General features: G+C 40.9%; 1 protein-coding gene across 1 annotated transcript; it reads right to left on the bottom strand.

Annotated features, from left to right (window-relative positions):
* Positions 1–11,452: 11,452 nt before the first annotated feature.
* On the bottom strand, positions 11,453–61,773 carry trpa1b (transient receptor potential cation channel, subfamily A, member 1b). Its single transcript, XM_034216404.1, has 28 exons — positions 61,671–61,773; positions 56,971–57,096; positions 53,688–53,850; positions 53,334–53,509; positions 52,087–52,194; positions 51,399–51,507; positions 50,697–50,842; positions 46,638–46,774; positions 44,591–44,639; positions 41,948–42,047; positions 40,041–40,141; positions 36,723–36,898; positions 32,640–32,804; positions 30,690–30,804; positions 30,454–30,620; positions 28,567–28,657; positions 28,427–28,486; positions 28,229–28,324; positions 26,688–26,758; positions 26,257–26,413; positions 25,393–25,482; positions 24,632–24,801; positions 20,956–21,085; positions 18,464–18,646; positions 18,307–18,375; positions 17,637–17,738; positions 14,475–14,593; positions 11,453–12,381 (listed from the first exon to the last, which is right to left on the bottom strand). The coding sequence occupies exons 2-28, from the start codon at positions 57,064–57,066 to the stop codon at positions 12,147–12,149; spliced, it is 3,381 nt and encodes a 1,126-aa protein (XP_034072295.1). The 5' UTR covers positions 57,067–57,096; positions 61,671–61,773; the 3' UTR covers positions 11,453–12,146.
* Between the last annotated feature and the right edge of the window lie 10,316 nt (positions 61,774–72,089).

Raw genomic sequence — 72,089 nt, 5'->3', positions numbered from 1 at the left:
AGAAAAAGTGAAATCATGATGAGACTTTGTGATTTAACTCAAGAGAGAAGACAACCATTAGTTATAAAACTTTATCTGTCATGCAAACATCTCACAAACACAATAAATACTGTCAGTTTTAAAGAATAGCGGCACGTTTCAGCTCAGTGATTGAAAATACAGTCAAAGGAGCAAACTAGATGCAGATCCGAGAAATAGGAATATCTTTTGGTTTTTTGGATCAAAAAAGACATTTTAAAGACATCTCTTTGTCCAGGAAATCCAGAGTTTAAACCCGATATAAAAGATTTTACACACAGTTGTTAACACACACACACACCAACCTTTGTACATGCCCACAAGAATCTATATCTGAAACAACACACTTTTAACTGGCTTATAAACACTCCTCAGCGTGTTAGTAGGACGAGTATGACCAAAGTTCGAAAGTCTCTTTTTTAGGACATTCAGACAGTTAGAGACTCAACACTGTCACGTTGTCTGCCAGCGCGATGATGGACAGAGGACAGATGTTTTCTGCACAGCTGGACCTATGCTGTCGCTCCACAGAGTCTGACAGAGGGCGGGACTTCCGGACTGTCGTCTGATCGACCAATCAGGAACGGCCATGTCTGTTAGAGAGAAAGACGGCCGGATGAACACATCTTCACTTCAGCAGTGAAACAGTCATGCATTAAAAGTACATAAGCATCAAGTTAAAAGTACTCAATATGCATATAATCATTGATGCATTATGATGTAGTGTTGATATGTTTTAATCACATTAATGTTGAAGCTATTAAGGAGAGGTTTTTGTTTGCTATGCATTCTTGATTGTCACAAATGCATCCACGCAATTATATCTATATCCAATTGAATGCATCATCATTTATTCTGTAACTGCAACACCTCACATCCTCAAGTCAGCAGTAAAACCCCAGTGGAGAAATACTCTGTTACAAGTCAAAGTTAAAGTCAAAGTCAAAGTTAAAGTCAAAGTTAAAGTCAAAGTCAAAGTTAAAGTCAAAGTTAAAGTCAAAGTTAAAGTTAAAGTCAAAGTTAAAGTCAAAGTTAAAGTCAAAGTCAAAGTTAAAGTCAAAGTTAAAGTCAAAGTTAAAGTTAAAGTCAAAGTTAAAGTCAAAGTTAAAGTCAAAGTTAAAGTCAAAGTTAAAGTCAAAGTTAAAGTTAAAGTCAAAGTTAAAGTTAAAGTCAAAGTTAAAGTTAAAGTCAAAGTTAAAGTTAAAGTCAAAGTTAAAGTTAAAGTCAAAGTTAAAGTTAAAGTCAAAGTTAAAGTTAAAGTCAAAGTTAAAGTTAAAGTTAAAGTTAAAGTCAAAGTTAAAGTCAAAGTTAAAGTCAAAGTCAAAGTTAAAGTTAAAGTCAAAGTCAAAGTTAAAGTTAAAGTCAAAGTTAAAGTCAAAGTTAAAGTCAAAGTTAAAGTTAAAGTCAAAGTTAAAATCAAAGTTAAAGTCAAAGTTAAAAGTTAAAGTTAAAGTCAAAAGCACACACCATCAAAGTAAAAGTACTCTTTATGCATTTCTGTAAAAACACATATATTATATTAGTGGATTATAATCATTGATGCATCACTGTGTGTTTATCACGTGGATTGTGCAGCTAGTGAAAGAGATGCTTAATAGTTGGTAGATATCACAAATAAAATCTATGCAATTCTATCTTTATCCCAATTTAATAATCATCATTGTTCTGTAATTATGTTTGGCTCTTTTGATCTGAATCGCAAAGTTTCTAAAGTCATAAAATAAAAGTAAAACTGACGATATATACTCCTTAATTGTAGTGGATTAGAAGTATAAACGTTGCAAGTAAAGTACCTAAAGATTTTACTCTATAAAGTATTTGAGTAAATGTACTTAGTTACAGTAAAGAAACATCACATTAAAGGTCACTATAAAATGATTAAAATAGTTTACACACCACACTTAATAAAAACACTTTAATCTAGTGTCAGTATCTGATCTTTTCACAATACCTAAAGATTGTGCTCTATAAAGTATTTGAGTAAATTGTACCTTACTGTACTTTAGAGATGATTACAATCCTAACTCCTAACTTAAAGGTGGGGTAGGTCAGTTTGAGAAACCGGCTCGAGATACACTTGTTGTTATATTCCATGGAATGCTCTTAACATCCCGATAGCAATGAATATCTGAAGTGCTTTGACAACAAATCCATATAAATATTTCATCAGTGGAAGCCGTGGCGCTGTAAAAAGCTCGACCAATCATCTGAGCCGGCTAAAGTAACTGGATGGCCTACCTGCCTGTCAGCCTTCCATCTGGGCACAAACTGATCTCGTGCCCTCATTGGTCAAGTGCGCGTTCGTGTGTGTTGGAGGAGGGGCTCTGTGAGGAAGTGGCAGATTTGTTCCGGCTGTGTATTTTCAAATTCTAGCGCACTCGAGCTGCTTTCTCCAAACTTACTTACCCCACCTTTAAGTTATAAAATAAGTCATACTCAGTGCCATGTCTACACTGTAGCTTATGTGAATATGCCAATAAAACCTTTGAATTGAATTGAATCTCTTTAACCTAGTGTCAGTATGTGATCTTGTGAACAGTACCAGGTTGACAGGATGTCCGCAGCTCTGGAGCCGGTCCTCCTGCAGAATCTGCCTCAGGTGAGAGATGTAGCTCGAGCGAGGCGCAGAGTGTCCAGTTTGGGAGAGCTTAGTGTCAGCTGGGACCCACGGAGGCTGGTCTTCAGTCTGGAGAACGCTTTACCTCAGGACCCTCATCCTGGACCTCTCTCTGGCGTTAGCTGCGTTTCTCTGAGTCTGCAAAAGTACACACATCCTTTACTCAAGTAGAAGTACAGATACTCGTGTTTAAAAATACTCTGGTAAAAGTACTGACTAAACTTCTTTACTCAAGTACAAGTAAAGAAGTATGGGCTTCGAAATGTACTTAAAGGTCCCCTATTATACTGTTTGTCATCAATATATCACAGGTCTCAGATATATACAGAGCCTGTCTCTGATTGGCTGAAACACCAAACAGATCATTGCAGCATTACCCATAATCCCCTCTGTTTCAGCCCTGTTTCCAAAGTGCTGATTCTCTGTCTGTTACTTTAGATCAGGGGTACTCAAATACAAATCTTAAAGGTCCAAAATAAATGTTTCAATAAGACAAAGGTCCGTTTATCACGGTCATTCAAACTTTTAAACAATTGCAACAAGATTCTTAACACGAGGTTGCAAAAACAAAAATAATCTGTATGCAGCAGTTTTCATTGTTATTGTGTCTGTGCTTGACCCCTCAGAGTCGCAGAGCTGCACAGTTATGAATAAAGGCAGCTGCACCCTCTTTCATTCAGCATTCCCATTATTGCTTTATAATGTATTGCCCCTTGTGTGTCCACTGAGGTTCGTCAGGCCCAACACATCTTCAACAAATTCCCCCTTTGCCTCATCATAAAAACTCACAAAACACCAGCAACTGAGCATTGGTCAGTGGTGTCAGTGGACTCACCCACAGCTAAGGAAATGCACTGTGCATTTTTTATTCCATCACAAAGCTGATGAATCAAATCACCAGCCAGTATTATGTTCTTCTGGTTGCTGTGGAATCTGAGAGGGGGGATTTGCTTGATTTGACCTGTTATTTTCCTCTTTTTGTTTGCCTTCAACATGGTCTCCATCACTTCAGTCATGCATTCTTTTATACTGCAGTTATTATCCAGTGGAGAGTCCTTACCTACTGGCCTAGTTCAATCAAAGTGGGTTACTTTTTTTGGCTGGGCAGTGTAGTTTACACACCGTCTTATTTGACTTTCTCAGGACTTAAAACAGTTTTTTGGGGGCAGACCCCCATCAAAGAAAAAATATATTTACACACGTAAGGTCATCATCTTAATAGTTGTGTATGCTCATCCGTGAGCAGAGCATCAAGTTGACATGTCTATTACAGCTGAATGCGGCGATTACCATGTTGTTCAGCAAAACGCCTCACAAACGTATTAAGATCAAAGCTTTAGTGCGTTTTGATTCAATGCTGAGTACAGCCAAACTGACAGTCTCTTCTCTCATTGTAGACCGCAACTACCTCATTCCTTCAGCGCTTGGGTCAGAATGCTTCTCGTTTTGCGCCGTCCAGTTCAAAATGAAATCGCCGCCAATCGTATGTCCACGCTCGCGCCAGGACCGGGGAGAGGGTTACATGACGTGCATCTTGTGCTGCATTCACTTGCACTCGGACATTAGAGACTTTCTCTCATAAATGTCCGATGAGCCACAACTTTTCTTTCAAAACAAAGCTGCCAACTGGGGTGGCAGCTGGGGTGGCAAGGCTTATTTTTAGGGTGTCAGTTGCCACCCCGGTAGGGTGAAACTAGGCTACTAGCTACAGTACAGATGGAACTAGATAGCTGTTAACTCTCGCTCTGAATTTATTTATTAAAATTCTCGCTCTGACTTAGACAGGTTGAAAGAGACACACACATTTTTCCCACCCAACATTCCGCGAAGACCCGCCCTACTGTGCCTCTGATTCGCAGATTGTTTGGGGGGAAAAAACGCTGACTGATGCTGAATGTGATTGGACCAAAGCGTTGACACACACAGGTGGAACACAGTGGAACAGTCAGACATGCAGAGCGCTGTTTGCAGTGGACATAGCGGTAGAATTTTGACTCGTTGCGAATGCGTTGTGGCGATGTCTCACATATAATACAGAGAGATAATACATATGAAAAGTATAATTTGCTCAGAGTCCGGAGACAGTGGTGGTTCGGTCCGGATCCGGACCGGAGTCCGTAGTTTGAGGATGCCTGCTTTAGATGAAAATAAGGAGCCCCTCCCCACGCCCCTCTGAGAGACATTTGGTTACACCATTTGGGGGGGGGGCTTGGTTGCTGAATGGCTAATGGTTACACAAGACAACACATCGTTATGACATCATCAAGTGGCCAAAATCTGATCAGCTCATTTTCAGACAGGTTTTTATAGAAATTGATCAAAAAGAGAGAGAATCTTTGTTCAGAGACTTTCAGAGTCTCTTTCCACAGAGGGGACACATGTGTGATGTAGAAGAGACATGAGAAGAGGGACACATTTGATGTAGAAGGACATGAAGAAGAGGGGACACATGTTGATGTAGAAGAGACATGAAGAAGAGGGGACACATGTTGATGTAGAAGAGACATGAAGAAGAGGGGACACATGTTGATGAAGAAGAGACATGAAGAAGAGGGGACACATGTTTGATGTAGAAGAGACATGAAGAAGAGTGGGACACATGTTGATGTAGAAGAGACATGAAGAAGAGGGGACACATGTTGATGTAGAAGAGACATGAAGAAGAGGGGACACATGTTGATGTAGAAGAGACATGAAGAAGAGGGGACACATGTTGATGTAGAAGAGACACTAAAGAAGAGGGGACACATGTTGATGTAGAAGAGACATGAAGAAGAGGGGACACATGTTGATAGTATAAGAGACCCATGTAGAGACACGAGGGGACAACATGTTGATGTAGAAGAGACATGAAGAAGAGGGGACACATGTTGATGTAGAAGAGACATGAAGAAGAGGGGACACATTGTTGATTGAGAGACATGAAAAGGGGACACATGTTGATGTAGAAGAGACATGAAGAAGAGGGACACATGTTGATGTAGAAGAGACATGAAGAAGAGGGGACACATGTTGATGTAGAAGAGACATGAAGAAGAGGGGACACATGTTGATGTAGAAGAGACATGAAGAAGAGGGGACACATGTTGATGTAGAAGAGACATGAAGAAGAGGGGACACATGTTGATGTAGAAGAGACATGAAGAAGAGGGGACACATGTTGATGTAGAAGAGACATGAAGAAGAGGGGACACATGTTGATGTAGAAGAGACATGAAGAAGAGGGGACACATGTTGATGTAGAAGAGACATGAAGAAGAGGGGACACATGTTGATGTAGAAGAGACATGAAGAAGAGGGGACACATGTTGATGTAGAAGAGACATGAAGAAGAGGGGACACATGTTGATGTAGAAGAGACATGAAGAAGAGGGGACACATGTTGATGTAGAAGAGACATGAAGAAGAGGGGACACATGTTGATGTAGAAGAGACATGGAGAAAAGGGGACACATGTTGATGTAGAAGAGACATGAAGAAGAGGGGACACATGTTGATGTAGAAGAGACATGGAGAAAAGGGGACACATGTTTGATGTGTAGAAGAGACATGAAGAAGAGGGGACACATGTTTGAGTAGAAGAGACATGAAGAAGAGCGTTTTGGCCCATTTTGGAAAACACATCAGTGGATTATAATCATTAATGCATCACTGTGTTCATCACTTAGATTGTGCAGCTACTGAAGGAGAAGCTTTGTTTGCGATGCTTAATAGTTGGTAGATTTCACAAATAAATCTGTGCAATTCTACTCTTTATCCAATTTAATTTAATTTAATCTGTAATTATGTTTGGCCTCTTGATCTGAATCTGCATCCTGATAACTAAAGTTATAACATGGAAATACTCCTTCTTGTAGTGGATTAGCAGTATAAAGTTGCAGGAAGTATTATTACTGAAAGTAAAGTACCTAAAGATTACAGTACTCGAGTATAAGTACTTTACTGTTTAAGAAACATCACATTGAAGGTCAGTACACACTCAGTAACAAAGTATTTTGTTCTCCACTACCTCTGGCCTCTCGTCCTTCTGCCCTTTGGACACTTTGCTCTTCATTCTCCCGCTCGTCCTCCTCGTCTAAACTCCTGCAGATCTTCCTCCTCCTCGTCACGTAATCCTCAGCATCACTCGCAGCGGAGCCGGTGGACATCACCTTTAACTCTGAAGGACTCTCAGCTTTAAGAGAGGAGGAAACACCAGGATAGGAAGCAACTTGTTCTGGTCACCTCTTCAACAGCACCAACAGATCTGAGCTCTTGCTCTTTCTAAACCTGCAACATGCCTCACGCTGATCTCCCCTCTAATTTAAGGGTCTTGGCATCTGTGCCGAACATTTCTCCTCCCCCTTTCTCTCTAATCCACCGCGACCTCAGACAGACCACAACCCTCCTCGTGCTTCTTATTTATTAAACACAAAATGCTCATCATAGAACGAGCCCTCAGAAAGAAACCCAAAAGAACTAAGAGGAGCAAAACTAGAAACAAATACAACATGATCACAAGAAACAACCTGTGTGTGTTACTGTTTGCACATCTAGTGGAAAGTGGATTTCTGACGAGTGACAGTCAAATTCAGATCATCTTCAATCAATCAATGTTTATTTATAGCCCAAAATCACATGTTACATTCGTCTCAGTGGACTTCACAGTTTGGACAGAATATCAGTATGACAATACGACACCCTCTGTCCTTAGACCCTCTGTCCTTAGACCCTCTGTCCTTAGACCCTCTGTCCTTAGACCCGCTGTCCTTAGACCCTCTGTCCCTCTGTCCTTAGACCCTCTGTCCTTAGACCCGCTGTCCTTAGACCCTCTGTCCTCAGACCCTCTGTCCTTAGACCCTCTGTCCTTAGACCCTCTGTCCTTAGACCCTCTGTCCTTAGACCCTCTGTCCTTAGACCCTCTGTCCTCAGACCCTCTGTCCTTAGACCCTCTGTCCTTAGACCCTCTGTCCTTAGACCCTCTGTCCTCAGACCCTCTGTCCTCAGACCCTCTGTACCTTAGACCCTCTGTCCTCAGACCCTCTGTCCTCAGACCCTCTGTCCTTAGACCCTCTGTCCTCAGACCCCTTTGTCCTTCAGGACCCTCTGTCCTTAGACCCTCTTTCCTCAGACACTCTGTCCTTAGACCCTCTGTCTTTAGACCCTCTGTCCTTAGACCCTCTGTCCTTAGACCATCTGTCCTTAGACCCTCTGTCCTCAGACCCTCTGTCCTTAGACCCTCTGTCCTTAGATCCTCTGTCCTCAGACCCTCTGTCCTCAGACCCTCTGTCCTTAGACCCTCTGTCCTCAGACCCTCTGTCCTTAGACCCTCTATCCTTAGACCCTCACATCGTACAAGGAAAAACTTCCAGAGAAACCCACCAGTTTAAAGAGGAACATGGGAGAAACCTCAGGGAGAGCAACAGAGGAGGGATCCCTCTCCCAGGACGGACAGACGTGCAATAGATGCCGTGTGTAAATTGAAAAGATAATACATTTGCAACATAGGTAGTCCAAATGTTTGGAAATGCATGTGTGTATATTAATTGAACTATTCTCATCTCACACTGCACTGTAACTTTTATTCATGTACCTGTTATTCATGTTATACTATCTTTTCTTGTTAATGTTTCTAATGTGTTTTATGCTCTTAATGTCTTTCCTTTCTGTAAAGCACCTTGTGTTGAAAAGTGCTTGCCTTGCCTGATCCCTTTTTCTGTTGAATTAAACTTCCCTGATGATAAAACACACACTTCTGCAACTTGCTGCACAAATGCACACAACACATAGTGAGCAGGTCCTGGAGTTGCCGGCTCCACAGATGTGGTGATAGAAATGTCTTGAGGACCTTATCAAAAGTGCCTAATCCTCGGCTGGGTTCACAGAGGGATTGTGTTTCTGCAGATGGAGCAGCTTTCACACGCAGACCAGCTGTTCCCGGTTCCCATGACATCTGGAGCGCTGGCATGAGGGTGTGGCACCGTCTCCATTCCCATAGTATCACAGTGTGTTCTGTCGTGCATCCCGGCTACTTGTTTTGTGTCAGTGAGGTTTGAGATCAAGAGGGTGAAGATTTCTGCAAGAAAGAAGTTGTTTATTGTTCCAAACTCTTATAAACATCGTAGTCTAAAACACACTACAGTATATTCAGAAATGGAAGTCAAGTTTTTGTGGGAACTTTTCTCCAAATACAAAAGTGTTGTGTCCACACAGCACTTATCTTCATTCCCAAAGTATCATACGTTTGTTCTGCCGTGCATCTCGGCAATTCTTGCATTTGGTTTGTGTCCGCGAGACAGTTTTCTGAAAGTCTTTCAGTGTGTGTACAGACAGAGAGATCGAAATACCGTTTCCCACAATCCCCAATACAAAAATACAAAAATTATGTGTATACCTACAATCAACAGACACATTTAAACATATGCACACATTAAGACATACATCAAAGCACAACAATCAATATATACAAAATAACGGTCACTTCAATATCTTTGGGATCAAGAGAGTGAATATTTTTGCAGAGATAGAGCATGCAAGAAGTTTTTTTCTTGTACCAAACTCTTCAAATATCTGCTGTTTCATGTGAGCTATGCAAACATCTTAGTCTAAAACACACTGTGCATTATATTCAGAAATGCAAGTCAAGCTTTTGTAGGAGCTTTTCTCCAGATGAAGAAGTTGTGTGTCCATACAGCACTCTCAAGATGATCCTAGAAAAGGTTCCTGCAAGCTTTTATTGCACATAATGTGTGTGACTTTGTTTTATGACGATAGCAAGAGTCTGCCAAGAGTTACCGAACTGCAGCTGAGAGGCACGCTGCCTTTTGGACAGGATCACTGGAGAGAAACACTTCACCCGGGTAGTGAGTAAATTATCACAACATCCTGGCTCTAGCGCTGCTTTATTGCTGATACCAGTCGATCCAAAGCGGTGTTCTTAAGGGTCTTCCGATTTGTATTATTCCTTTTTTCAAATCAAATCCAGATAATAGCGACAAAAGGAATCGGACGGGAGAGGGTAAGAGACAGCGAGCTCCCCTTTAATTAAGGAGAAAAACAATAACAAAACACTGAAAAAAGCTAAAATGATTTGCACAAAAACAACAGAAATATATACGACAACAAGAAGGGAACAAAGTGATCACAAAAACAAACTAGTTACGATGAAAACAAAGAAATAACTCGGAAGGTGAAAAAAAACCATACAATTCATAAACTAATTATAATGAGTCAGAAATAATGACTTTTTTTTGCTTTGGATTTCCTTGTTATCTAGAGGAGGACATCTTCAGTGATGTGAAAGTGTCCCTCTGCTCAAATGTCCCTTTTCCCCAAATCAAGAATGCTTCTTAATCCGAGGGCACATTCCCAGGCTTCCCATAATCCCGCTCTTCAATGCATTTTCCCGTAAAGACGTGACGTCAACTGAAACCTAGCTCATCCTTACGTGTCATAATGTCAGATATGAAGGTAGATATCACACGCCTTATTTACACCAAAATAATGTTATTTACGCCTTATTTTCTACAACACAACATGAAGAAGGGTTCACTTAGTCTATCCTAAAATAGCAATGTTTTGGTTCTCATTTTATTGCACATTTTCAAGAATCTATATATGTCGAAAAGGCATAATTTAAAAAGAACGTCCTCAATCGCCTAATCATGTTTTTCGACGCTTATTGGATGTATTTTCTTAAAGTTCTTGATGTGCTAAATGGAATTTGCAAATTATCAACTTCAATAAGGCTAATGCTAAATGCTAATCTCATCTGACTACAACAAGGCACATTTCTCCCTCATCTGAAGCCTGTTCAGTTCATTCAAAAAAGAAGAACAGAGGTCTCACTCAGTCTCATGAGTCGGTCTGAGGGTAGAGTGCTGTACATGTGTCCCAAACGTCCCGTGTGTAGGCACCGTTAGTCTCATGAGTCGTTCTGAGGGTAGAGTACTGTACACGTGTCCCAAACGTCCCGTGTGTAGGCACCGTTAGTCTCATGAGTCGGTCTGAGGGTAGAGTACTGTACACGTGTCCCAAACGTCCCGTGTGTAGGCACCGTTAGTCTCATGAGTCGGTCTGAGGGTAGAGAGCTGTACACGTGTCCCAAACGTCCCGTGTGTAGGCACCGTTAGTCTCATGAGTCGTTCTGAGGGTAGAGAGCTGTACACGTGTCCCAAACGTCCCGTGTGTAGGCACCGTTAGTCTCATGAGTCGTTCTGAGGGTAGAGAGCTGTACACGTGTCCCAAACGTCCCGTGTGTAGGCACCGTTAGTCTCATGAGTCGTTCTGAGGGTAAAGTACTGTACACGTGTCCCAAACGTCCCGTATGTAGGCACCGTTAGTCTCATGAGTCGTTCTGAGGGTAGAGTACTGTACACGTGTCCCAAACGTCCCGTGTGTAGGCACCGTTAGTTTCATGAGTCGGTCTGAGGGGAGAGTACTGTACACGTGTCCCAAATGTCCCGTGTGTAGGCACCGTTAGTCTCATGAGTCGTTCTGAGGGTAGAGTGCTGCACACGTGTCCCAAACGTCCCGTGTGTAATTGATGGCTGTTGCTCTGACCCTGGGAATAATGAAACCCAGGGATAGAAATCACTTCAAGTAGTTTAAAGGGTCCGCTAACATTAGTCCATCAGCAGAGACTCTCAGGGGTCAAGACCTCTGCAGCAGAGCGACAGGTGCGAGATCATGATGTCACACGCCTCGTTCTGTTTTCCTACAATGCACCTGTGATCCCGACATCAAACCTGAAGCAACAATGCTCAAGCGGAGACGATTAGGAAGCATTTCTGTGTTTAAGCATAGATTTTCAAACAATCGGACAAAAAGAGTCGGGAATTAAAGTCATATATTTTATATCATCCTCACAGGTTACACATGATGCACAAATACATGAGAACTCAAAGTAAACAGTCCATCCTGTCTTATTTCACTCACTTTTAAGACAACAACTCATTTTAATTGTATTCAGTCATTATCTATCTATCAGTCTGTGGTTTATATTTCATAAGAGAAAATACCAAATGTCGCTCTGAATTTCCTATAAATTCCAGTTAAATCTAAAATGCCAGTCATTTATCCACGTGTCTCAACAGTCATCATAAAAGAAGACATTTTTCACATAAATAATGTTAAGTATTTCTTAATCACAAGAACACATGTTATATATGTCCTACAGTAGGAAACTCACAACATTTAAGGTAGTTAATAGCTTATAATTCAACTCAAAAGTAAACAGTCCATCTTTAACTCACAATTATTAAATATCAAGTCATCTTAAAATTCTGTCTGCGTCCCAAAAATGATGATGAATTTTCACCGTAAATTGAGTTTGAGCATTTGTTTATCAACATTCACATGTCATGCCAACAGTATGAAGCCACACAGTATTTAAGGCAGTTAAAAGCTTATAATGAAAACGACATTATAGATATGAGTTATATCTTTTGATATATTGAATAATAATAAGCCCTTTATACGTCTACAGAGTCATCCTTCGCACTGTAAACTCGTCTAGTTGTCGCTTCGTTTTCTATGAAGACACTTTCTTTATCGTACTCTGTTTTCCCTCGAGGGCCTTCATCAGCGGGACCCAGCGAGACATTCCTGGAGCGTGAGGTTTGGCCTTCGGTATGCTCGGCCAAACGTTTCCTCGGACGTTAGCCGGCCCGTCCACCTCGCTCTCCTCCGTCGTGATCTCCATCTTCTGGATGATGAGCTTCAGGAGGGTGTGCTGCTTCTCCATCAAGCAGGACACCTCCTTCATCCTGGGGAGGAGAACACAGACATCTCGGCCTCAGAACGGACATTTTCTGCTGATTTTAGCAATTATATCTTGTCTTAATTGCACATTTGTAAGTTGAGCCTCCTATAATAACTGTAAACTTCACAATACAGACAATCAAAACCATAAAGACACCTATCCTGATGTCCTTTAAAGGTCCCATTGTCATGGTTTTGGATTTTTGTTTTCCTCCTTGTGTCTTGTCTGATCCCTGTGTTTGATTTCCTGTCGTTAGTTTCCCTCCTGTGTCTGATTGTGCCTCATTGTGGTCACCTGTTGCCTTTGTGTTGCTGCCTGCCCTGCCAGCTGTGTCTTGTCCTGTGTGTCCTAACCCTTCTGTGTATTTAGTCTTCCCCTGTGCTCCATGTCTGTTCGCCGTCATTTCATGTCCCTGTCACCTATGCTTGTCCGTGTCTCCTGCCTGTTCCCGTCGGAAGTTTGTTCCTGTCTGTCGTGCTCCCCGGTTTTGTATCTGGTAATTAGTTTCTTGTTTTTTCCTGCCTTCGGCTTTTGTTAATAAAGCTCGCTTTTTGTTACCTTACCTTTTTTAGTCCTTTTTTTAAACTGCACTTGGGTCCCATTTTCCACACACCCTGACACCCATGTCATGGCCATTGCTACTGATCATAATTCCATTGTTGAGGTCTACTAGAATAGATTTATATTGTGCAATGTTCCAAACTCACATTAGTTTCTCACAGCATCTCTGTATGGCATGTGTATTCACTCTCTGTCCTACACGCCTTGTTGGAGCTCCTGCCCCCCCCCCTCCCTATGAGCCCACTGTGCTCTGATTGGTCAGCTTGCCCTCCCTGTTCTGATGAGTCCACCACCGTTACAGCTGAACATCAGTGATTATGTGTCACAATGGCGTTTGTTAGCAACCAGGAAATGACACCAGTAATGACAAACCGATGAGAATGCTGCGTGGGGTCTGGGTGTCGTGTTGGCGGGACGTTGAGGGGCTCGCTGCTCCGCCCTTTGAGGCTCGAGGAGCGGACTGTGTGAGCTGGATTACTGGTGTGGTTTCCTGGTTGCTGCGTGGGGTCTACGAGACAGCGAAACACAGCCTGAACTCAGCCTGAGCTGCATGGACGCGGGAAGGGGGGGTGCTGAGGGGGCTGCAGCACCCCCATCTGCGAGGCTCCACTAGCACCCCCCCGCACCACAAAACGCGGCGCACCAACAGTGTAAGCGCGCCACAGTTTCGCCGCTGAGAGAGAGTGTGTGTGTCTGAGGAGCTCTACAAATTGGTCGTCGTTACGTCACTTGGTTCCCGGAAGAAAAAAATGGAAAAATAAATATGTCCAACGAGGCGTTCTGGGGCAGCACAGACAGGTCTTCTCTGTGTTAGAGTTTTAGTCGCTACAGGGTGTACTTTGAGGGTTTGTGACTCTGCAGACCGTTCACATGCAGAAGCTACAGAACACAAGGGGGCGGGTAAGAACCAGAAAAGCATGACATGGGACCTTTAAATAAATAAAATGCATTAAAGTCAATGGGGTGGAGAACAGTGACATCTCGGCCTCAGAACGGACATTTTCTGCTTATTTTTGGCAATTATATCTTGTCTTAATATCACATTTTGTAAGTTGAGCCTCTTGCATTAGGTGTGAACTTCCCAATACAGACAATAATGTCCTCATGACGGCCCATACTGATGTCCTGTCATTAAAAAATGCATTAAAATCATCATAATGATGGACTTATCCCCAGCATTCAGTATTAAGAAAGCAAGTAAATCATTCCCTATAAAGAAATAAGAAATGAAAGGTTTAAACATTGCAAAAGAAAATGGTAAGATATTTGTTAGTTAAGTTGAGATTGAACTCAGTAAAGTGGAACAATATATTACTTTTGTAAGTGTTGAATGTGCTTGTTATAGAAATACTGATTATAGTATCTGTGTGACCACTAGGAGCTGCTCATGCGTCAAAGACACATTTTAAATTGCTCTTCTTCACACCACAGTTGATGCATTCCTTATGGTAGCTCTTTGCTATAAAAGTAACAATGCCACACTGTCAGTATCTAGCATGTAGACGGACTCAATTACTATATTAATGAATGCTTTACCTGAGCTTCTGCTTCTTGATCTCGCTCTCCAGCATGGAGCAGGTCTGAGACTTCATCTGCATGCGGCTCCACACGTCATGTGACTCCTCCTCTCCTGTGAAAAACTCCTTGAGGAAGTTCTGTTGGTGAGAAGAAGAGGAGAGGATGAAGAGAGAGAAGTGGACATGAACAAATACAAGTCTAAACCAAAGTTGTGTTATTTAATAAAGAGTTAAAGCATTGAACAGAATCAATCTATTTCTAGCTGGAAGGTCAGATAACCCTACAAAGGTCTGACGCCCTTACAACAGAAAAACAAGCACTGTATACAGGACAAGGAGAGAAGAAAAGGGGAAGGTCTCAGCATTACATTACACATTTACATAATTACAGACCTAAGATCATATGATTCTCAACCCTTCTGTCTGAGAACATTTATTACCAGAGATGGCAAAAGTACACACATCCTTTCCTCAAGTGAAAGTAAAGAGCTTTGAAATGTACTTCAGTAAAAAGTACCCATAACTAGCAGCTGCTTTAAAGAGTACCTGACCTCCCTTTATATTAATAGAACAATAATGTCATTGTTAGCTAATGAATGTTTCCATGCTGAACAACGGCAACATGACAACGTTTCCATTGGTCCCTCTTCTTTAGAGAAGACCAGGAAATGATGGATACACGGATCGTGTTCAAATCAATAGGCACGCAATGACTCTAAAGAATAATGATCACGCATCAAACACACATTCAGACTAAAGGAACCAGCTGTTTGGAAAATGAGAGAAGTAGAAAGTACAAGTATTTGAGTTCAACATGTAAGAAGTAGAAAGTACAGGTATTTGAGTTCAACATGTGAGAAGTAGAAAGTACAGGTATTTGTGTTCAACATGTAAGAAGTAGAAAGTACAGGTATTTGAGTTCAACATGTAAGAAGTAGAAAGTACAGGTATTTGAGTTCAACATGTAAGAAGTAGAAAGTACAGGTATTTGAGTTCAACATGTAAGAAGTAGAAAGTACAGGTATTTGAGTTCAACATGTAAGAAGTAGAAAGTACAGGTATTTGTGTTCAACATGTAAGAAGTAGAAAGTACAGGTATTTGTGTTCAACATGTAAGAAGTAGAAAGTACAGGTATTTGAGTTCAACATGTAAGAAGTAGAAAGTACAGGTATTTGAGTTCAACATGTAAGAAGTAGAAAGTACAGGTATTTGAGTTCAACATGTAAGAAGTAGAAGTACAGGTATTTGAGTTCAACATGTGAGAAGTAGAAAGTACAGGTATTTGTGTTCAACATGTAAGAAGTAGAAAGTACAGGTATTTGAGTTCAACATGTAAGAAGTAGAAAGTACAGGTATTTGAGTTCAACATGTGAGAAGTAGAAAGTACAGGTATTTGAGTTCAACATGTAAGAAGTAGAAAGTACAGGTATTTGAGTTCAACATGTAAGAAGTAGAAAGTACAGGTATTTGAGTTCAACATGTAAGAAGTAGAAAGTACAGGTATTTGTGTTCAACATGTAAGAAGTAGAAAGTACAGGTATTTGAGTTCAACATGTGAGAAGTAGAAAGTACAGGTATTTGTGTTCAACATGTAAGAAGTAGAAAGTACAAGTATTTGAGTTCAACATGTGAGAAGTAGAAAGTACAGGTATTTGTGTTCAACATGTAAGAAGTAGAAAGTACAGGTATTTGAGTTCAACATGTAAGAAGTAGAAAGTACAGGTATTTGAGTTCAACATGTAAGAAGTAGAAAGTACAGGTATTTGAGTTCAACATGTAAGAAGTAGAAAGTACAGGTATTTGAGTTCAACATGTGAGAAGTAGAAAGTACAGGTATTTGTGTTCAACATGTAAGAAGTAGAAAGTACAGGTATTTGAGTTCAACATGTAAGAAGTAGAAAGTACAGGTATTTGAGTTCAAACCTGTAAGAAGTAGAAAGTACAGGTATTTGGGTTCAACATGTAAGAAGTAGAAAGTACAGGTATTTGTATTCAAAGTGTAAGAAGTAGAAAGTACAGGTATTTGTGTTCAACATGTAAGAAGTAGAAAGTACAGGTATTTGAGTTCAACATGTAAGAAGTAGAAAGTACAGGTATTTGTGTTCAACATGTAAGAAGTAGAAAGTACAGGTATTTGAGTTCAACATGTAAGAAGTAGAAAGTACAGGTATTTGAGTTCAACATGTAGAAAGTAGAAAGTACAGGTATTTGAGTTCAACATGTAAGAAGTAGAAAGTACAGGTATTTGGTTCAACATGTAAGAAGTAGAAAGTACAGGTATTTGTGTTCAACATGTAAGAAGTAGAAAGTACAGGTATTTGAGTTCAACATGTAAGAAGTAGAAAGTACAGGTATTTGAGTTCAACATGTAAGAAGTAGAAAGTACAGGTATTTGAGTTCAACATGTAAGAAGTAGAAAGTACAGGTATTTGGTTTCAACATGTAAGAAGTAGAAAGTACAGGTATTTGTATTCAAAGTGTAAGAAGTAGAAAGTACAGGTATTTGTGTTCAACATGTAAGAAGTAGAAAGTACAGGTATTTGTATTCAAAGTGTAAGAAGTAGAAAGTACAGGTATTTGTGTTCAACATGTAAGAAGTAGAAAGTACAGGTATTTGTGTTCAAACATGTAAGAAGTAGAAAGTACAGGTATTTGTGTTCAACATGTAAGAAGTAGAAAGTACAGGTATTTGTGTTCAACATGTGAGAAGTAGAAAGTACAGGTATTTGAGTTCAACATGTAAGAAGTAGAAAGTACAAGTATTTGAGTTCAACATATGAGAAGTAGAAAGTACAGGTATTTGTGTTCAACATGTAAGAAGTAGAAAGTACAGGTATTTGGGTTCAACATGTAAGAAGTAGAAAGTACAGGTATTTGTGTTCAAAGTGTAAGAAGTAGAAAGTACAGGTATTTGGGTTCAACATGTAAGAAGTAGAAAGTACAGGTATTTGTGTTCAAAATGTAAGAAGTCAAAGTTAAAAGTTGTCAGAAAAATAAGTAGTGGAGTAAAGTACTGGTACCAGAAGAATGTACTTAAGTACAGTAACGAAGTATTTGTACCCCACTACTTCCCACCTCTGAATAGGAGTGAATGTAAACTGTTCACAGATATACCTATACATATATATAGACTCATGATACATGTCCATGATAACCAGTATATCTGTTTCTCTTTCTCACCCTGGAGCAGTAGCGGTTGGGGTAGACGGTGATGGAGGGTTTGTCGACTCGCTTCATAAACCAGTACGGCAGCTTGTCCTCCAGAGAGGTGTGCAGCTCAATCTGAAGTCACAAATACAGATTATCAGTTTGTGAAGAGTCACCTCTTCACTATGATCTCTGTTTGCATGCCTCCACTCTCTGGAATAACTTCCCTGAGGAAATGGAGACCTTTAGAAAAACAACATCTTTCAAAAGGGTTTTCAGGAAGTGTTTTGCACTAAATGTCCCTCTGTCTCTGTTGAATTACTTCTGATAACCCATTTATCTAAGACATGGTTTAGCAAAGGCGTGTGTAGTTCCCTCTAATCCAAAGATGAATATATCCACAAGTAGCAACAAGCTTGACTCCAACAAAAATACGTCTCAGGTAAGTTTGGTTGACTCTTTACTTAAACAAAAGGTATCAGTACAAACACATATTTGCAAAGTTCAAAAAACGATATTGATCCGTGATTTTTTTCTCCTTCTAATTACTAATATTTCAGATTATACATTTGAACATATGGCTCCTACAGTGTGTTCTCAATTATTGTGTGTGTGTGTGTGTGTGTGTGTGTGTGTGTGTGTGTGTGTGTGTGTGTGTGTGTGTGTGTGTGTGTGTGTGTGTGTGGGCTCTTCCCATACATACCTGCATGCCTATTCTTTTTAGAGCAGCATTTCTTTGCACCTCAGCAATGTCTCCAACGGCTAAACCAATCTACAACACAACCACAAAACAACAAGAGCATGTGTTTAGTTTAACATCTCAACATGTGCTGTGAGTCTGTGAGGATCCAGAGACTCACCATCAGGTTGACCAGCAGGATGGGCATGAGCAGAACAAAGATTATGAAGATTGTGTAGGTCAGGAGTCCGAAGGGCAGCTCGTTCTTCAGGTACGTGTCCAGGAAGTTGTTCTGGTAGTTCAGCTCGCCCACCATCATCACGAAGGTCTGGACCACCGACAGAGGCACGCTGTCAAACTCTCTCTGAGGGAGGAACAGGAAAGAAACATCGATATCTCTTCAAGTTGAATACTGGAGCACAAGTTTGTGCAATGATAATATTTAAATGCTTGTTTTTAAAGATTATGAAAATGCAGAGATCCGCAATGCTGCTTCCCTTGACATCTTCAAGTCATCATTAAAACTCACCTGTTCAGCATGGCCTTTGACCCCTAACCCATCACAGTACCCTGCTTCCACTCATACTGCTATTTATTTAATTTGTACTTTATTATTTGCCCCTCTTGTTTGTTTGTTCACCATGTAAAGCGGCCTAGGGTCCCTTGAAAGGAGCTTTACAAATCTAATCTATTATTATTAATAGTATTATAACTCTGCTCCCTGTGCCTGTGTTGTATAATGCCAACATGAGTTTAAAAGAGAATTATAAAACGGACAAGTCAAATCAAGCAATCTGATTGGCTCTTAGCCGTGATATAATGAGCGTATATCACGGGTAGAATTATAGTTACTTTTCACAAGTCAGTATCCCTCCGCCTCTGAGAAAAACTGTTACATTACGTCCGTTACGAAACTAACTAACTAACAAAGCTTAACATGGAAACATTTAAGGTTAACTTGGACCTCCGGGGTGGTCTTACTATGGAGGAGTGGATTGAGCAGTGCCTATCTCCAGAAAAATAAGCACCCACACGACGACATGCAGAGCTACGTGAAGAGCAGGCAGACCAACTGGGAAACAAGTAGCACCATTCAAAAGCTTTCTGACGCGGGTCTTGAAACAAAGCAGAGACATGATGAGCGTTAGTGGCCACAGGTGCGAAAGCTCTCTCCAGAGCTGCTGGAAGCCCAATCTCAGGGACCGGAGAAAGTGGAGCAATATTCACACCAAGCCAAGCAACAGCCTAGAACAGCGGTTCCCAACCTGGGGGGCGCCAAAGATCGCAGGGGGGGCGCCAGGCCTCAGATGATTTGAGGCCAAATATCATATTTAGATTTTTTTTTTTTTTTTTTTTACATATAATTGTAACGTAATACATGATTATCACTAAAAGCCTTGTCTCTACATTACAATAAAATATAAAAAATAATTGATTAATTAATTTGAAAATTCAAGTTAGTATTAAAGGCATAAAAAGACAGAAATGTATAATTCTTTCTTTAATAGAAATTTTTCTTCTGCGCGTAAAGTGTCCAAACCAGGCTTGTCTGGATAAGCGCATGTTTAAAACAGTCATTGTCCATGCCGGTTTCAGTTGGATTATTTGTCACAGTCGCTCCGATCAGATCGGTCTCCTCCATTTTGTAGATTATTTACGACTTTTGAATCCACATAAACACATCGGCAAAATCCGGCTTACTTTGAGCATGTGTTTTAAACAGTTTAATCCCTTTGTGAATTGTTTCCACTTCCGCCGTCCTTTAATTTCTTCATTCAGCGGGAATCCAAATGAATGAATCCTGAGTCCAATAACCATCAAAGTCGCTCCAATAGTGCTCCTTGATTACGCTTTCACCCTCCTTTAACAACATACTTCACATTCATCCAGTTTGTGACAGTAGTTGTAGCATTTTGAGACTTTGAAACCTTAATTACCGCCCCCCCCTGTGTGTGTATGTGGGGGGGGCGCAACTTCCAACAGGAGTCATTTGGGGGGGCTCTTGGGAAAAAAGGTTGGGAACCCCTGGACTAGAACAACCTCAACCTATACAAGTAACCTCGTAAGCATGCTACTGATGCTGGACAGGTTTTCAGTGGCTGCACAATAAACGGCAACAAACACATGAATGTAAATAAATAGCCAAATAATGGATCAACGCTCTCTGTCTAATGTGTTCGCTAGCTGTTAGTGTTGTTGCATAGCAACCACCTCGCACTATGTTTCGTGCAGAAGGCAACAGAGGGACTATTTTATTTTTAACATCATTATTTACTAATAAAAACTATTTAAATTAGAGTGTGTTTTTCTTTCATATTGCCACACTTGGTAACCGCTGCGCGTCGGGCCGAACCGCGCCCTTAGCTGTGATATAATGAGCATATACCACGGCCTGTCGTGAGCTATTGCTTAAATATAACATAAGCTTTTCTTTGATGATTCCCTCTTTGATGTCTGAATCGTCGATATGAAGATACCGCCAGCAGCTAGTTAGCTTAGCATAGTATTCGTGCTCCCTAGAGGATGAATCATTTGGTATTTATTGCAAAATGGCCTTCGTTCTACTCGTAGGATCATTGTTTTGTTAGCTCCAGCTATAGTTGATCATGGCAAAACAAGGATTTCAAAGCTCTTAACTTTATTGAATTGTGATTTTTCTCTTTCCTCTCGTACCTGGTTGAGCATCAGAGCGTGGAAAGCCAATCCGAACGCTAGCATCAGGTACAGGAAAATCATCACGATGCGTATCAGCGTCCTCATGATCTCCCAGAACATCACCACGTAGATTCCTACACCTTCAAACCTGCAGAAACAGCAGCAGTTATTCACCTGTACACCTTTAAAAACAAGATGTTCAATCGTGTGTATGAGGCTCGGTGAACGTATGGGATTACTTTAGTCGTTGTTATTGTTTGTTTGTGTTCTTTGTAATTCTTTTTTTCTCTTTGTACATACAATCAGTACAGACCATTGTCTCATTTGTATGCATATATTTAGCTTTCCACTTCTAAATGACAAACATTACTTATGGGTCATTCCAGAATTGGAGGACATTTCATGTACCCCTAATAATCCATGCCCAAAATGCTAAAACATGCACTTGTTGTGTTAAACATACTTGTCTTGAGACAAAATGTATATAAAGTTGTAGAAAAAGTGGTTTAAAAATATTATTGAAATGATCAAATAGCTCTCGAACATCCGCTAACATGGCATTTTCTCTTGTCCCCGCTTCTTGGTGACCAACTTGCGTCAAATATAACATTTAAAATAGGGATTGTATTTACTTTTGTTGGTATTATTCTATTGATAAATGTCTCTTGTAATGGTAAAATCAATTTGTTAAATCATAAACATATTTTAGATAACAGTAATGTTGCACAGAAGGTGTGTCCCTCAACATGCGTTCAACCCTGTTACCCAAACCTTTTTAGATTGGCGAAGTGAACAAACTGTAAATCAGATGACACAGGAAGTGACATCGCAAGCCATGTGCTAGTGCCATGGGTAGACCACAACTAAGTCCTCTTTTATTTTTCATATTTTTACAATCTTTTCAGTCTTAGAAGAGTGTGGCACTCTGACCCACTCAGCCCTGTTACTCATATTATCAGAATAAAGCATATTCATTTCAAAGTTATCTTTCTTGCATTAGATAAAGTGTGTCCTTGCCTTGAAAGTAGCATTACATGCTACATCTAGCAATACTTCCTGAGGTTAAAGCTCAAAGTAGCATTGATTTCAACCCTGTTACTATAATTAGAACAGGGGTAATTCTTCATTGGAAAATATACATGTGATGCCTAGCTGGGAAAATCACTTTTTTTGATGGTTTATTATCTGTTTTTCCTAAATACATTAAAACAAATTAGAAAATAAAAGGTTCATTTTTCTAAAATGTTGGAGTCTAAATTGTCCTCCAATTCTGGAATGACCCAAATGTCGAAACGCAATAAAACGATTTTTGATCAGAAAAACAACATCTTTAAAGGTCCCCTATTACAATGTTGTTCAATGTATTCCAGGGTTGCGGTCGAACAGTCCAAAAATCAGCTCCTAAGTTCTAACCCTATCGTCTATCTCTTGACCTCTGAGTGAAAGGTCACGGGGTTAAGGGATAGTGGATAGGAGAATTCAAAAGGACTTAGGAGAAGAGACCGCGGTACTTTAGAGAATCGACTGCACTTTCACTATCCGACGTGTTTCTGATGCTCCAGCGGACGTCCTGAATGAGCGTCTGCTGCTGTGGGGAAACTATGGAGACTACAGTTCTCTATACAGCGGACTACAACATGGATGTTCAATAAGAACGAGGGACTCCTGTGAACTCATCTAGAGACTCTGTGCTCTGACGCTGCTGCTTTATGCTTTATGAACGGGGACAACAGAGAAACAGATTCTTCAGGACCAAAGCTGGAATTGAAATAAAAAGGAAAGTGAAGCTTCTGCTCGTCTCCCTCTCCCTCCGGTCCACGTTAAAAACTAACGTTCATATTTCTCTTTCATTATAATACTGATGAACGTTCAGAACAAAGCACTTTGGCAACTTACCACATACGTTTTAAAATGCTTAATAAGCACCGTAACTTTCATGATATCATTTCTCCGTCATAATCGGTTGTTTCCGTGAACGGCCGACTGTTGAGTGACGGCAAATGCTGCGGCCGCAAGGCATTGTGGGGCAGCATTTTCTCCTCTCCTTTCGGTTAGGGAGGTCCAGTGGTTCCTAAGCTAAAGGAGGTTATAAAGGAAGTTTGAAACCTCCTTTCCTTTCATCTAGAGAATTCTAACGGCTCTTATCATGGCTGCCACTGAGGGACTTCCGGGTCATTTCACTCCGTTAGGAAGGTTCTAAAACGGACTATTCGACTGCAGCCCAGGTCTCAGATATATACAGAGCCTGTCTCTGATTGGCTGAAACACCAAACAGATCATTGCAGCATTACCCATAATCCCCTCTGTTTCAGCCCTGTTTCCAAAGTGCTGATTCTCTGTCTGTTACTTTATGAAAATAAGGAGCCCCTCCCCACGCCCCTCTGAGAGACATTTGGTTACAAAGAACTCAATGGAGCTCTAGGAGGAGATTCAGGTGATAAGGGGGGGGGGGGGGTTACCTTGGTTGCTGATTGGCTAATGGTTACACAAGACAACACATCGTTATGACATCATAAAGTGGCCAAAATCTGATCAGCTCATTTTTAGACAGGTTTTTATAGAAATGGATCAAAAAGAGAGAAAATCTTTGTTCCTGAAACTTTCAGAGTCTCTTTCCACAGAGGAGACACATGTTGATGTAGAAGAGACATGAAGAAGAGGGGACACATGTTGATGTAGAAGAGACATGGAGAAAGAGGGGACACATGTTGATGTAGAAGAGACATGAAGAAGAGGGGACACATGTTGATGTAGAAGAGACATGAAGAAGAGGGGACACATGTTGATGTAGAAGAGACATGAAGAAGAGGGGACACATGTTGATGTAGAAGAGACATGAAGAAGAGGGGACACATGTTGATGTAGAAGAGACATGAAGAAGAGGGGACACATGTTGATGTAGAAGAGACATGAAGAAGAGGGGACACATGTTGATGTAGGAGAGACATGAAGAAGAGGGGACACATGTTGATGTAGAAGAGACATGAAGAAGAGGGGACACATGTTGATGTAGAAGAGACATGAAGAAGAGGGGACACATGTTGATGTAGAAGAGGACATGAAGAAGAGGGGACACATGTTGATGTAGAAGAGACATGAAGAAGGGGACACATGTTGATGTAGAAGAGACATGAAGAAGAGGGGACACATGTTGATGTAGAAGAGACATGAAGAAGAGGGGACACATGTTGATGTAGAAGAGACATGAAGAAGAGGGGACACATGTTGATGTAGAAGAGACATGAAGAAGAGGGGACACATGTTGATGTAGGAGAGACATGAAGAAGAGGGGACACATGTTGATGTAGAAGAGACATGAAGAAGAGGGGACACATGTTGATGTAGAAGAGACATGAAGAAGAGGGGACACATGTTGATGTAGAAGAGACATGAAGAAGAGGGGACACATGTTGATGTAGAAGAGACATGAAGAAGAGGGGACACATGTTGATGTAGAAGAGACATGAAGAAGAGGGGACACATGTTGATGTAGAAGAGACATGAAGAAGAGGGGACACATGTTGATGTAGAAGAGACATGAAGAAGAGGGGACACATGTTGATGTAGAAGAGACATGAAGAAGAGGGGACACATGTTGATGTAGGAGAGACATGAAGAAGAGGGGACACATGTTGATGTAGGAGAGACATGAAGAAGAGGGGACACATGTTGATGTATAATAGGTGAGCATTACCTCTGCAGGTAAAGCAGGAATCCGATCCAGGAGCTCAACACAGCCAGAGATCCAGCCTGCCAGTGCAGAGAGCCTTCAGCGTTCATCATGGTGGGGACGATGAAGAGGAGCGAGAGCACGGCGGAAAACCAGTCGCTCTGGTTGGAATAATCCTTGAAGTAATTCCAGCGCTTAAAGTGACGAGAAAAGACACAAAATGATCATTAAATGCATCGTTCAACAGGACAGATTTCCTTCTTAATGATGTAACTTTTACTTTAAATGTCCCTTGTAATGGAGAGCAGGGGCCTCATTTATAACGCCTTGCGTAGGATTCACGTGGGAAGGTTGCGTACGTCGGACAAAGCAAATAAATACAGACATTTTCCGATTTACAAAACAATGCGTACCGGCGTAGGGCACAGCTTTTGCGGGCTTCACGTAACGCCCATATTTGCCTATAAACAGTCAAAGAAACGCCCCGTATTAATATTCATTCTGACTGACTGCAGGAAGAAGATCGCAGGAAATGACGACAGAACAGCTAAAAAAGACGTCTCACACCGTGTCAGATTCATAAGACAGAAGCTGTGTTAATGAGTGCGTTGCATCCTAAGAAAAGACTAGAATGTGTTTTTACTGTACATCAGGACTCAACAACTGCATGTCCTTCGGGTGTGCAACACAGACAGATTTATGAGCACTGCTTCGTTGCATTAATGTGCACTGTCCCTTAAATAAATGAATAAATAAAATAAATGTGAGCTTTCCTGCAGAAGTACCTGTTGTGATATCTGCACCAGCTCCTTCCCTATGAAGTAGATGTTCATCACAAACACCATCATCATGCAGAAGGACAGGAACACGGTTTGCTGTGAAAGGAAAGATATTGAGTTAAATATATGTTTAGATTGTGTACATATCAGGATCCATGTATCTGTGATCCTCTCCAGAATGGAAGGAGTCATCACATACAGAGCATCCACTAGTTCCTGAGCAGTGTCCTTCACATGCTGATATCCAAGAGAGTGAGTTACACAGTCACAAGATGGAGGTATACCGGTTCTTCTAGGAAATCATACATCCTGCTGTCATGAACAAAATACTGACTTTTTCTCTAAATCGGAAAATTCTAACTTTTTCTCAACATTTCTTAAAATTCTGACTTTTTCTTAAAATTCTGACTTTTTCTCAAAATTCTGACTTTTTCACAAATGTTTTGACTTTTTTACAAAATGTTGCCTTTTTTGCAAAACTCTGACTTCCACAAAATCTCAAAATTCGGACTTTTCCTCAAAATCTGGAAGGAGTCATCACATACAGAGCATCAACTAGTTCCTGAACAGTGTCCTTCACATGCTGATATCCAAGAGAGGGAGTTACACAGTCACAAGATGGAGGAATAGAAAGCAGTATTCAATGTTTAGTTCAGATTAGCTCCACGTCAGAAATGAGCATGCTTGATGTCTCTCTCCATAGAGGCTGAATCATCATGTTAATCACATAGCTATCATCTGCCTCAAACAGTCCTGATGCTCTTCTAGGTAATCACACATCCTGTCATGTTCACAGCTACAGTTGGGACACCTTTGGTATCAGCTACTCTCATGCTGGAAGAGGACATTCACTAGTTTCACGGTGTTTACCTCGACGAAGGAGGTGGGCACCATGACGACGTGATGCTCTCCGGTGTCGCTGGTGTTCAGAGCCGGTCTCTGCATCACGATGAGGTGAGTGAGGGGCAGCAGACCCATCAGGTACATCACCATGTTGAGGATGTGAATCGTGCTGCCGTACGCAAACCTGCAAACAGTTCATTGTTGTGTCACTTTATCAAATCATAATTGATACTGTGGAGGAAATTCTTAAGAGATAAAAGATTCATGGACAAAGTTTGTCTGTCTGTCCATTTGAGATCGATTTCACTTGTGTTACTTTATTACATATAACGAAAGACAAACTTAGTCAAAGAACCATTTATCAGTTTCTCTCAAGGGGATTTCCTCCACATTAATAATGCGTTTAAATCTGGTGCAGTCTGCAGAACAACCCATGTTCTTCCTCTTGCTATACGCACCACTTCATAGCGAGGTACTTTTTGCACACGGGGTGGTTGAGGAGCTCGATGCGGTTGTACTTCACCATCGCCTGCAGGGACAACAGGAAGATTAACCAACAAGAATCGGCACATTTTCTACAAGAGGGGAAAGCCTCAAAGGTTTAAAAGCATCATATTGATCTCTAGGGATATCATGACAGAGCAAGTGGAGGATTTGCGGTTCCGTAATCCATCCAAATAATAACATCCCAAATAAATATCTCACATCTCCGAGAAAAAGTTGCATTTGGAGCTTTGTCAGAAAGGCACATTGCGGAAAGATTGAATAGGAAGGAGGTGGGGAGGAAGTAGGAGTTGAACTGATAGATACTTCGATTTGAAAATGCAACCAATGCTACAAGAATTGTCTATAATAGGTGTACTGTCTATCTCCCGACAGTATGGGTGGAATCAAGATGGACGGAAACAACTCCTAGTTTTGATGATTTAATCAAATCTAAATAGGTTGTTAACCTTAGAAGAAAAAGGACAACACCAATACACCAATTAGGATTACACATATCCCATACACATTAAATCACATTCAATATAATAATCACACTTACTAGTGGCCTCTCCTGATTCCTCAATCTCAATGACGTTAATTTATGTATCCCCTCTATTTATACACATCAATAAACCCCGCGAATCTCCATCCAGATTTAAAGTCACACTCATAAACTGAACCCCCATACACCCAGCACAAACCATGAGTGTACAGCACAATAGGGGAAAGCCTCAAAGGTTTAAAAACATCATATTGATCTCTAGGGATATAATGACGGAGCAAGTGGAAGATGAGATTGTTTGCGGTTCCGTAATCCATCCAAATAATAATATCCCAAATAAATATCTCACGTCTCCGAGAAAATTTTTAATTTGGAGCTTTGTCAGAAAGGCACATTGCGGCAAGATTGAATAGGAAGGAGGTGGGGAGGAAGTAGGAGTTGAACTGATAGATACTTCGATTTGAAAATGCAACCAATGCTACAAGAATTTTCTATAATAGGGGAAAGCCTCAAAGGTTTAAAAGCATCATATTGATCTCCTACGGAAATAATGAAGGCGTCTCTGTCACATGGGGGAAGAGGAGATTGTTTGTGGTTCTGTAATCCATCCAAATAATAATATCCCAAATACATATTCTGCATTTCCGAGAAAAAGTTGCATTTGGAGCTTCGCCAGAAAGGCACATTGCGGAAAGGTGGATTAGGAAGGAAGTGAGAGAAGTCGAACTGATCGATAAAGAACGATTGATAGTCATAAACGTTATGATTCTGTGGATGGGGAGAAAGCTCCAGTAAAAGTGGGAGTTAACGGAGGTTTGAGAGAGTAAATCTGTCATGCATCACTTCGATTTGAAGCTGCAACTCTTCGTAAACAGTAAGGCCGTCAATTCCCAAATTGCTTGAGAATAAGAGTATCGATCAGAGTGTATTGACTGCAAAGGAACCATGCATAGGAGAATGAGATATGATATCAAACAGAAGACACACGCATGAGAACATCAATAGTCTCACGTTGAGCGCAGCGAGCGGCTGGATCTTCACGTTCTTGTCTTTATACATTTTCATGGCTTTGAGTGGAGCCTGGAGCCACTGGAAACTGTAATCAATCTACACAAAAACATGCACAACTGTTAAGCCTGGAATATGTTTTATACTATAAATACTGTGTGATGTTTTTCTGTTTCAAAATGCAACTTGTCGAAGCGCTACATGATAATCAGGACTGTTGTGGTCGTGCTCAGACTCGGTCACACAGCAGTCCATCAGGTGCTGTGGGAGAGAAACAGAAGCTTTAACAATACGAGAAGAGACCCAATCAGAGGCCTTTTCTTCCTTTGCATGTCTCAAACCTTGTAGGTCTCAGGCAGAAACTCAATCATTTCCAATATGGGACACTCACGGCTGGAGCCGGGGGTGAACGTGATCAGAGACTCACTCACTCTGCAAGAAAAACAAAAACAAAAGCATCTTAAAGTAGAGATTCTCAGGATACCAAGATAGGTAACATGTTGACACTATGTTACTTCTTACATACCAGTTAATGCTATTTTATTTCTATTGAGATGTTTACATTGTGGATTGTTTATTTCTGGTGTTTTAATTTTCTCTTATGTAAATTCTTTCACACACACATACGGGTATTGGGCCGAGGGCGACACCGTACTTCCGGTATCTGCCGTTTTACGCGAGGTGCAAGCAGGCCGAGGGTTTAGCCGTACACCGTCTAGGTGTTGCTAAGCTTCCTGTACTGAATATCATAGTCTATTGCCTTAATCAATATCTAGTCAACTCTAAAATACCACATATATGCATTGGCATGATAATATTATTGTGACAAGTGGGGTATTCACCTGGTGTTTCCAGAAGATAGACGTAGATGCTGCCAAAATCGACGCAGTCTGTAAAGGCCCTGTCACACTGTCCCGAAATTGACTCCCGATGGACACACGAATATGGAATTGTGAATTTCGCACGATGATGGCCCCGAACCACACACGAAGGCAACATTTACATTACATTTAAGACATACAACTGCAATGAAAGTACCAAAAACAATTGTGTTACAGTACTATGATACTGTACTGATATCTTCAGACTTTGTTCTTTACTTTATCCGTCGTTATATGTAGAAAATATTACGTTTTCTCCGTAATGTTGTTTCCATAACAACAACAACTTCCTGTCAACTGTCCTTCAAAATAATATATTATATCCTTTTTAGTTTCACAGAACACAAATTGGGTTATTTACATAATATATTTACATGATTTTGTTGTGCAATAAAAAACCCGATGGACACACGATAAAGGAAATGTTCAAATTCGGCTGTGATCGTAGCAACATCGGGCCATTCGTGAGGGCATCTTAAGCCTTCGTATGACCGCCGGTGGAGTTTCTCAGGCTCCGGCAGCAACTTCGTGAGCGGTGGCAACATTTTTGGCATGCCAAAAAATTGCCGAAGGACCTTGGGAAGGTTCATTTTCGTGTTGAATTCGTGTGTAAATGTTGCCCTTCGTAAGGCCATCGTGAGGGCATCGTGTTATCATCGGTGCCATCGGGCATTCACCCCGATCAGAGTGAGGGCGAATGCCCGATGGCACCGATGATAACACGAAGATGACACGATTTGACAAGATGCCCTCACGAGTGCCTTACGAAGTTGCCGCTCACTAAGTTGCTGCCGGAGCCTGAGAACCTCCACCGGCGGTCATACGATGGCAATGCCCTCACGAATGGCCCGATGTTGCTACGATCACAGCCGAATTTGAACATTTCCTTTATCGTGTGTCCATCGGGTGTCAATTTCGGGACAGTGTGACAGGGCCTTAAGGGCAATCCGACAACCCACACAGCTCTAGTTTACGCTGGTAACGACCTAGAGCACACCCTCAAGTCTAGAGATGTAATCCGAAGACATGCAGCGATTTCTTCGGTCGTTAATTCAGAATAAAAACCTAGTGCGCTCTGCCTGGCTACGTTAGCTAGCTGTTTATATTTGCACCTCCAGGATATTTGCACCTTCATGAAAATGGCGTATTTATATATATATATATGGCGCATGTTGCATTGTGGGTAGCTCGTGACGTGACTGTGTGTGAAAGAATTACCTTGTCTTTATGCTGCTACAACTAAAAAATCAATCAATAAACTACTTCTTATTGTAATGGATTTAATATTAAAAGTAACCCTCCCAGCCCTGAGTGAAGCAGTAATAACATTAATACTAAAACATGAACCTGTCACTATCGATGACTGCGTTCACCACGTCTTTCCTCCCGTTCTGCAGAGCTTCGTGCATAAAGGAGCTGTCGTTGTTGTTCAAAGTGATTTCTGCACCCCGAGCCAGCAGGAGGTTCACCGCAGCAACGTGACCTGCTTTCGCCGCCACGTGCAGGGCCGTGCTCTGCAGACAGGAAACAGAATTAAGTAGGTTTTTCTACACGTTTGGATAGATGTTAATTGTGATGCTAACCCCGTCCTCGTCCTTTTTATCCAGTAACTTGATGTTGGCTGAAAGCAGGATTTCCATCGTCTGTGTGTATCCTACAGAGGCAGCGTGGTGCAGACACGTCCAGTCCTTGTAATCACTGTGAAGTAGAGGAGAGGTTTGTGGAATAACTTCTGTAGTGCATGGAGACCAGAGTGTAGTGATGGCGAGACGAAGCCTTATGAAGCTTTCCAGCCAATTGGTTCGGGTTCATCTCATGAGGCTTCATCATGGGCTTCATTTGAACACAACCCTCCTGCTGGTCAAAGTGTGTACAACAGGCAGGTTGGACATCTCAACAGTGTGCTCTATCTCATACCGAGTTCCCAATGAGTAAAGCCTTAGAATAACTCTAGACAACGAACATTAAATCATATTTTCATGTTAAAAATATTGTTTTTATTCCAGTTTAATGATTGTGATTGAAAAGCCTAAGGAGGCTGCTAAACATTGCAAAGAGGGATTTGTATTCCTTAATAAATTCATAAACTTAACCATGTTGTAGCCTGAGAAAGGCTAAACCATATCAAAGAATACATTTATTAACTACATTATCTCATTTAGCTGTAGCTTTTATAAACAACAAAAAATACGTATTGTTCAGTCGTTGAACCAGGGACCCTGCGGTCATGAGTCAACTGCTTTCCAGCTGAGCCACAGCACACACACTGAATGTCCCTGAAAACACTGCACTATATTTATTCCTGTATTTATTCATTTATGTATTCATGTTTTTATTCCTACATGTATTTATGCTTGTATCTATTTATACTTATGACATGTTCCGACCTCTATATGAGTGAGGGTCTGAGCTCTCTTGATTCCATCGTGTCACCAGCGGGTACAGGAGGGGTAATATGGTTCTTATTATACATCCATGGGTAATATGAGCGTTGTGGTTCAACCGATCTGAATTGCTTCGTGAAGCAGTCACGTGGTAACGACAGGCAGCGAAGCTTCGTTTGTCATCGATGACGTCACTGGCCCAACACGATACAAGCCTCGATACAAGCTTCACAAAAAGCTTCGGGGCTTACTCGACACACGCTCCGAAGCCTCGGCGCAACACGTAACATCACTACCAGAGTGTATTGACTGCAAAGTTAATAAAAAGGTCTGCAGAGGAAAAAGTAAAGGATGACCGTCTTTATAGTGAAACGTTTCTGGAGTTTTGACCTCTCACAGTAAACAACGGATCCTGATGGAAAGGCTCATATTGTCACGATCTGTCTTTATGGTGTTTTGTCTTGTCTAAATCTGTCTGTGGTTTTCTGTCTGCGTTGTGTTTTGTCTTGTTTGGATCTGTCTGTGGTTCCCTGTCGTTAGTTTCCCTGGTGTGTCTGATTACCCGATTGTGTTCACCTGGTGCCCCTGTGTTTTCTCCTCCCTCCTCAGCTGTGTCTTGTTTGTGTGATTAGTCTTGTGTGTATTTAAGTTCTGGTTTTTCTGTCTGTCTTTGTCGGTTCGTCGTTTGTATGTGACTGTGTTCACCGGGGAGTGTTATAGTGAAATAAAGGAATTTTCAGTGCTATCTGCGTTTGGGTCCTGCTTGCTTCACCGTAACACATATGGTGTCTTATGAAAAGTTCATTTGTCATTTGTTGTGTCTTTTCCAACCAAGGTACATCAGTGTGGACGATTGTTAGATAATACAACTTCCTGTTAACGTGAAGGATACGATTGTAGGGTCCGAGAAGCGTAACTAATCGAATTGGAATAAGGTACGTAACATTCGTATGTCAACAGTAAGTCAGGTAGATTCAGTTTGACATTAAAACTGTGCTGTTTTCACATTAACGTGCATTACCTTTTTTAGGTTAGTACGAACAGTGAATGAACGAAAAGCCTGAAACAAGATAACCACTGCAAGTAACTTAAGCGCACATGGATGACAGCATATCCTGTTATGTCTGTGCATGTGTTCCCGTGCGTTACCTGTGGAAGAGGGCTCCTTTGCGCAGCAGCAGCTGGACCACCTTGGTGTGGCCCTCTCTGGAGGCGAGGTGCAGAGGAGTCAGGCCTCGCTCGTCTCCTTCGTTCAGAATACGAGAGTCCATGATGCTTTCCAGTAACCGCTGACACGTGTTGATGCGCCCGAACCTTAGAGAAGAAGAGGAGAGGAAAGACTCAAAGGTTTTATCGTCAGCAGCTACAGGGTAGAAATGGCAATGACATTCTTCAGACCTGAGCTCCTCCAACAATGCAACATATCTAATAAAACATAAAATACAAATAGTGCAAGAAGAGGAGAAGAAAGGGGTTGATCTCTGAAATTAACATTTTTATGTTTAAGAAAATGTATAAAGAAAGCGTAATCAGTATGAAGTTGACTTTGGATTGTGTTCTGGTTTTATATTTCAGTATTTGTAAACAACTGAAAGAATATTGCTTTATTTAACTTTTTGTTGATGTTATTTTTTTAAAGAAGGAGCAGGTCGAATACGATGTTCTTCTCCCTGCTAAGACGGAGTGTTAGGGCCACACTTAGAAAATAAAAACCAGAGAGATTTCGAGAATAAAGTCGTAATAATTCGAGAATAAAGTCGTAATAATACGAGATTAAAGTCGTAGTTTCATAAGTGACTTGAGAAGGAGACAACAGCAGCGTCCTGCAATACAATGAGGAATGTGGAGCATCTTGTGAAGCAGTACTTTAGGTTTCTCAAATAACTAAATACTATTATCATAAGTGTTAGAACTTTGAAAAGGTTGTGCAACAAACGATGTCTAAGAAAGAACCAAACGGACTTGGAGGAGAGTGTCTCCTTTCTGCAGGAGGAAATGGCTGCTTCTGGCCGACTACAAGGCTATCGTTGGTTACATCTACGAGCTGGTCAAAGGGGATTTGTTCTTTCACAAGAAACGATGAGACTTGTAATCAAGGCTTTGGATCCAGAAGGAGTCGAACGATAGCCTTGTAGTGGAATCGGAATGAGCTCCCCATTGACATCAGGACAGCAGAAAGCTTACACACCTTCCAGACTGAAAACTCATCTCTTTCGACTCCACTTCGAGCGATAGAACTATTAACAAAGCACTTATATACTTATAAAGGACTGGCTTACCTAAAGCCAGTTGAGAAGCACTTGAAATGTTTTTGCTCTATGAAACCTGATGTACTTTATGATTCTGTTTTCTTCAAGGTTGTATCTTGTTGGTCGAACGCACTTATTGTAAGTCGCTTTGGATAAAAGCCTCAGCTAAATGCAAAGTGATGTAATGTAGTCGGCCAGAACCATTTCCTCCTGCAGAAAGGAGACAATCTCCTCCAAGTCACTTATGAAACTACGACTTTATTCTCGTAACATTACGACTTTATTCTCGAAATCTCTCTGTTTTTTTTCTAAGTGTGGCCCTAACACTCCGTCGTACCTTTCCACCATGCGCTATAAAAAACCAATCGGTATAAGTGTACATGTTTTGTTTGTAAAAAATGCAGAAACTTGCGTTGCTTTTGGTTGAAAACGTTATTAATTCCTCTCCGTTGTCATTCCCTCCGTCAGGTAGGCAGGAGGGAGCTGTGTGTGTGTGTGTGTTTAGTACGTGAGCTCCAGTAATTCTCAGATGCACTTTACCTTGTTTTTCATGTTTCCGTTAACCGTCAAGTGGGAACTAAGTATTTCATTTTTGTACATTTTTATGTTTGTCTTATTTTCCTACCATACTGTTGTGAGTGGCTGTGAATAAGAAAAGATGAAGGAGAGACCATCTATTTCAGGGGTCTCAAACTCAAGGCCCGGGGGCCAAATCCGGCTCGTGACTTCATTTCATGTGGCCCGCAAGAGCTCTGAAAGAATGTAATATGTTTATTATACGGTTACAGGCCGATTTACAGAAGCACGATGTCCATAAACTACATGTCCCACAATGCATCTTGATTTTCTTTTTATTGTTACTTTTTTTTCAAAATGTCACCTTTTTTTTAATTTAAATGTCACTTTTTTCAGAATTTGGCTTTTCTTTTAAAATAATGTTGTGACATTCTCGCTGAAGAGACTTGCACTTATTTGCCCCAGGCTTCTTCTTTCAGACGTAGTTATTTATGAAGTTTTTACCCTATCCGATAATAATCCAATGCAGAGGCAATAAAGTAATATAATACATTATTTTATATTAAATATTTATATATGTATGTTTATATATATATATATATATATATATATATATATATATATATGGTCTTAAAATTACAACCGGCCCTTTGAGTGCACCCATAATGCTGATGTGGCCCGTGATGAAATTGAGTTTGACCCCCCTGATCTATTTCTATTTGTTTTATTTTTTTGAGAAAGGGGCGATTATTTCCTTCTCCCTGCTCCTTTTCGGGTACGGTGTGTTTATAGAGACATGTTTTGTAAGTAATAGTTATGCATTAAGTTGTGCATACCATGAACGGAACAGATACAAATGAAATGTTGGAGCTTGTTGCTAAAACCCACTTAAGACATAGCTTTAATATTAAGGAGAAAGTGCAGCCCTCTTCTTCCTTGTCTTAAAACCCCAGCCCTCTGAAACAAGTGTTACGTATCGATCAATGAGACCACAGGCGTTATGGAAGTGATGGCAGATTTGATCAGAGAAGTTTAAGAAGTGTCGCAGATGCTAATAGTGACAGTATGGGTGCATGCTTTTATAGTGCAAGCTATATCATTTAGTTTTGCAGAAAAGCTGCATTTACTTTCTACACAATGCAATTTCAGTCAGACAACTCACGTGTTCCTTTAACATGTCTATTAGAAGCAGCATATAGTTGAGTTTGGCGACTAGGCTCGGCATCATCACTCCATAGATATACATAGCACGATGAGTGATGATTAAATAACTAACCCCCGAGCCTACAGGTGGAAGCTGGGGTGGAAGCTGGGGTGGAAGTTGGGGTGGTGGTGGGGCAGCAAGCAGCAGCGACGTAGAGTAGCTGCAGCTAGCAATGCATGGAGAGAGATCTGCAGGTTAAATAGAGCGGCATATTAAGGAGACTCTGTTTGGTTGGTTGTAGAGTGGCAAGGGGCGTTATGTATGAATGCAGCATAAGTGCTCGAGTTGACTGCCTGAACTAGCTCGCAGGCTTCGCCCCATTTCTGTTCTGCTGTTGGAGAATAGCTTCATTAATACTTAATTAATTTCTTAAAATGCATGAACCTGCAGGTAACACACAGTGTAGGAGTTACAGTAATGTAATGACTCATTCTCTGCAGAGGACATAAACAGACTCTGATCTCTCTTTGTCTCCGAACCTGTTAAGCGGGTCAGCAGCACTTTGTGTCGCTGCGTTGGGAATAAATGAGATCTCCACATGATATCACAGCGCGGCCTTCATTTGCCCTCTGCCTGGAATGAAACAGATGTACATGATAGAAAAATCCATAACGATAATGTTGGATGTCCTCACTCTATTAGTGACACTTTCTCTCATGTGCCCGCTAATTGAATTATATTCTTGTCGCAGTTCCTTTGGGTCACTAAGCGTAATAGGTATTTCACGGCGATTAATCTTGAGAAGGGTTTTGTGAGCTGGGATTTCTCGCGGAGCAGGAAGGAGACAGTTTCAAATGTCGACACGTTGCTCATTTTTCATCTGACCACTGTTGTTCAATTACAGAGATAAAGGTCTTGGCTTAAGGAGGACGGTAAGTCAAAGTCCTCTGAAGGGACGGTTAGGATTAATGCCTGTGGTCTCATTGATCGATACATAACACTTGTTACAGAGGGATGGGGTTTTAAGACAAGGAAGAAGAGGGCTTCTCCTTAATAATGAAGCTATTCTCCAAAAGCAGAACATAAATTGCGTTGTGTGGAAAGTAAATGCAGCTTTTCTGCTAAACTAAATGATGTAGCTTGCACTATAAAAGCAGTGCATGCTCCCATACGGTCAATATCAGCCTCTGTGACACTTCTCAAACTTCTCTGATCAAATCTGCTAAAAGTTGGAGCAACTTTTGGTGAGAATCAGGTTATAAATTAGCATAGTTTAGCCGGAGGATATGTGGAGTCATGCCCTCGGGGACCAATGGAACTCACTGAGCGGCGAAGTGCAGAGCAGACTTCTTGTCCTTGGACTTGCAGGCGAGGCCCACTTGCCCCGAGAGACCGAGCATGTTCTTCACACATTCGTGGACCCCCAGTCTGCAGGCGTAGTGCAGCGGGGTGCAGCCGTCGCTATCCTTGCAGCTCAGGAGACCCTTCACACTGCTCAGCTGAAGACACACACAGATATAGGGTTAGAAGTCACAAATGCAAAAGATTTCAAATGCAGAAGCGGTGATTTTGTGACACTAGGGTTTTAAACAAAGAGTTTGGTGGTGTCAAATGTCGTCATTGTGTCTTGTTTAAAATATATAAGGTATATTATGCTATTTGTTGTTCATGTATTGTGTCTTGATAACTGTCTATGTTGATGTTACACATGGAGCTGCTTTGTGATGCATGTCAAATTTCAGACTTGATCTGACCATTCAAGTATTATCGTATCGTAAATTATAGATCAATAACGAGAGGCTAAACTACTATAAAGTCGATGTGTCGAGCTACGATGTAGAAGAGACCCTAACCCCAAGAAAGAGACTCAAAATGACTGCAAAGTAACATACAATAACTTCAATGGCTGCACAACAGAGGCAAAGAGACACACATCATCTTAAAGGGACAATGAAAAGGGGCAGAACAACTTCAAAAATACATGAAATATTTTAAAGAAAGTCACAAATACAGAGTATTTAAAATGCACAACATGTGATTTTCCGACACTAGGGTCTAAAGCAACAATAGGCGCGTTCACATCGGAGTACTTTTCCCGTTTAGTTCCGTTAGTACCCCGTATGTCGCGTTCACACCATGGTTCACACCAAAAAGAGTACTGCCGGGAACTTTTACCGCCATTTTTAGTCCCTGCTAGAGAGGTGGTACCAAAAAAGTACCAATTTCTATTGGCTGGGCGAATTGCAAACCACGCCCCGTAAAACTCTTCAATTTTTTGAAGCCGCCATTGTATTTGCTGGCATTAGCATTATTAGCATTAGCCCAGCGCACAAACGCAGAGAGACTAACTTATGGCAACACAAAAGAAAACATGGGAGCGGTGGAGATGAGGAGGTGTCGGCGTTCTGGCGATTTACTCTGAAGGCTTCAGTAGAAGCTGCTGGGAGTCCCAGCAGCTTCTACTGAAGCCAGTCCCCAACTCCGGGGACTTCCGGCCGGGGACTCCGGGTGGCAGTATACGCCGTGAAGTGGTTTGCGGCCTGCCAGTAAACCCAAAGCAGAAGAAGACAAAGTGACGTCAGCGGCTCATTTGCGTAATCTTCCCTCAGGGAAAAGTACTCTGGTGTGAACGCGATTGGTACTAAGTGCCGGGGCCTAAATGCCGGCACTTAGTACGGCAAAGTACTTGGTGTGAAAGCGGCTAATGGAGATGTGGTTGTTTCCATTGTTGTCATTGTCTCAGTTTAGGATTCCTTTAGTGTTTCTCTCGTTTATCCCTACGATGTTTGGCTGACGCTAACATTTGCTCATCTTGTTTCTCTGATAACTTCAGACACAGATGCCTCATCCCTTAAATCCTTAATTGGTCGGAAAAAGCCCCACGATCTTGGAAGTGTATGGTAAAAACGTCTCTTTAAACTGCATAAAAGGTACATTTTTGGACAGTTTCTGGCAGATGACGCAAAGGGGATATGACACCATCACAGGAGAAGAGAGAAACTATCACCTTCCTTAAAATAAGTCATATATCAGGGTTTGAAAATGGTTGGAGGTATTTGGGTTGAAGCGGTCTAGTCTTTTTTGACATTTAAATGCAGAAGTATGCTGCAGGAAGCATGCACAAAACAACAGGCACTTGATACATAACACATATGCAACCACATATAAAATAATATTGTAGTGTAAGGAATCAGTGCAGATACGGATTGATCTCGCACATTATCAAGTGCAGATATATAAAGGCATATATGTGTGTAATTGGGTAGATCATTTGTTTATATATCATTTGTAAGTCAATGATATTTTTGTTTATCAATTTGATACTGCTTAAGTTTGTACAGTATCATAATTATCTTGTTTCATTTCATTATTATTATTTTGGTAACACTTTATTTTAAGGTACACATATTCTCCATCAATAGTTGTTAATTAACATGCATATTAGCAGTATATTGGCTCTTTATTAGTCATTATAAAACACTTATTAATGCCTTATTCCACATGACTAAATGAAGCTCAGTGCAAGTTCTTTCAGAAAGACTGGGTATAAATACATTCACTCTGCAGCTGCTTATAATCAGCTCATCACGGTCTTCCTGTTAACCTATTACATTCACCTCAATCCCCAGCAGCCAATCACCGTGCGGCAGCCAAACTTTAAAATGGTTCTCCTCTCCTCTGCAGTCAGCTGTGATTTCAGGTTTCCATGTTGCCGCCCGCCTCCTCCCCATCCACCTCCTTTCATCATCCACCTCCTCCACCTCCTCCCCATCCGCCTCCTCCCCATCCACCTCCTCCCCATCCGCCTCCTCCCCATCCACCTCCTTTCATCACATCCAGTGCCAGGAGAGTTAATCCAAAGACCTCATCACATCCCCTCTTCATCCCATCTCCTCATCAAATCCAGATCTTCAGCATGTCTAGACCCCGGGGGGTTTCCTATATGCTCACGGCTGCATTTCCCCCTTTAGATATACCATTTCAGGATCGGGGTCTGACCGCCAAAGACTTAACATTCATTATATGACATATGTCAATAAATGTTCTTTAAACAAAATGAAGTCTCTCCTGATTGAAATTCTACAAGTACTAGGCCATTAGTTAAGAGTTTTTCCTCAATAACCCTCTAATTAGTGCTTATTTATTGTAAGTAAGGACGTTGTTGTACATGAGTTTGGGTCTTAATATGCTCAATATGGGCCTAATGAGGCATTCTCTCATAACACCTAACAACTATGGTCTATTCTTATGTAACAAGACAAGAAACTGCAAGTGTTATTTGTGTCAAAATAACACTTGCTTCAAAATGTGGTATTTCTAACTCAGAATATGTTCCCTATTTTAAAATGAAGTTTTGTTCATAACCAATAATCTAGTAGTTTGACTCTAATATGTTAATGAACAACTAGTTGATGGTGAATATGTGTACCTTAATCTAAAGTGTTACCTTGTTTTTTGTATTATTGTTTTATACATTCAAAATAAATCAAATCAAATCAAATCAAAAGGCCTTTGGGTAAAGCTTGTGGGGTTTTAAAGGGTCCCATGGCTTGCTGAGAGTAAAATGAACTTGAGTCTCAGATTGATGAAGGGCTTTACAGTAATGAAATCCTCTTAACGAGCTCTCTTTGATGATCGTACCTGCAGGACCTCTTCAGGGAGGTTCTTCAGGCCTTTGGGCTGGAGGATGGCCAGATGAAGGAAGTTGCAGCCGCATCGGTCTGTCACGTTCACGTTCGCCCCTGAAGACATTAACAAAAGGGTTTTACAGAGAACATGAGCATATAGCTGGGGGCAAAGTACAGTAGAGTTTTTGATGGATTATTGAACCAAAGTGTCAGGGGCCCCCTTACTCAGAGACAACTACAGTAGGAAGAGAAACAACATCAAACGATTACACAATAATGTGAGAGAGACACAAAGCAGCTACAAACAGACTTTAAATTACTCCAGAATGACTTAAACTGACTATTAAGACATACAATAAGGAGAGGCTAAACTACTATCAAGTCGATATGTATATGATGTAGAAGAAACCCTAACCCTAACACCAAGGAAAATACCTAAAATGACTGCAAAGTAACACAAAATAGTTTCAAATGGCTACAAAACTGACGCAAAGGGACACAAATGATCTCAAAGTTACAATACAAATATATACAATTTTAAAAAAAAGACTCACAATGAACACAAAGAGACACAAAACCACTCAATTAGAGAAATTATGGCTTCTGCAGTTATGTGCTTTATGGCTCCCATTGTCTCATATGCTGTGTATTAATTTGGACATCTCTCTGAGGCTGGAGCCACACGAGGACGATAACGCAAACGGACAAAATCGATATCAAAAAAGTCTTCCGTCCAACAGGCACCAGAAGTCCGTTCACACGAGACCGCTCGAAAGCGCTGGAGACGCTGTAGTACATATGCCGGGCCTGTAAGTGGCGCTGTAGTACTGCCGCAAAAGCAGCGAAGAAGACTTCGCGCACATGGTTTCCATGCTGTTTATTCTCCGCTGTGGACTCTGGCTCTTTTTCTCCCTCCCTGAGGCAAGCGTTTGCTCCTGCTGTAAATCTCTCCGGTAGTCCACCAGCAGATGAAAAACACCCACCTCTCCGCTTCTTCCAAGGAACGAGGGGACCGTGCGGCAGAGTTTTAGTTGGTCCGAACCGTCTATCTGATAGAGAACTGTAGCAGATACGACCGTTATCGTCCTCGTGTGGCTAGGGCCTTAGTAAACTGCCATTTAGCACAATGTAAACAGACACAGGAAGTGAAGCTGTCTTACTCGCAACGATATCATTAATGTCAGCAAATGGTGGCTTTTTGTCAGCACAAGTATAGTTGTTACTTTAATAAATACTGGAAAAAAACATGTATAACTTTTAATTTGGATAGTTGTGGTGTCACGTGTGAGGACATAATTCACTGTGTGTTTGGTGTGTGTTGCAACCCGGACCCGTTAGCGAGGGCACCGGGTTGGTTGTTCATTCATGCTAGCTTCACATGCAGTAACAGCTAAGGTATTACCCATGGTATTACCTGTCTGATGTTCAAGATAATAAAGTATGAAGTTCTATACTGAACACCCCGCCTCCGACTCCCATTCATCGGCTCTACATTGGAGCAACCTTACCTTCAGTATAGGTAGCCAAGATGGCGCTCAATGACGGTGAGAAGCGCTCCACACTTTTGACCTTTATTAGGGCCATTTATTCTGCATTTTGCCAGGCTTCTGATTGGAGGAAGTACATAAACATAGGTGCAGAAGTAGGAGAATTAAAAAAAAAACGTTGCACATTGCTTCTGATAGGGCCGTGGGTGTAAAGCCAGCCCACATTTCAGATAGTCATATCGGATGCAAATCTGGATCAGCTCCGTTGATCCCCCGTTTTTAGAGATGTGGGTACGGAGGAAAAGAGAGAGGATTTTATTTTCTGACACCGCGTGAGTCTCCTGACGCACCGGGGACACATGTTTATGTAGAAAGGACATTGAAAAGTGCATTTTGCAGGATAGGAGACCTTTAAAACTGTTGTGTGTCTGACCTGTGGACAGAAGAAGAGCGACGGTCCTCCACGCTCCACAGCTCGTGGCCAGCAGCAGAGGAGCGTGTCCTTTACAGTCCACGCTGTTCAGATCTGCACCCTGAGGAGCATTTATTACAGCATTTAATTGCACACAAAACAACCCATGAGAGCATGGGTGAGTTATAGTATGTGCATTAAAGTAGTTGTTGAACTGGGTCAGAGAGAGTTGTCTGAACAAAGCACAGGAAGGAGATTATTTACTGAATAAATAACGCTTCTCGTGATGTGAGATGTGTAACGTGAGAGGTGTGGTACATGCACAAGTGATCATTAAATACAAATATATATATTGGTTTTTATGATTTTTTGTAAAGCTTAGCAAGACGGGAAATTCAGATTTGGCCTCATCTTGGAAACATTTGAAATATTTACGACCCTTTATCAAGATTTTCATCACCTCTGTTAAGGTGGTTGTGTTTTCGTTTTGGTCTAAAAGCACGATTTAAAAGTTTGTTCCAACTTTTTTAATAGCATAAAAAGGGCAACAATGAAATCATCAACAACTTTTATTTATTTAATCTATTTTGTGTTTCTTTTCACATCTTACTTGCCGAAAAAAGGGATTATTTTGTAGTGATTGTCGGCTGACACACCAATAAAAAAACTTCTGATGAGATTTTCTTTTGTTTGACTGAAGTGTTTTATGATAAGTGAGGTTTTAATGGTTTTAGTTTTAATAGTTTTAGTCAATAATGTCAGGCGGCTTTGAAAATAACGTATTGATTGTGTGTGAATACGAATAATTCTTTGTTTGAAGGAATGGAAAAACATTGGACCCGTGAGTAATTGAATTTAGGTTATTTATTAATTTACGGTTTGTTTTCGGCTGTGTTTTCCTCCTCTGCTCTCAGACCTGCTCTGAATCAGCCTGTTAGTCCTTCCTGCTGCAGAGTGATTCAGCCAATCAGCTCTCTGCTTTTTCTCTTGCCTAATCACCTCATTCCCCACACCTGAGCTCCTCCACCTGCACCTCATCACCTCTTCAGAAAAGTAAGGATTGAAGTCCTGCAGTTTCACGGCAGTCTCTGTTTCATTGGTTAGCTTCTGTTCGGGTCAGTTTTGCCTGGTCTTTCTTCTATTTCCTTGTTCCTGTATTCCCCTGCTTCACTCTTCATAACACAGATCATGTAGCTAACATTAGCTTGCTAGCTACAGTCAATAAAGTATCTATCTAAATATCTATCCATCCATCTATATAGCTATCTATCTATCTATCCATCCATCCATCTAAATATCTAGCCAGCCAGCCAGGAAAGAGCGAGCCAGCAGCCAGCGAAAAGCAGCCAGTCCAGCCACAAGCGAAGAGCGCAGCCGAGCGAGAAGAGCGAGCCAGCCAGCAGCCAGCGAGCGAAAGAGAGAGCCAGCGAGCGGGCGAGAGCCAGCGAGCGAGCCAGCCAGCCAGCCAGCCAGCGAAAGAGCGAGCCAGCCAGAGGGCGAGAGAGCGAGCGAGCGAGCCAGCCATCCAGCCATGCGAGCGAAAAGAGCGAGCCAGCCAGCGAAAGAGCGAGCCAGCGAGCGAGCCAGCGAGCCAGCCAGCCAGCGAGCGAAAAGCGAGCCAGCCAGCGAGCGAGCAGCGAGAAAGAGCGAGCCAGCCAGCCAGCGAGCCAGCGAAAGAGCGACCAGCCAGCCAGCCAGCGAGCGAAAGAGCGAGCCAGCAGCGAGCGGGCCAGCCAGCGAGCGAAAGAGCAGCCAGCCAGCCAGCAGCCAGCGAGAGAAGAGCGAGCCAGCCAGCGAGCGAGCGAGCGAGCCAGCGAGCGAGCGAGCCAAGCGAGAGCCAGCGAGCGAAAGAGCGAGAGGGCCAGCCAGCGATCGCAAAGAGCGAGCGAGGCCAGCCAGCCAGCCAGCCATCCAGCAGCGAAAGAGCGAGCGAGCCAGAGCAATAGCGAGCGAGATAGCGAGCTGAGCCAGCGAGCGAAAGATCCAGCTGATCCATCTATCCATCTATCTATCTAAATATCCATCCATCCATCTATCTAAATATCCATCCATCTATCTATCCATCTATCTATCTAAATATCCATCCATCTATCTATCTATCTATCGTGGAAACAACATGGGCTACATGGATATATATTGTCTACTTTATGGCTTAATTTGTTTGTTTTTTCCAAATCGAATTAAAATGTCAAATGTCATGATCTTTGGTCCCGAGTGATTTGAATCTCTGCTCAATATGTCGTGATTCAAAGATGAGCTGCTCGGTGTGCAGAGTTTATTTCCTGCTGCAGTGTTTGCTCACAGAATGAGGAGATTAAACATGAGCTGAGCAGCTTTTACCTAGCAACGCAATCCTGTTAAAAGGCTCCATGAAGTGCAACAGATGGTGTATGAGCAATAGATAGCATTTAACATTGAACCCATCAAGAGGTGTGCTTTAAAAAAGACATGTCCAAATAACCAAATCACTAAGTGGAAACGAATGTAGGACAAACAGAAGGAGTTCATTTGCAGAATGGGTGTATTTATTACGGACCAAAAGCAGTTTATCTTTGAAGCAATTACTCTCAATTAAAAGCCGGAAATTAATAACCCAGTCCTCAGTATTGATGTTGGGAGTGTCCTGTGTGTAACAGCTGTTGAGTGTGTGTGTGTGTTATTTACCAAAGAAATGAGGTACTCCGCCAGCTCTTTGTGGTCAAATATGGTGGTTCTGGAAAGGTAAACACAGGAGTTGTGAACGGGCCTCAGAGCGTGACGTGGGACTCGTGTTTCAGAGGATGATCTGACTGTGCCTCGTCACGGTGATACAACAACAATCATCCTCAGTTACATGTTTTATCTCCCGGACTTCAATGAACGTATTCTGCTGACTATACTCACAATTTCTTTCTTTATTTAATCTGTAACAGGCAGGTAGGTCTTCTTCTGTGCTAACCAAATAGCTTTCAGATCAAATCAAAGTGGGAAGCACATCTTTATTAATTATTCATATTAATTGTAGTGTCCCCCAGCTCATTGCTCTGCCAGACAAACCCACAGAGTTTAATATCTGTGTTGCTCTTGTTTGTCACAGTGTTATAGTGTTATTGACCTGCATGAGCAAGCACATGTTACACATCGAGACAAACAGTGGTGTACGTTTTAAAGGGGCTTAGCTATCAACAGTGTAATTGAATCAATGCACACTTAATGCAAAGTATATCTCAACTTGCAAGTAAGTTAAACAAAAGTGAAATATTCTGACTGGCTGCAAAACATGAGGCATCCCTTTGTGTGAATTACAATATATACAACATTTAACCCTTATGTTGTGTTCGGGTCTCCCGTAACCCGTTTCAAGTTAAAATGATATAATAACTACGCTCTATGGGAACAAGGCTTCCTGATATCCTCCACAACAGATATATAAACACTACAAAACAGATTCTGACAATTTTAGCCAAGTCTGAAGGTCTCTAAAAAATAAAAGTGTATAATTTGGTGTTGGGGTCTGGGGAGACCCAGCAGAATTGTTTTGGGTCACTCGGGGTCAAATTTGGCCCAATCAAGATTCATCTTTAACTTTAAAACTTTTCATGGGGAGATTGTATTCTAATATTAGTCTATTATAGTCAGATAATGATCCACTGTCTTCACTATAGGAAATATAATGAGTGAATTGAATCACATGTGTTTTGGGGCCATAACATTAAATGACAACAGGATTGTACGGCTATGAATGCATTATAAGTTAGTTACGATGTATAAAATAATATTGGATGATAGTCATTCTTTTTGAGTGTTTTGGACTGAGATAAATCATGGGTCGTGAACACCATGAACGGTACCAGCTTTTGAACACAACACAAGGGTTAAGAAAACGTCCCCCGTTTTTCTGGACTCCCTCCATCCCCTCAAAGGCCAACTCTGTCAAGATAGAGAGTCATTGTTCAGCAGTAAAGAGCAAGAATAGAAAAAGCGACTCTCCAGCTTTCTTTGAATGGAGAGCATGGTTGTGCAGGAGTCTAAAACATAATCTGAGGAACCCTGTTAGCGAGAGAACGTCTGGAGGAAACAGGGATGTTAGCCTTTTTCAGACCATTTACATGCACTACAGGAGAGGGAGAACCCCAGGTATCAAGAGTGTCATTTAATCGATGCACACTTCTAATAATGCAAAGTATATATATATAGGGAGGCGTGTGGCGTAGTGGGTTCGCTTTGGATAAAAGCGTCTAACATGTAATGTAATGTCTATCTCAACTCGTGAGTAAGTTAACTAAAGGTGACGTTGTTTAAACATCTTTTACACCTTTCTCTGACTGACTGTAAAACTACAGCTATTAAGAAAACGTTCCCCTTTTTTTGGACTCCTTCAATCCCCTCAAAGGTCAACTCTGTCAAGATGGAGAGTCATTTTTCAGCAGTAAAGAGCAAGAATAGAAAAAGTCTACAAAATAATATGAGGGTGTGAGTTAGTGGGAGAAAGTCTGGAGGAAACACAGGGATTTGAGCCTGGATCAATGCACACTTCAAGTAATGCAAAGTATCTCAACTAAAGGTGACATTGTTTAAGATAAGATAAGACTTTATTTATCCCAAAGGAAATTGTTGTGCCAGAGTTACACAAATACAATAAACACAGCAGCATAATAATACAACTGTACACTAACAGTACCATTGAAGAGATTAGTGTAAAATATCAAATACATTGGAGGGGGGGGCTCACCTGTGGAGAGGCGTCTGATTGGCTCCATCCGTCAGGTTGATATATTCTTCCACTCGTTCTACAGAGGAGAGCATCAGCTTCACGACCTCCATGGCTCCCTGCGTGCACGCCAAGTGGAGCGGAGTCGACCTGTCATGCTGCACAACATGGATCCATTACACGTGAAAACATAACAAACATTCACCAGAGGTGGGAAGTAGTGGAGTACAAATACTTTGTTCCTGCACTTAAGTACATGTTTCTGGTATCAGTACTTTACTCCACTACTTATTTTTCTGACGACTTTTTACTTTGACTTCTTACATGTTGAACACAAATACCTGAACTTTCTACTTCTTACATGTTGAACACAAATACCTGAACTTTCTACTTCTTACATGTTGAACACAAATACCTGTACTTTCTACTTCTTACATGTTGAACTCAAATACCTGTACTTTCTACTTCTCACATGTTGAACCCAAATACCTGTACTTTCTACTTCTTACATGTTGAACCCAAATACCTGTACTTTCTACTTCTTACATGTTGAACCCAAATACCTGTACTTTCTACTTCTTACATGTTGAACTCAAATACCTGTACTTTCTACTTCTCACATGTTGAACCCAAATACCTGTACTTTCTACTTCTTACATGTTGAACACAAATACCTGTACTTTCTACTTCTTACATGTTGAACTCAAATACCTGTACTTTCTACTTCTTACATGTTGAACACAAATACCTGTACTTTCTACTTCTTACATGTTGAACACAAATACCTGTACTTTCTACTTCTTACATGTTGAACACAAATACCTGTACTTTCTACTTCTTACATGTTGAACACAAATACCTGTACTTTCTACTTCTCACATGTTGAACCCAAATACCTGTACTTTCTACTTCTTACATGTTGAACACAAATACCTGTACTTTCTACTTCTTACATGTTGAACCCAAATACCTGTACTTTCTACTTCTTACATGTTGAACACAAATACCTGAACTTTCTACTTCTTACATGTTGAACCCAAATACCTGTACTTTCTACTTCTTACATGTTGAACACAAATACCTGTACTTTCTACTTCTTACATGTTGAACCCAAATACCTGTACTTTCTACTTCTTACATGTTGAACACAAATACCTGTACTTTCTACTTCTTACATGTTGAACCCAAATACCTGTACTTTCTACTTCTTACATGTTGAACACAAATACCTGTACTTTCTACTTCTTACATGTTGAACCCAAATACCTGTACTTTCTACTTCTTACATGTTGAACCCAAATACCTGTACTTTCTACTTCTTACATGTTGAACACAAATACCTGTACTTTCTACTTCTTACATGTTGAACACAAATACCTGTACTTTCTACTTCTTACATGTTGAACACAAATACCTGTACTTTCTACTTCTTCCATGTTGAACTCAAATACCTGTACTTTCTACTTCTTACATGTTGAACACAAAATACCTGTACTTTCTACTTCTTACATGTTGAACACAAATACCTGTACTTTCTACTTCTTACATGTTGAACACAAAATACCTGTACTTTCTACTTCTCTCATGTTGAACTCAAATACCTGTACTTTCTACTTCTTACATGTTGAACACAAATACCTGTACTTTCTACTTCTTACATGTTGAACACAAAATACCTGTACTTTCTACTTCTTAGATGTTGAACCCAAATACCTGTACTTTCTACTTCTTACATGTTGAACTCAAATACCTGTACTTTCTACTTCTTACATGTTGAACCCAAATACCTGTACTTTCTACTTCTTACATGTTGAACACAAATACCTGTACTTTCTACTTCTTACATGTTGAACCCAAATACCTGTACTTTCTACTTCTTACATGTTGAACACAAATACCTGAACTTTCTACTTCTTACATGTTGAACCCAAATACCTGTACTTTCTACTTCTTACATGTTGAACACAAATACCTGTACTTTCTACTTCTTACATGTTGAACACAAAATACCTGTACTTTCTACTTCTTACATGTTGAACTCAAATACCTGTACTTTCTACTTCTCACATGTTGAACACAAATACCTGTACTTTCTACTTCTTACATGTTGAACTCAAATACCTGTACTTTCTACTTCTCACATGTTGAACACAAATACCTGTACTTTCTACTTCTTACATGTTGAACTCAAATACCTGTACTTTCTACTTCTCACATGTTGAACTCAAATACCTGTACTTTCTACTTCTTACATGTTGAACTCAAATACCTGTACTTTCTACTTCTTACATGTTGAACCCAAATACCTGTACTTTCTACTTCTCACATGTTGAACTCAAATACCTGTACTTTCTACTTCTTACATGTTGAACCCAAATACCTGTACTTTCTACTTCTCACATGTTGAACTCAAATACCTGTACTTTCTACTTCTTACATGTTGAACCCAAATACCTGTACTTTCTACTTCTCACATGTTGAACTCAAATACCTGTACTTTCTACTTCTTACATGTTGAACCCAAATACCTGTACTTTCTACTTCTCACATGTTGAACCCAAATACCTGTACTTTCTACTTCTTACATGTTGAACTCAAATACCTGTACTTTCTACTTCTTACATGTTGAACTCAAATACCTGTACTTTCTACTTCTTACATGTTGAACACAAATACCTGTACTTTCTACTTCTCTCATTTCCCAAACAGCTGGTTCCTTTAGTCTGAATGTGTGTTTGATGCGTGATCATTATTCTTTAGAGTCATTGCGTGCCTATTGATTTGAACACGATCCGTGTATCCATCATTTCCTGGTCTTCTCTAAAGAAGAGGGACCAATGGAAACGTTGTCATGTTGCCGTTGTTCAGCATGGAAACATTCATTAGCTAACAATGACATTATTGTTCTATTGATATAAAGGGAGGTCAGGTACTCTTTAAAGCAGCTGCTAGTTATGGGTACTTTTTACTGAAGTACATTTCAAAGCCTCTTTACTTTCACTTGAGTAAAGAAGTTTAGTCAGTACTTCTACTTTCACCAGAGTATTTTTAAACACGAGTACCTGTACTTCTACTTGAGTAAAGGATGTGTGTACTTTAGATTCCTTGAAGATGGGATATTTAGATAAATCAGATCTTGTAATTAGCTGGGAGAAAACTAATTGTGAACTATATTTTATAAGAATCAGGAAATGTTGTTCCAAAATAAGCCGCAAATACTCCAAAGTTTTGTGTTTTCTGATGTTAGTCGGTGATTTTCCAATAAATATGTTTTTAAAATATGTGTTTCATCTGAGATACAACTCATAATTAGATGTTTTGACTCAACAAGGTGATGCATTGTCTAAAAACAAGACCTGATATCTCACTGCAGTGTTACTTCTGAAGTTAGTATGTCTTATAGCAGGTGGAGAGACACATTCTGACTAGATGTTAGACAATAATATTTGTTTTTGAAGTGCATGTCTGAGAGCCAAGCATAAAAACTCCCCACAGGAATTAGTATGCCTGCATGTACTCACTACACTCTCATGTTGTACCCTTCCCCTGTGTAACATTAGAGAGTCTCTCCCAGACTCACAGGCTGTAACACAAGCCTTTAATGAGATAACCAGTGAGTGCAGATCAATTGAACAAACCAGAGCTATTACTGTCCTCCAGCTGCAGTCAGACATAATAACCATCGTACCGAGAAGGGTGACACGCTTTACAGAACAGACACGCTTTACAGGTGTACACTGATGAGATGTTTAGTCAAAACACAATGCAAATGTGAGCAGACAGACAATGTATTATGCAGCTTCCAGGATTTGTTTAGTCTGCAGACAACCACATGTTTCTGCCCTTCTTGCATGACAAGATGCATTCATTAGCTAACAATGACATTAATATAAAGGGAGGTCAGGTACTCTTTAAAGCAGCTGCTAGCTATGGGTACTTTTTACTGAAGTACACTTCAAAGCCTCTTTACTTTCACTTGAGTAAAGAAGTTTAGTCAGTACTTCTACTTTCACCAGAGTATTTTTAAACACCAGTATCCGTACTTCTACTTGAGAAAAGGATGTGTACTATTGCCATCACCTGTTGCTGGTCCACTTTGGCCCCTTTAGCGATGCAGAAGGTGATGGCCTCGATGTTCCCTCCTCGTACGGCCAGGTGCAGAGGACTGCTGTTGGACTTGTCCAGGTAGTTGATGTGAGCCGTGATGTCGTGGCCTTTCTTCGAACCTGACAGCAGAAATTGAAATCAACGTTTTTAGTAGTGAAGGAAGCACTGATAACTTAAGAGGCTCATAATGAAGGTTTCAGTTTGTAATTGAAGTGGTTCTCCAGGGAAGACAGCTTTCCCAGGACATTTCGTTGAATTAAAACGTTCCTTCAACCCATTCTTGTCTGACTTTCTAAAGACACATTAGGATTAAGCCATTTAGTACTCTGACGTGTCACAAAGCCAACTTCCTGACTTTATTATTTAGCTTTTCCTGTGAGTAACTGTCCATTTGTGTTCCTCTGTCGGTGTACATCCACCAAACCCAGCTGAGCAATCTCCTCAATACCATAAATATTTTGTGCTCTGACTAATCCTTCCTCCAACAACAGAAGACGTTCCAAGCAGACCCCCCACTGTGGATAAACAGTGTCAGTGTGTGTGTACAGAGAGGCACGTTCTGCTAAATGTCTCAGAGGTGAACCCTCCTGTCTGACTGCTGTATGACCTCGTACGAACTTTCTCATTATCCTCATCACTAAACTCTGAGTGATAGATCAATCTGTGGTGTCATACCGGCGTTCAGGATCACCTCCATGGCTTTTTTTGCACCGGAGAAGGCAGCTGCGTGAATGGGGAAATGTCCGAGTTTGTTTTGTTTGCAAAGCTTCGCTCCATACTTTATCTGAGAGACAAACAAGAGACACATCTAAGACAGTATAACAAGAGCCTCATAATGTACAGAAACACTGAACGAATGCAGGACCCTGAATGCATCATCTGGAAAACATGCAGCTCCTAAAACAAGTTAAACAACAATGAAAAGGTGTTTCCATTTGAAATAAGTACAAAAATCTACCAATAGAACAAGTGAGAATGTGCTCGGTAAGATTTCTTGAAATAAGACGGGATATTTAGATCAATCACATCTTGTAATCAGCTGGAGAACTCATTTAGAACTACATTTTACCACAATCAGGAAATGTTGTGTTATATATAAGCCGCTAATACTCAAAAGTGTTCTGGTGTCTGATGTCAGTTGGTGATTTTCTATTAAATATGTAATTAAATATGTGTTTAATCTGAGATACAATTCAAAATAAGATGTTTTGACTTAACAAGATGAAGCTTTGCCTGAAAACAAGACCTGATATCTCACTGCAGTGTCACTTCTGAAGTAATTATATCAGGTGGAGAGACACATTCTGACTCGATGTTAGACACAGATACTGGGCAAGATTTTGAGTGTTTGTAGTGCACATACCAATGTGCTGAGAGCCTCGTAGTTATTGAGGGAGCAGGCCAGGATCAGAGGGGTGTTTCCCAGATCTCCCTGCAGATTGATGTCCGTAGTGCTGTGGGACAAGAGCAGCTGCACGAGGACACACACACACACACACACACACACACACACACACACACACACACACACACACACACACACACACACACACACACACACACACACACACACACACTCTTTAACGTCCTTTATGTGTCAGGCTGTGGACGGCAGCCAGATGCTGCAGGATGACGGGACAAGGTCTCTTTGAGAAGATGACACTTTGTCAGATTTGGAAATAGTTGTCAGTCGACTTTACAGCTGCAGGAGTGACGGGTCCGTGTGTTGTAAAATATGTGATAACATGACTCAGCAAATACCTGCCTGTTCTCAAGGCTCAGACGGGATTTATTTTCATTGTTAAATGCAACGCAGTTGTTGTTGCTGTTGTTGTCTTTTAATGCTTAGGCTGTAACGATTCACTGTTTGTACTTAAGGATGGGGATAATGTGTAAACAACCAAGGTGATCATGAGCCAGGATGTTCAGGAAAGTCAGGTGACGGAGTATAAAGAGTGAGAAAGTCTGCGTGGGGAGGATGTCAACAAAACAGGACGGCTGTGTGTCCGGAGGGAAACATACGTCAACATGTTACCTTACGTTACGTAACTTGTACTTAGCAAACGTCACAAGTGTACGTCAAGTAATAACATTATTGTTTTAGCCTTAACCACAACCTTTTCCTAAACAAAGTACATTTGTTGACCAGTGGAAAGGTTTGTGTTGCTGGGCATTGAAGGAGAGTGCAGAAAAAGTACATTTTCGTAAGAGATCAAACTATTTATATGGTGGCGTTTAGGAGGAAAGAATCTGTCGTCTGATCGTCGGCAGCAGGCACTGAACAGACTGAGGCCTTTATACGGTCGAGATGATGAAACAAACGTTATGTTGGGTTTCCTGTTACAATACAGGTCTATTAGTGCAACTAAAGCTTGGTTTGAGAAAGTCATTCAGTACCTCCATGTGGCGACTGTGTGTCAGTAATTGGAACATGTTGAATCTTATTTTATCTCATCTACCTGGTGTCAAAACTGAGAGAGAGACATGCTCAAAGACCCTTTAGCATGCGTTTGGTCTGGGATTCAGCTCTGTATTTACTGTGAGGATGGACTGGTGCACAAAGGAGTCTACATTATTATAAATATACGTTATTTAGTCCGTTCCCCTCACCTCCACCAGGTCGTTGTGCCCCAGGCTGACGGCCAGGTGCAGCGGGGACATCAGGGCCGTGTTCAGGAGGTTTGGGTCCGCCCCGAGGTCCAGGAGCGCCCGGCAGCTCTCCGTCCGGTTCCTCTCCACGGCCCAGTGAAGAGGCACGTTCCCATGCTCATCACAGCTGTTCACACCTGCCACACACACACACACACACACACACACACACACACACGATTATATGTTATTGTGTTGTTCAATACGGGAAATTAAGAGTGGTAAAACAGAAGTGATTGGTCATACAGCTTTATGGTGATTCTCACACACACACGTTTCCACCTGAGTGTGTGATGGATGGCAGATTGTTCTCACCCTGCGCCTCGATGACAGAGTTGATGAAGAGGATGAGGGGGATGTGTTCCCCCGCGGCGGCGTGATGAAGAGGAGTCGCTCCACACTCATCTTTCTCACTCAGGACCTCAGGGTTCTTCCTGACCAGGTTCTCCAGCAGCGCCAGGTCCCCCTTCTCAGCCAACTGTGACAACAGAAAGACGTTATATGTTAGGAGATAGGTCACCGGCTTGAGCTTCATCTCAGGATCCATGTGTCTGTGATCCTCTCCAGAATGGAAGGAGTCATCACATACAGAGCATCAACTAGTTCCTGAACAGTGTCCTTCACATGCTGATATCCAAGAGAGGGAGTTACACAGTCACAAGATGGAGGAATAGAAAGCAGTATTCAATGTTTACTTCAGATTAGCTCCACGTCAGAAATGAGCATGCTTGATGTCTCTCTCCATAGAGGCTGAATCATCATGTTAATCACAGAGCTATCATCTGCCTCAAACAGTCCTGATGCTCTTCTAGGTCATCACACATCCTGTCATGAACACAGCTACAGTTGGGATACCTTTGTTATCAGGTTACTCTGATTTTGGAAGAGTACATTATTCACTATTTTCCCAACATAATACAATCAACAGAAAGTGATCCGTTCTCCATTAGTGCAGCTCTGATTTCATCAAAGTGAGAGTTGATGCAGTGCAAACAGGAAATGACAGCTTTAAGTCTCTCGTCTCTGTTGCAATAAGTTAATTACGTGGTCTTTTAATGAGATTTTTGGTGGTTTTTCTCAACCATGTGTATTATTCACCATGAATGGTTCTGGATTGGAGTTGTCCACAGGTTATAAATCATTCTGTTTAGTGAAATATTAATATGTAATACAAACATTTTACAAACATTGCAAAGCCAATTTCTTTTGGGGAAGCAATTGTGCTTTATAGACACAGGCGCCATAGAAAGTGTAACCCAATTCTCAGCCCAGTTTAAATGAACTTGTGTTACACAATTACACAACAGATGAGATGTCATTAGGTTTGTCTTCATGATGGCTTCTGTTAAGGTTACAGAGGGTCAGGATTACTGAGGGGGGGGGGGGTTATATAAACACTCCTTATGCTGTTAATACTTAGAGAGAGAAACAGCATCTTTGTGGCTTCTCTCTCTCAATCCTTTAAAACCATAAGTCTGTGTCCCCATGATTTTCTGAAATACATAGGTTTGTGTTGTTTCTGGCACAAATAGAGTTAGCATGCAATTAGCACAATAACCATTAGCACATGTCTGATGATCGAAACTGATCCCAGTGAAATTGTGTTTCTGTCATGCATCCTTTGAGCCATCATCTCAAAACATTCTCTTGCACTATTTTATTGTTGTATTTGTTTAATGTCCTATACCCTCCTGGGAACCGAGGAAAAAAAGTGTCGTCCAATTATTTTTATTTTCCTACCTATTTATTAACCCTAAAAAAACATCTTGCAATTTAGACTTTTTAAAAATAAATTAAATTTTAAATGTTACAGTATGTAGAGGACGTCAGGACCATTTTAGTGTGAAAAGACAGCCTTAATTAAAAGATAAACTATGTAACGTATTATGCTTATAGAATGATATTAATACAAGAATACATTCACCTTTATTTAAAACATAAATAAGTAATTGATCTGAACATTGCTGTATATTTGATTACTAAAAAACTAGTTTGGTTTTTGGTGAATGCTGCCAAATCTTCAAAGACTTTGTAGTCAATAGCCGCTTTCACACCAAGTACTTTGCCGTAGCCTACTTAGTGCCAGCACTTATGGCGCGTTTCCACTGCAGGCCTCGCTCGGTTTGGTTAGGCCTTATTAGGCCCGGCTCACTTTATGCTGCGCTTCCATTACAGTTTAGGAACTGGGGCAGTTACTATAGTAACACAGTGTAGGCGGAGCCGTGACGTCATCTTCAATGAGAGCCCCAGAAAAACAACACAGCCGTTAGCTCTTAGCACTCAGAGCTCACAGCTCCTCATATCTGTTCAGAAACTAGACAAAAGTTAAACAAGTACAAACCACAGACTGCCTGTGTCATGGAGAATACAGTCGCTGCTTTATTTATGTCTGTAGGCCGTTGTTGTGAGTCTGGACGGTCGGAGCATATATAACGTTAGCTTAGCCCTAGAACCACGATTTAGTCGGGCCAGAAAAAAGGTGAAAAAGTAGCCCCGGGCCAAAACTAGGCCAAGTGGAAACGCAACCAAAAACGGGCCCCGCACGCTTAAAGCGAGCTACAGTGGAAACGCGCCATTAGTTCCCCCATGGAACTAAGAGCAGATCTCGTTCACACCGGAATAAGTTCCTGTTGAAGGATTAGGCAAATTAAGCCGCTAACGTCACTTCTTCTTCTTCTGCTTTGGGTTTACTGGCAAACAACTTCACGGCGTATACTGCCACCCGAAGTCCCCGGAGTTGGGGACTGGCTTCAGTAGAGTAGCCTTCCGAGTAAATCGCCAGAACGCCGACACCTCCTCATCTCCACCGCTCCCATGTTTTTTTTTTGTGTGCCATAAGTTAGTCTCTCTGCGTTGGTGCGTGGGGCTAATGCTAATAATGCTAATAATGCTAATGCGGCTTCACAAAACTTTTCAGAGTTTTACGGGGCGTGATTTGCAATCCACCCAGCCAATCAGAAATTGGAACTTTTTTCTCCCCAGGAAAGTACCTGCTCTCTAGCAGGGACTGAAAAGGGGGGAAAAGTTCTCATGAACTAAGTTCTCTTTTTGGTGTGAACGCAAAATCCCAGGAACTATCGGAACTAAAAGGGAAAAGTACTCCGGTGTGAAAGTGCCTATTGTAATGGGAAAATACTTAATTGGACCCCAGTCTGCACGGGCTGTAGGGTCGTCTTCACTAGTTTTATGGGTGTGGTATCCAGTTTATATTCATGTTGCACTGTTGGAGGAGCCTGTTCTTAAGATTTTCATTTCCATATCTACACTGCACGTGACAATAAAGCCTTGAATCTTGAATACTGTATGCAAAATGATGCATTCAATGGTCAAAATGGGACAGACATGCATGTATATCCCATTAACATTTTGACCAGTACAGCTCATGCAACTGTCATAACTTTTAATGTTGGTGCGTTGGATAATAACACTTGTTTTGAAACATGAATGTATGGTTTTGGGCGACCTTTTTAAGACTTTGATGAGGCTGTAAAATCCCATAAAGGTTGTGTGATGATTGCATGAACACTTGAGACAGAAGAGCCAAAGCAATTGTTCGAATTTAAAGACATTAATAGAATTTGGTGCCACTCATTCTCACCTCGAATACATCTAGAGGTGCCAGGGCTTGATCTTCGTCTTCAATCACGTACGTGTAACAACTGGTCTGTCGGGTCAGATCTCTGCCGAAGTTCATCACTCAGCGGAGACTCAACATGAGGGGAGTCTGAAAAAAACACAAACACACACACATGGATGCACACAGAGGTGGGAAGTAGTGGGGTACAAATACTTTGTTACTGTACATTTGACTAGTATCAGTACTTTATTCCACTACTTATTTTTCTGACAACTTTTTACTTTGACTTCTTACATTTTGAACACAAATACCTGAACTTTCTACTTCTTACATGTTGAACTCAAATACCTGTACTTTCTACTTCTCACATGTTGAACACAAATACCTGTACTTTCTACTTCTCACATGTTGAACACAAATACCTGTACTTTCTACTTCTTACATGTTGAACTCAAATACCTGTACTTTCTACTTCTCACATGTTGAACTCAAATACCTGTACTTTCTACTTCTTACATGTTGAACTCAAATACCTGTACTTTCTACTTCTTACATTTTGAACCCAAATACCTGTACTTTCTACTTCTCACATGTTGAACACAAATACCTGTACTTTCTACTTCTCACATGTTGAACACAAATACCTGTACTTTCTACTTCTCACATGTTGAACTCAAATACCTGTACTTTCTACTTCTCACATGTTGAACACAAATACCTGTACTTTCTACTTCTCACATGTTGAACACAAATACCTGTACTTTCTACTTCTTACATTTTGAACCCAAATACCTGTACTTTCTACTTCTTACATGTTGAACTCAAATACCTGTACTTTCTACTTCTTACATGTTGAACTCAAATACCTGTACTTTCTACTTCTTACATGTTGAACACAAATACCTGTACTTTCTACTTCTTACATGTTGAACTCAAATACCTGTACTTTCTACTTCTTACATGTTGAACTCAAATACCTGTACTTTCTACTTCTTACATGTTGAACTCAAATACCTGTACTTTCTACTTCTTACATGTTGAACTCAAATACCTGTACTTTCTACTTCTTACATGTTGAACTCAAATACCTGTACTTTCTACTTCTTACATGTTGAACACAAATACCTGTACTTTCTACTTCTTACATGTTGAACTCAAATACTTGTACTTTCTACTTCTCTCATTTTCCAAACAGCTGGTTCCTTTAGTCTGAATGTGTGTTTGATGCGTGATCATTATTCTTTAGAGTCATTGCGTGCCTATTGATTTGAACACGATCCGTGTATCCATCATTTCCTGGTCTTCTCTAAAGAAGAGGGAGCAATGGAAACGTTGTCATGTTGCCGTTGTTCAGCATGGAAACATTCATTAGCTAACAATGACATTATTGTTCTATTAATATAAAGGGAGGTCAGGTACTCTTTAAAGCAGCTGCTAGTTATGGGTACTTTTTACTAAAGTACACTTCAAAGTTCTTTACTTTCACTTGAGTAAAGAAGTTTAGTCAGTACTTCTACTTTTATCAGAGTATTTTTAAACACAAGTATCTGTACTTCTACTTGAGTAAAGGATGTGTGTACTTCTACTTGAGTAAAGGATGTGTGTACTTCTACCATCTCAGCATGCACATAACAGCAGTTTTAATATCAGCGTATATGAAGCATGCTACAAGCTGTAGAGTGTGATTTCACTAAGAGGGCAGATAACTCTCTCCACGAGGGGATTCGAGCTCAGTGACTTTGTCTTTTACCCTGAAGGGCATTCAGATCCAGAAAAGCAATTATGTTTGTTCTCAGCAGGGGGGCGGCGGGTAGATTCTTGGTCCCAGGTGTCCTTGAGTGATCCTGGGCGAGGGAGATTGAGCTGGAGCGTTGTAATTGTATCAGTCACTTCAAAAGGCCAAACAACAAATGGCATTTTGGGTGGGAAAATTACTCCGGAGAGTTCTCATTGGAACCCCCCCCCCCCCCCGACCTTACGCAGTGTGACGGATCACTGAGGTTTTTACCCTTTGTTGGTGGAAGGCATTATGATTTGTTGCCTTCTTGATTTACAGTGCAGACAACTGCGTTCAAATATTTAAGCAAAACCGCACGCGTCAGTTCACCTGAACGGACGAGCTAATGCACTTTTCTTTTAGCCACAAAAGGACCATTTGTAGATCAGTTACCCTCATGTTACCTTTAATTTAGGGGAAAGGTTTGTCAATGAAGTCTTGGTTAATGGTGGCTGAGTTTGAACAACTATTTAAAAACATCTGTTAACAAACTCTCTGCCTCACACAACAGTCTCACTTTTGTGCAGGTGTGCTACTCGTTTGTGCGTTATTAAAACCGTTGTAGTGAAAATGTGTTTGAAAGTAGTAGGATATACTTTAATGCAGTGGTTCTCAAATGGGGGTACGCGGACCCCTGGGGGTACGTTGGGGTACTGCATGGGGTACGTGAGATTTAAAAAAATAAAATAAAAAGTTAATTAAAAAAATACCATGCATGATTACAAAAATATTCTTAGTACAATAAGTTAAATAGAAAACACAATTTTATATAAAATATTTCTAGAACCACCAAGGGGGTCCTCATAAACATGTCAAATGTGTGTATTGTATTTTATAGTTTTTCACAATATATCATTTTGTTCATTGGTTTGTTAAACATATTATTTCAATTGAAAAACTCCTTGAAAAAAATCTGTTTTATAAAAATGTTATGTTGTTTTTTTGTCATGCATGAAGATGAACATATCCTTAGTTTGTTGTAATTCATGCACGAAGGAGTTAAGAAATCACACACTGAGGGAACATCACTATATTGTAATTATTTGTACAGGGTTTTTCGATCAAAAATGTTCGGGGTCGATCAGGGGGTACTCGGCTGAGAAAATGTTTCAAAGGGGGTACAAGACTGAAAAAAGTTTGAGAAGCACTGCTTTAATGCTTGAGTTGCGTGAGAGGTGGCTTCTTTCGGACGCTAAATTCAAGATTTCAAGAGATGTTGCCGCCCAAAACGCTCTTTGCTCACATAAAAAAAAGAAAAAGCCGTACAATATTTTAAATTTAGCTTCAAACTAATGTGTTGAATGTCGGAAGCTAAATCTTCTAGGAGATTTGGTGACGCCCCATATTATAAATAAAACCCCCTCTTTGCTCTAACCAACCCCCCCCCATTTTGCATCAAGACTTTTCTCTGTTTTCTGGTTCGTTGTCAGAAACAAAAACATACAACAATAATATATATATATATCTATTCTTTTTTTCTTCTCACTCGAATTAATAATTATAACAAAGTACAACACAAAAACAAAAAAACAACAATAATTCTCAAATAGTCTCATCTTTTCTGGTCCTCCCCCCTCTAGCATATATTTTTCTTATGAATAAAACATTAGGTCATCGGCGACATGTGTGTCTTATTATTATAATTAGTTTGCTTTTTTACAAAACAATCAGAAAGAAATTACTTTTAAAATTACAAGAAATAACAACAAATATGATTTTACAGGTCCTGTTCATAACCATTCATGATTTAGCTCCTAAATAATACTTTCAGTTTAGACGTGTACAATATTTCAGTGCATCATTCCAGTTGTTCCACAGACTAACACCTTTGGATGAGATGCAATGAAGTTTGGCATTTGTTCGTACGGGTGGTTTTTTGAAAATACAGTTTCCTCTCAACATGTGCACGCTTTCTCTCCGTGTTCACCGTGAAGCAAGAGCAGCAACGTTTTCTTCGAGAACATCAGAATATTTCTCCGTTAGTAGATCAATAATGAACTCTGACCTCTGAGCTGCTTCTCTTCTCCTCAGGCAGCGCTGTGCATTACTAAATCTCCTGGACAGTAATTGGTGAGAAAGTAGAAATATTTCTCTAACTCATGGATTCAGGGGACTAAAGATTCTCACACCTGTCTGTAATAAGAAACCCAATGTTTTCCATTATGACCCATCAATATTTCAGAGCCTCTACTCTGAACCCACCAAAGTCTTCACCACAGTGTTTTTAAACGATGACAGGACTTCCTGCTACAGTAAAACCATGCATTCTCAGTCTCCAATTTGATGAAACCCGCAGCATGTCCTCTTCCCATCTCTTCCCATCAGCCTCGGTAAATACGTGCCATTGTGTGTCTGTATGTGAGCCTCTCATCTGTTTGCAGACGATGAAGAAAGGCCGCTAATGGCCACTCGTAAACACAAGCTGGAAAACCAATATAATCATTTAACAAAGACTGTATACATCTGTATGCAATGCATTCGTCTTATAGTGATTACATTTAACCGTACAGGAGTATTTGTCACACATATGCTCATAAAAAACGAATTTACATATAAAAAAGTGGTTGGGTTTTTTGCTGCAAAGAATTATAATCACATGTAATCACACTCACATTCGATACTGACTATGGAGCATAAAAGTGATTATATAACTTGAAATATTCATAAATCAATGCTGGATTTAAATTAAAACATATTTAATAGGGAAGTTTGCAGCTGCACTAAATGTGGACACTTGTTGGATCTCTCACTGCCTCAAATTACATCATATATTTTCAGTTTTTGAGTGAAGTTCCAGCTGAAGCTTCAAACTTTAACATGTTTTTCACAATAAACAGCTTTGTCAGCATCTAAAACACTCCTAAAATCGTTCTTAAGGTTTTGAGTTTCCTGATAATTCGCAGTGAAGTTCCCACATTGATTAGAGTAAAGTTGTAGTACTCACTGTGTGATGCTGGAGATGAGCTGCAGTCAGATGTTCTCCTCTCGCTCACGCTGGGCTTTAAATAGTGGAGAGGAAGCTTCTGGCTCTGATGGAGGCAGGACACTTCCCCCTGTGACCAGACACTCACTCAGTTGACTTAATGTCTCTGGAAACCTGACACTGTCGTTAGGAGGAGGGAAATGTAAAAAAAAACATCCCATTTAGCCACAGAAGAATACATGTAGTGCACAGCCGACAAGATGACTTTTAATCACAGTTTTTTACTTCAATCCTTTCTCTTTATGCCGAGGATTTTGACGTGCATTTGGACTTTTTCCGCCATACTCCTAGCTTCTGTTTTTTTTTATAAGTCTGGTGCAAAGTAAAGTAACAATAATAATAATAATTGTAATAGCGCTTTTCCTAATGCTCAAAGACGCTTAACTGTTAAGCCCCAAGCCTGTTTTTCAGGTATCAGGCTCGAAAATGACATTTCCAGAACAAATGACCATAACTTCTAAAAGGGGAAATTAATAATCTTTTTTCTCAAAGTAATGATAAACCTGTGAGTTGGAAAGTCAGAATCAATATAGATGTTTTTTATTTTAAAGAAAATTCAGATTGAACATAGTAAAAAACTGTAAATTATAGTGTCCGTCCAAAAATTATGTTTTACTTTAACTACCCTTGGATGATGGTAAGGTAGACTAAAAGCTTTAGGAATCCAAAGTACAACATATAATAAGTACCCTGTATCAAGGTTGATGCAAAACAAGTGACATTTGACCTTTTTAGAGAGGTTAAGCCAAAAAAACTCCATCCTCTGAGGTGATTTGGGTGGAAATGGGCGTTTTTGCCGTTTCTCTGGAACCCATTGGTCGATTTTGAACCGTTAGAGCCAATAGAATCGAAGGGGAATTTCCACATACACACCAACGTTACCATTGAGAAGTGGGGGCTATGCGCATGCAGTTTCATCTTATGCTCTGAAATCTGAAAACTTAAAAGTAGGTTTATTGCTGATGGATTATCAGAAATCATTCAAAGGGACACAGACACATTGGATTAACCTTCACTAGCGTTGTTATCGTTTTAATGCCATTGAGGACAACTTTTGATCAGACAACAACAGAGGTAAGACATATTGCCGTGTTTTCTACCTAATGCCACGCGTTGTGATGTCTGTTTTTGTTTCTAATGTTGCGAGTTCTGATCATGGAGTGATGATATAGATACCTATTGATCCTGTGTATTCTCACGTTGCTAATCGATATGTTGGATGTGCAGTTACGATAAGTAATAAGGGTGTTATACCGTGAGTTCTGTGATCGCTCAGGGCTAATTCAGAGGCTCAGCGTTAGCCTTGTGTTTTTTTTTCATCAGTTAGCTGAGTTTCTTCCCGTTACATGGATATGAAACATTCATAGTTTATTCAATCTTAAGAAGCCCTGTTGCTTGCAGATGTTGTGGTTTCGGACCAGCCGAAGGGTCCATGGGGCTTAAGAGGTTAAAAGTAGTCACAGAATCCAGAAAGTGGACACTGGTCGTCCAACAATCGGACGATGGGTAGTTCGATGTCAAAATGTCGATGTGGAAGATATTTCACCTCAACTTGCTTACAATGGCTCTGCGAAGGGTGTGTAAACGTGTGTCTCCCTGTGCATGTGGCACCTTGTATGGCAGCCTCTGTCTCTGAATGAATGTGTGTGGATTTGTAAATGCTGAATGTAAGGGTCGCAAACTCTGGGAAAATAGGTCAATCAAGCTTCTCCTGGCTTAATCTGTGAAGCTGGAATATGTTTGACTGAAGCTTGAATGTAACAGACACTTGTTTACATGCAAAAAAACCTACACTCCAGCTTTTTAGTAGTTGCAAATGTTCTAATAAGGCATTCGGTATGTATGTCGTCTCTACTGAGCCAACACACATGTAGACACCATTCAATCAACTCTGTAAATATAATGTATGATGTCCTTTATTGTTTTATGTTTCATGTGGAACCTATATGCTGCAGGTCCAACACATCCTCACTCCCAGGTCGGCCTATGTTGACGTTATGTCAAGTCCTGTGTCGGCTTTTTCCAACGCAAGGGGGGGGCCTTAGCGTCCATTTTCAACGCAAGGGGGGGGGGGCCCTTAGCGTCCATTTTCAGCTTTCCGGGATGTCCATATGCTTCTATGGACGCTCATGGAAGCACGGCGTTCGTTTGTGTCGACTGCCCTTAAAGGCAATGTGAGCGTCCATTCTCATTGGATAACGGAGAATTGTACACCCGGAAGTAAGTATTCCCCTTACTGTCGATTGATTTCACAGTGATATCTGCACTACTCATCGACTAAAAAACACCAGATTATCCTTGTTAATTACACAACATTGATTGGTTTAAATTGTGTGCAATGCTTTTGTATTTTTCCCCTTCCATTCGGAGAAACAAATGTTTTTTCGGAGTAAAGGATGGCAGAAGACACTACACTACCCAGAATCCCCAGCTATCGTTTGGACTACACCATGTGCTCTGTTTGACAAACCCCGTGATAGTCCTCAAGCTCTGTGATTGGAGAGTGTGCTCCGAGGGTTACGCCGAGCCTCGAACAGCACTTGAAATGGAATGGAACCACAGCAGACTGTCCAAAACTGGATTTGAACGGGTCCACCGCGTCCCCCCCTCCCCCACCCCCTCCCCAGAACTACACATGCTGGCTATTCTGTTTCGCAACATGTTCTCTATCTATGGCACGTCTCTACTGGGAGGTGTAGTTTTAAAAGACGTTTTCGTATTTCCCATAATAAGAAGTTGCCAGTATTAAACTGTGTACATCCCTGGAGGTTTAGGGGATAGGAAACACTCACATTTAAAACATATAATTAATAAATGGGTGAAAATTGCTTGTGCCCATAATGGGCAGCATTAATATATATAGGCCTACACACATGCCAGCTAAGGTCAGAAGAGCTTTATTTAACAGCTGGTCTTATGTTTGTGACCCCTGTTGTTAATTGATAACATTACATTACATTAATTGATAAGCCTGAAACATGCACTTGTCAAGGTTCAGAGGCACATTTTGCAAATATGGCAGTAGCCATCGATCAGCTTAAGATAAGATATACTTTATTGATCCCAAGTTGGAACATTTGCGTTACATCAGCATGTGTAACAGTTAAATATGCAGTGGTGTTTATTTGTAAATCATTTAGTATAATCACACAAATTCTGTGTTTTATATTCAACAATTCTGTGTTCTTTATTTATTGATTGTTCAATACCTGACAAGGCCGGAGATGAAATATCTACATACATCTTATAAGAGTATAATACATTATGTATAATATCAGTTAAAATAAGTGCTTCAACATAGTTAACATTGCTGGAGGTACGCACAAATATTGATAGATGTCTTGTAATGCACTATTGAGGAACCTGCGACCCAAGTTTTTCATTCAATGCAGAACTACACCATAGTTGTGTAGGCCTATATGATGTGTCAATAAACCTTAGAAAATCTTGAAATCTTGAAAGGGATGTGCAAAATAGTCATTATATACAGTCTTTAATTAACTATTAGTAGAGAATAACGAGTAATGAATATACTTTATAGGGATCCTATTAATATCTAATAATAAAAATAATGAAATTCAATAACATGCTTTAACCACTAGGTGTCCCTTTATATCAGGTGTGCACCGTTATGGTGTAAATACAACCTATCTACCAATTGGATCAAATATAAAAGTCAGCCGAATTAGTGTTGATACTGCAAGGAGACGTATTGTGTGAAAATAAATGTAAGATGTTGTTTAATGGCTGATATATTTATGATCCACGTCACGTTTTCAGTTCCTCATGTTTGTCTAGAAGTCTTCTCATCAGGGCTCTATAAATAGAGAACTACGGCAGATATGTAATATTTAATGCAGCCGAACCGTGTATTACAATGCCGTTATGTGATGACTTCCAAAGAGAAAAGCAAGCACACTCGGAATAAAGTATTATTTATTTATTTTTAAATGTTTTCGGTCTGTTTCCGGTATTTGTTAATGACGATGTGCTGTGAGATGTGAGACTGGAATTGCACAGGGGGAAATAACGTATCTTTAGATGCGGATTTTGTTAAACTAATACGTTTGCGCTGTGGACCAACACTATACATTGACGGGGAAGGGGGTAGCAATAAAGATAACACCATTAAACAGTTACACAACATAACAGAAATAATATCGATAGCAGCGTCCCTAGCAACCACCTTGGTAACAATGAAAACGTTATGGACGCAATTTCCTGAAGTAATCTTCGTAATAACTAGCAAACTAAATATCATGTACATCCACTGCACACATAATCTGAAATAACAACTCATATTTCTCGCATCAAATGACATCAAAACGCATTTTAATGGCCAAACTAACTTTAAAATAGGCATTTTACACCGAGAATAAAACGAAGTTCGGCCATGTCTTTTTTTTCTGCAGGGAGAAATGTGAAGATCACGTGACGTCAAACAGAGCACATGGTGTAGTCCAAATGATAGCTGGGGATTCTGGGTAGTGTAGTGTCTTCTGCCATCCTTTACTCCGAAAAAATATTTGTTTCTCCGAATCGAAGGGGAAAAATACAAAAGCATTGCACACAATTTAAACCAATCAATGTTGTGTAATTAACAAGGATACTCTGGTGTTTTTTAGTCGATGAGTAGTGCAGATATCACTGTAAAATCAATCCACAGTAAGGGGAATACTTACTTCCGGGTGTACAATTCTCCGTTATCCAATGAGAATGGACGCTCACATTGCCTTTAAGGGCAGCCGACACAAACGAATGCCGTGCTTCCATGAGCGTCCATAGAAGCATATGGACATCCCGGAAGGCTGAAAATGGACGCTAAGGGTCCCCCTCTTGCGTTGAAAATGGACGCTAAGGCCCCCCCCCCTTGCGTTGGAAAAAGCCGACACAGGACTTGACATAACGTCAACATAGGCCGACCTGGGAGTGAGGATGTGTTGGCAGGTCTCTCTTGAAAAAGAGATCTGGGACCAATCTCGTTAAATAAAGGTTTGAAATGCAATCAACTCATATTGCTAGGGTCATTGTCACATTTGAGTATATTTTGTCGTGTACGTGGAAGAAAGTGACAACTCTCCAATGCATCTGGATCGATTCTAGTGTCTGCAAAGTAAACCAAATGACCCAAAACCAGTCGTAAACACAGAGGCTGTATGCAAGTGCAAATATGGAGTCTGGTGATGGCATCGGTGCAATATTTTTGAAGCATTTTGACTTGTTTTTTCAGACTGTATATCTTGATCTTTTGTATATCCCACACGTTAAGCAGCGCACCTGAGCGTTCATGTCCTTTCCATCAATTCAAATGCTCAGCGCTGACCTTATTGTTAACGGCCTCTTGACATTTCCAACATGAACCAGACCACCAAGCTGCACAAAACACGGAGTACATCATCTGTCAAAGCTTCTCCTTATGTGTGAGAGGAGGCCTGGCTGCTCTGCTTCTGCTAAAGCAAGTGACCAGAGAGGAGGAAGATGACCTCTAAGACTTCCTTGTTGATGGAAGAGATTAAGGAAAACTCCTCAGGGAATCTCTATCAGGCAGGATTATCAGATAAGGTATATCATTAACCGAGGATTAAACCTGTATTTCTACCAGCATCGTCAAGGGAATAAGTCTCATGTGAGATTGTTGCCTGATGAATAACATTGTGTGTGTGTGCGTGTGTGTGTGTGTGTAATGTATGGCTGCATGCATGAGCATTGCCTTACATGTTGTTATTGAAGGGAGTTGTTGTTCGAAATGTCTTCAACGTATGTTTTAAGGGTCTGAAACTCATTCAAAATGCAATTATTAAGCATATATTTCCTGTCTGACATCATCCCTGACTTGCAACCTTTAGCTCATGTCTGAATTACACTATATCAGCTGTTTAATAACCCTTTTAAATGCACAAAAAGCAACCCATTTCTAATTGTACCTTACATCTTTGTGTTTTATTTTGCAGCCGAACAAAGGACAAGGTATCCATCACAATAACTGTCAGCAGGTAGAGCATTAACTCAGATCCGGAGGTCAATCCCAGAGCTAATATTTGCCCGGTTATTGTTCTGCGAGCTTATCTTGAGGGTGTGTTATTGTCCCGGGAGTATTTGCGGAAAAGCCCCACATGCATTAGAAAGCGAGTATTACCTGATCTTGATGAATTACATGATCATTGGTATTAGATAAATAAACATGAGGGGAACATGGACAATGTGCCGCTGTCTGTTTAGGAAATGTGCGGTAAGGGGACAGATGAACATGCTATTTAAAGGCAGAGAAAACCCATAGATGTGTGTGTGTGTTTTGACTACATTTGTTTCAGGGATGTGTGTGTGTGTAATGGCGGTGTGTTTTGAATATTCAGACGGGGCGATGTGTGTTTAGCAGTGAAGAGGACGCTCTGCTGCACCTGTCCGACTGCTGACGAGACTGAATTCATAATGCACACAGCATAAAATATGTCATTACATGCTCCCACACATGCTAACCCATGCATTTGATACCACTATTACTAATACATATAACCATTTTACACTTTTGCACTGATTTACATATTGAGTGCTGCAGAACCTCTTGAGTGCTAGAAGGAGGAACATTTGTGATGCATGTATTTAGGGGGTGTATCGGCAGAAATATTATCATCAATATGTGAACATTAGTCTATATATACGCAACATCCCCACACTTGAAGCCTTCAAAAGGGCCCTCAAGTCCCATCTGTTTGCCAAGGCTTTCGGCCCCTAAATCGATCTGTTGTTCTGTTTGTCTGTCTTTTGTTTTGTTATGTTTGTCTTTGCACTATTACTTGTGAAGCGACCTTGGGTCCCCTGAAAGGCGCTATAGAAATCGAAGCTATTATTATTATTATAATCACCTATAAAAGTACTGCTGTGTTGTTGTCCTCTTGCACCGCCATGTTTCTGCAGCAGCTGTGCGTCATGTAGTTGCTTTCATGACATGTTACTTGATATGTTACCATTGATTTAGTTATATAACGTGCATATACTTTGCACAAAGTCATTTTATTTCCTACACTGTATATAAAACTTGTTTTCTTTTGTAAAATCGGGAGTTTTTGTCATTATATGATATTATTTACGAGGAGTATCAGTGGGTTTTCTGCCCCTTTTTTGCACCATTTATTGTTTGTTATATGTCACTTTTTAAACTTCACAAATACATTTTAACATATATTCCGCCAACTTCTGCAGCAATGGAGAGTTAGGACTCAGAGAGACACGAGGAGAGTTGGAGCTTTGATGTCAAACACGGATCTTTAATACAAGCATCGGCCGGAGAAATTCAAATCACAAGTCACACAGTCAAAGGTTCTGACTGCACGGGTGGGTTGCCATGTCAAATCTGATCAGCCTCGCATCTTGGTAGACCTTTTAACTAGTTTACAGAGAGTTAATGAGCATATTGGGGATGGGCGTAAACATCTGGAGGAGACACAGGAGATGTCTCTCACATCTGTGGAGCTTAGAAAGCCAGCGTTCTCACAGTCGTAAACCCCCCTATCAGGCCATAAAACTGACCCTTACGGCCCGTCCACACAGCGGCGTGCGTTGAAGCTTCCAACGCTTCTGCCCATTCACTTTAAATGGGGTGACGTCACTTTTAGCCGAACTGCATTTTGGGAAGCGACGTGGAGCGTTGCTGGCGTTGCTCGCTTCAAAAGTTGAGCAATGTTCAACTTTTGGCGCCTCGGCAGAAGCGTCAGCCAATGAAATCCCGTTTATGCAAATCTGCCAGTACAAGCGCTAGCCAATCAAACCGCGTGTATGCTGGGAGAGACTACGCAGGTCATTTCCTCATATTCAAAAAAATGGAGGGAAAATTCATTATAGCAGTAAAGAATCACCCGGTGCTGTATGATCAGTCTCTGTTCATCTACCGGGATACAAACCGGAGGAGCGAGGCATGGAGGGAGGAGGCAGAGACAGTGGGTGAAACTGGTAGGTTTTCGCCTGTTTGGGGAGTTTATATCCAGTTTACTTCGTTTTAACATTGCTATTGCTTTGTATGTCGGGGGCGGGAGATTCATGTGATTGGTTGTTGGTCGCATTGCTCGCAAAAAATCCCCAAGCTTCAGATACGCCCACCTCCAAGTGTCAACGCACGCTGCTGTGTGGACGCTCCGTAACGGCCGGTCCACACAGCGGCGTGCGTTGACGCTTGCCGGCGGGCGTGTCTGACACTCGACCAACAACCAATCACATGAATCTCCCGCCCCAGACACACAAGCACGCGGTTTGATTGGCTAGAGCTTGTACTGGCATATGATTCGATTGGCTGACGCCTCCGTCGAGGCGTCAAAAGTTGAACATTGCTCAACTTTTGAAGCCAGCAACGCCAGCAACGCCAGCAACGCTCCACGTCGCTAACCCACGCTGTGTGGACGGGCCGCAAGTGCTGGAGCACATTCCTTAAAGGCCCTGTCACACTGTCCCGAAATTGACACCCGATGGACACACCATAACGGAAATGTTCAAATTCGGCTGTGATCGTAGCAACATCGGGCCATTCGTGAGGGCATCTAAGCCATCGTATGACCGCCGGTGGAGTTTCTCAGGCTCCGGCAGCAACTTCGTGAGCGGCAACTTCGTAAGGTACTCGTGAGGGCATCTTGTCAAATCGTGTCATCTTCGTGTTATCATCGGGCATTCGCCCTCACTCTGATCGGGGCGAATGCCCGATGGCACCGATGATAACAAGATGCCCTCACGATGGCCTTACGAAGGGCAACATTTACACACGAATTCAACACGAAAATGAACCTTCGCAAGGTCCTTCGGCAATTTTTTGGCATGCCAAAGATTTTGCCACTGCTCACGAAGTTGCTGCCGGAGCCTGAGAAACTCCACCGGCGGTCATACGATGGCTTAAGATGCCCTCACGAATGGCCCGATGTTGCTACGATCACAGCCGAATTTGAACATTTCCTTTATCGTGTGTCCATCGGGTTTTTTATTGCACAACAAAATCATGTAAATATATTATGTAAATAACCCAATTTGTGTTCTGTGAAACTAAAAAGGATATAATATATTATTTTGAAGGACAGTTGACAGGAAGTTGTTGTTGTTATGGAAAACAACATTACAGAGAAAACGTAATATTTTCTATATATAACGACGGATAAAGTAAAGAACAAAGTCTGAAGATATCAGTACTGTATCATAGTACTGTAACATAATTGTTTTTGGTACTTTCATTGCAGTTGTATGTCTTAAATGTAATGTAAATGTTGCCTTCGTGTGTGGTTCGGGGCCATCTTCGTGCGAAATTCACAATTCCATATTCGTGTGTCCATCGGGTGTCAATTTTGGGACAGTGTGACAGGGCCTTTAAAGGAGATAACAGAATATTGGTTGGTTATTAATGTCAACAGGCAATAAGGTTAAATATCTAGGAGCAAAGACAGAATTATTCCCTCACACCGCCCAGAATAGATGAACCAAACTCTGGCTGTTAAAATGGCTTCGATTGTTTTACTTTTGAAGTAGCAGCACATACAATTTGGTTGACAAAAACGCGCCGATTGGAGAAAAAATAAGAGGAAAAAGAGGAATAAATGGTTGCTTTTTGAATACTTCAAGTTTTAATTTCATCCCAGAGTTTATTAAGGTATTCAGTTTGTCCTAATCTGCAGACTTCCCTCTAGATGCCACTAAACTCTCCAGCCTGGTCCTTTAAACTTTTTTTTCTGCTTCATTATTGGTTCTCAAAGTGTGTAAAGGACAGGTGGACGTGTCGCTCTGTACACAAAATCAGCTGAGAGCAGCAGTATGCAGAGTGCTGTACCTGCACAGCTGTCACTCACAAGTTCACAGAGGCCTAAGTGGTGTGTGTGTGTGTGTGTGTGTGTGTGTGTGTGTGTGTGTGTGTGTGTGTGTGGTGTGTGTGTGTGTGTGTGTGTGTGTGTGTGTGTGTGTGTGTGTGTGTGTGTGTGTGTGTGTGTGTGTGTGTGTGTGTGTGTGTGTGTGTGTGTGTGTTCCTGGTAACATGTGGCATCACTTATAGATGAGGTCACCTCTTAGTGGCGGCGTCCTCTGGGAACACGCTGCTTTCTGACACTTTATTTTGTCCGCTTCTGAGACGAGTCAGCATTTTGACTTTTCCACAAGAACTTCTCTGGATTTTATTCACAGGAAACATCACTTCCATTTCCATTTAACCAACATGAGCTGATAAAAGTATTTATTTATGCTTATTTGTGCTTGTTTCCGTGGTTCTCCGGCCTGACAGTGATGAGATATTGTAAATCACTGTGAAGCAACGATGCAGATGTCTGTGTAAATATGTTTGCAGTGAATCTCTTCAGTCTTTCTGATCATTTTTAAGTAATTAAGAGCTGCTTTTCTAAAGTGAAACAGTGCCTGTCCGTT

The sequence above is a fragment of the Gymnodraco acuticeps genome, unplaced genomic scaffold (assembly GCF_902827175.1).
Source record: "Gymnodraco acuticeps unplaced genomic scaffold, fGymAcu1.1, whole genome shotgun sequence".
NCBI classification, from domain to species: Eukaryota; Metazoa; Chordata; class Actinopteri; order Perciformes; family Bathydraconidae; genus Gymnodraco; species Gymnodraco acuticeps.
Note: the sequence above shows the minus strand (reverse complement) of the source record. Positions and strands in the feature narration are given on the sequence as shown.

Excerpts from the sequence above, each read along its gene's own strand:
- trpa1b (XM_034216404.1), bottom strand. The coding sequence starts at position 57,066 with ATGAACTTCGGCAGAGATCTGACCCGACAGACCAGTTGTTACACGTAC. Across the intron at positions 44,640-46,637 it reads AATCAGACGCCTCTCCACAG|AACCACCATATTTGACCACA; the intron begins GTGAGCCCCCCC and ends TTACCTTTCCAG. Across the intron at positions 17,739-18,306 it reads TAAAAAGAATAGGCATGCAG|ATTGAGCTGCACACCTCTCT; the intron begins GTATGTATGGGA and ends TTGTGACTTCAG.